Raw genomic sequence first — 72,089 nt, 5'->3', positions numbered from 1 at the left:
GCGCTCCTGGATTTGCACGCACTCCTTTGCCCGAACACAGCCCAGTGAGCCAACTTTTGAGTTGACTGAAAAGAAAACAGCATCAATGCTTTTCCCTCACCTGTATTCACTCCTGACTTTCAAGGAAATCTCACAAGTTTCCGGTGATTGCAGAACTCAACTAACTGAAGCAGAATATCTGCTTTACCTGCTGTTTCCCTGCACAAACTATTTGTGACGTAGTTAAGGCTGGGAAAGCCCACAGGCAAAAGCTGTGGGATAGCGTGCACCCAAAGAAGAGTACCTGCTGTGGGATGCAGCTATACATAGAGTAACGTCTTCAGGATATTATCTCCAAGCATGATTTTGCACACAGAGAGTCCGTCAATATTTTTAACATTCTGTTTTATTTGGATTGATGAAAAAGCAAGAAACAGTGCCTGTTCTGTGTTTGTGAGCTTCTCAAATCAGAGGTGCAGGTGGGAAAGATGCTTCTTACCTCTGTCGATGTTCAATTCAATTGAACAAAGTCAAATATACAAATGCAAAATTACAAAATCACCACAGCTCCAATTCCTCCCCCTGTTCACACACAAAATGGACACTTTTCATGCAATTCAGTATGTTTCTGTACAGGCTTTCTTACCTTCTTCCTTTGGACTGAGAAGAATGGAGTGACAGTGCTGAACAGATAATTAAATATTTTGGAGTGTTAGATGAGATGCAGCATGATACAAAAGTTGTGGCCAGGTAAGAGTTGTCAGCAAAGTTGCCTTATTCAAATGGCATGGTGAATAAATGCTATAAATTCCTAAGTAGAGCCTAAATTAGCTTTTGGCATAGTGCATCACTGTAACAAGTTAATTTTGCTGCTCCAAGGAATAGCCTTATATGGTTCACTTAAGTAATCATGCTAAATGGATGTTTAAGTGAGAACCGTTTGCCAAATGCAAAGCAAGAACCATATATAACCTCTTACACAACTCCATAACACAGCAATGCTGGCTGGTTTCCAAAATTCTGGCTTATGTACAAATTATATCTGCTGACTCCAGCCAACACCTGAGCCAAAAAGGAGCTACCTGGAAAATACTAGCATGACTGTTTAGGAATAATAAATCAGCATTTGTCCTGGTCTGTCCTCCTCGCCACCATGCAAAAGAGATCTTTTTTTTTCTTGTTCATTTTCTTTTTTCCTCATTTCCAGCACAGGATAGAATAGTTTTGGCAATCGCCTTTACTTTCATTGTTTTGCTGAGAAAGAAAGAATAAGAAAGGAAGGGAAAGAGAATACCAATATGCCAAAAGCTTCATTAGTTATCTCAAAAGAAATTCGACCTTCTTCTAGCCTAGTGCATCATTGTTCTAGTATCTGTGCTGTTTCTGTGGTGTTCTTGTCTTACAGCCATCAGGGGCCGCACCAAATGCATTCAGGGAAGGCAATTACAACGTAAACTGTGTAAGCTTAACACTGTTTGCTTCTGCCTCCACCCCCCTAGAATCTCCCACCACCTCTAAACGTGACAACTTAAGCTAACAGGGATAACTGGAAAAGTTCAGACAGACCTGCCTATGCCTATTAGTCACCATTCATGCATTGTAGCAAAATAACCTGCAATAGATGCTGGTGTCTTTCTTGCTAGAGAGTGCTGTTGAGTTCTTGCATTCACAATAAATCTGTTTGGAAGACTGCCCTTAAAGAGTTGCCATGGTGATTATTTTGGTACCACAAAGTAAAAGAAGCTAAAGTACTTACTAGCCATATCCAAAATCTTGTCTTTTGGAGAAAGAAAAAAAAAAAAAAAAAAAAAAAAGAAATCAGCAGATGGCATTTGTCAGAAATCCGACATCCTGATTATTGCTGGAGTTGTGTTTTTGGAGGAATTCTGGGGTTTGAGGTTTCTGGCCAGAAAAGGGAGAATGGAAGGGGTGAGGGAAAGGGAATGGAAAAAACCAAGTTACTCTATTTGAAGTCCCTTTAGTCTGCACTATTACAACATTGTAGGAAGAGTTCCTAAAACAGTAGGTGTTAAGTAATGAAAATCTTCAAAAGAGTCTCCTTCCAGACTATTTACTAAATACTTCACATGCTGTAATATGAACAAGGGAAAATTGTTATCTCCTTATGAAGACATCACAGATTTCCAAATGGTTAGTAATGCATTTCTTTTGCACCTTTCTTATCGTGGTATAACAAAGGGAACATGAGAGATGTCCCAAAGAAATCCAGATATCACTCTTTCTACTTTAAACAGTACAAGTGCAGGGATGGGGCTCATCAAGCCAGGCTGGATATTTGGTTTGGCTCTAACCCAAAAGGTGAATTTGGGCTGATTCAATGAAATTAGCGCAGCTCCTGTCACTTCAGATTAACTGCTCAGACATCTATTTGCCAAATTCCCCAGTCAACCTAGTGCCCGTGTATGGATTTTACACAGATAAAGTTTCTAAGTATGGCATCAAAATGGGACAGGTGAGCGTGCTACCATGCCCTAAGACATGATGTTAGGCATTTGCAGGACATTAAGCAGCAATGCTGGAATGGCCTGGCTTGTCACGACAGCACAGCGCAGCACTGTACAGACCCTAGCTTGTGTCCTAGGAGCAGCATAACTACATTAGGTCTGGGCTATGTGGCTCAGGCAGAGTGCCATGCTGCCAGGGCTGTAACACTTCTCGGATTTGGAATTAGCTCAGGTATTGCTGCAGGAGGCTGCCTTGCGTGATTTAGGGGAGCTGCAATGTGTCATACAGCTTTCTTCATTCACAAGCCTCTTCTTTTACTCCTTTTAGCTGTCAGTTTTTCTCTGAGGCAATAGCAGCTTCCACTTCTTCACATACAAAGAATCCAGAGTTTTGGTGAAAAACAGCTTTGTTTACTTTAAACTTTATTTACTTAAAACTGCAAAATTGGCCCCTTTCTGGTAAAAGGTGCCAGATGAGCAGCTCCAGGAACTGAAACCCTTTATTCATTCTGGAGCTGATTTGCAGCCCATTGGAGTCAGCGACAAGCTCCTAATTGACCAGTTTTCTGGCTCCTGGATCAGGCCTTCACAGGACAGGCAGCAGCTGTGCAAACTCCCTCCTGTTCCCTCACCAGCGCACCTCGGAGGGAGAGCTCCAGTCCCTGCACAGAGGGCCAGTTCAGCCTGAAATCCACCCAAAACCTGCAGCCTGTGGGCAGTAGCACCTAGGGGGGCTCAGGGTTATTCTTGTTTCCAAAGCAGTTTCCATTTCTGTACTTAGGTTTGTTGTTTTTTTTTTGAGTGATTTGTTGTTGTTTGTTCCTTTTTCAATTTTACTCCTACAAACTGGAAACTGACATGCATGGGGAAAAGCAAAAGGCAGAAGAAAGAAGAAAAGAAGATTATCAGCATGGCAAATCCTCACCCCTCCCTGCCATTAAGGGGCTTTTGCAGGGGGTGGGAGTGGTTTGCTGAAAGATTTCCAGGAAAGCTTTCACAGGAGATGCTCTCTCTCTAAAAAAAAAAAAAAAAAAAATAGAGCTTTGGTATCTTTAGTTTCCATTCATGCATGGCTGCCAAGAAGCTTTCAGAAATTACTTCTGGTCACTTTTGACCAAGAAAGTTTGACTTCAGATTAGTAACTGTCCCAGAAGCTCTCCCCACCATAAGCCTCTGAACTCTCCAGGCCCAGCTAACATCTTCTGCCCCTGCAGAACTGCAGAGTGACCCAAGAGCCATCAGCAAGGCTGGTGACAACACCTCACAGGCAGAGGACAGAAAAACTGAAACTCTGTGATCAGAAAGGGCAGAGATGAGGAGAGTTGCCATGCATTAGGAAACAAGAAAGGGCAGCTGAGGATTGTATTGTAAGAGTGAATCTGAGGATAAATAGAATAAATATCACAGTTAGTAAGAGGCTCAGGAAAATAGTCAAAGATATAGTCATGGGAGGAGCACTGAAATTATTTCACTCGGTTTCTTCTCTATGGACAAAGAAATTGTGAAGAAGTAACATGTGCAGGTAACTTTTTTGTTGTTTTTGTTATTCAAAACTTTTGTTCAGCACAGTACCCTCTCTAAAGACAACAGTTAGGCTATAAAAAGGCCTATCTGGATGCACTGTGTACACGGTTAAGGTTTTCTGCTATAATAAGAATGCCGTGCCTTAAAGTTTAGCTTCACCATAACTGCCAAAATATTTACTGGCATGTAAACAATACCTTTCTGCCTCTTAAGTTGTTACTGCTGAGGTTTCCCCGAGGAAAATATTTGTTTAATAATTGACTTACAGCAGACCTCAGAATGAATATTAGAATATTAACCAGGGCTATTTGGGAAGAGCAGGTCTGAAACAGTGCAGCAGAAGTGCCAGCAAGTAGTATATGCAGAGGCCAAAGGAGCAATGGAAGAGAAGAGTCAGCTCCACACTAGTATAAGCTTGGTCCATGAACATCTTCCTTTGGGGCAGGGTGTCAGCGTAAGCCACTTGAAGCTGTGGTTCAAAGACTGTCACAGGAAATACTCTGTTGGCTTGGCTGGGAGGCCGTGACCAAGTGTGCTTCTGGAAGTCTCCCACACACTATCCTTCATATGGGATGAGGCACCACCAAACAAGGTTTGGCAAGAGGCTGGGAGGCCTGGGGAACAAACTGCTGAACAAAAGGAGAGGCTAGGCAGAGATGGTGTTTGCTATTTTGACCTCTTTTTCTTTATTATATATACAACTTGGACTGACTGACAAAAGGAAGCCTGGTTTTGCTGCTTCTCTCCATGGTGTTTCTCCTCTCAGAAAGCTGGTTCTTTGAATCCTGTTTGTTCACATATTGCTAAATTATCAGTGTGTTCATTTTTATCTCTGTCAGTCTTATTTCCTTATTTCTTGATGTAATGAGTTGTCTAATTACTGCGACATCAATTCCTTAAGGAACTTCAAATAATTACATCTGTGTATTTCAATGACATCCTGAAGAGTTTGGGGGAGGTTTGCTTCAGGCTCAATAGCATCAGGTGCCTCCTGATACATACACTTTCTGCCAAGATCTCCCTTCTCCCCTACTTGCTGAAGCATCTAGGAACAAATATATGTCAGTCCTAATTAAAACAATCACCCAAGTACTGGATCTGACTCAGGGATTGTCATTGTAATTTTAAGAGCTGCTGTCTCTGCACAGTTGTACAAAGTGTCTCATTTTATTTGGAATTTTCATGTTTCAGTGAAACCACATTTCAGTTTTTTCTCCCTTTCATTTTCAAAAAGGGCCAAATAATATAGTTGTTCTTGCTGTAGTTATGTCTACTTAAAGGAGAAAACAAATAGCAGTGGGCCAGAAGAATTTGCTTTATTTTGTTACAGGACCGCTATAGTCTAAAATGTGTTTTTTCTTTCCCAATATGCAAGCAGAACTACAGGCCTGTTTGTCTTTCATGGAGCCAAGGAGAGGAGCTGTGGAGAAAGTGTAGTGGAGGTGGGTGGGACACGACACTGGTCTCTAAGATCAGCCCGTGACACACAGTGCCTCTTGGTACTGCTGTCAGCGGAGGCACCCAGAGATGGGACACAGTCCCTGTATCCCATGCTACCTCTTTGCATTTGTACAGGAGCCGTGCAGTGCCACAGTCCACAGGAGGGCTCCCCCACCCAAAGCAAGCAGCCACGAAACATCTCAAACAACATGCTGGGAGTCACCATTCTAGCTTCAAACGTCCAGCTGTTCCTGTGCCAGCCATTTACACTTCAAGGCAAAAGGGGCATTTCCAGGGTGCATTGATTTATCTCATTCTAATGCAGCTAATGTCAAATAATCCAGGTAAATTATATAAAAGAAACCCCTTCTTCCTTGTTCCCAAACTGTAAAGGGAGTCTAGAATAAAAGCTGAGGTGTTGTAACGTGCATCTTTACTTCTGTTAAGGGTATTTGGGAAAGAGCTCACACTCTTGGTAGAGAGGACATTTGCGGGAATTAAAAAGGGAAGAAGGCCAGCGATGTGCATGTACCTTGCTGCACAGTCAGAAGACTGCACTTGCCGTAACCTTGGGCCCTTCTTCCTAGAACACTGTGCGTGGATGTGGGCGGAGGCTTTTTAAACATTAATACTCCCTGGCATATGTTCTAAATAAATGAGAGGAATGAAAGAGCATGGAAAAATATGTTGTACTGGGATTATTAATCTCTGTGGTATTCGGCCACTTCTTAGCAACAAACATTCCCCTGAGGAATGATTTCAATCAGAACTCACTTCTTGGTCTCCAAGTCCTTTTGGGTATATTTGAATTACTTGTGGTGCATGAAATATATTTGGGGGCATAACCACAGGGCAATTTGTAAAGACCTTGGGGAGGGTTTTGTACTTGCACTGTGAGCAGATAAATCACATTTAAAGTCATCCACTTGGAATTCCAGTGCTCTTGAGGAAGTCGCTGCTTGAGATGAGCAACAGACAGCATTACAGCATTGTACCCTCACTGGTAAGATCCACTTGAAACACAGCTCTGTATGTCCAATGCAAACACGTCTTTTCAGATTCACGGTATTTGTTTTTAATCACATTAAAGTCCATGACTGGAAAAGTTAGAGAGCAGCACAGTGGCTGCAAAATTAGGTAATCTCCTTCATGTTTCAGAGGTACTATTGCATTTTTTTTGCCACGGGAGGAACAGTATATTTTTCTGGACAAGAAAAAAAAAAGTGTTTTGGGGTTGCTTGCCGTCACCTCTGTTTCTGTGGAAGAGACCTTGGAGTTGTAATAATTTTGTTAGCAATATAATATAGGTATTATATGCATTCACATGTATGTAAGTGAATATATGTATTATGTTACATATAGTGCAATATATATATTACATTACATACAATATGTACATTATATTATACCTCTTATAGTACATATAATTCTGATGTTACATGTAAGTGTAGAGAAAGGGTGACCTCTGAAAGATCACATCTAGCCAAGTGGAAGTATTTCTGTAAGCCTAACCTTCCTTTTGCTGCTGCCAAGCTTGGTTCCTGCACTGAACTTTCTACAGTCAGATCAAGCATGAATACCCTTCCCGTTAAAGCAACGTCATGGCAGATCTTTGACACTCAACCAGAATGGCGTGAGTGTGTACGCAGAAGTTCATAATAGCTGTGATCCATAGAGATGGTAAGTGGGCCTCTGATCTCACCTAACTTGTAGGTTATTTTTTATATTTCAGACAATAGATCTGAACCAGTCACCTAGATTTGTAGACAGTGGAAAGAAACGGACATTCCTAGTGAATGATTTCTTTAGAATGAAACAAATTATGAGCTAAAATGCTGGGAGAGCCCAAAGAGAATTTCACTGTAGTCATCTAAGGCCAAGTGGGATTAGCCGGATGAAGAGAATCAATGGATAGACCTAACCTCATCTCTTTGACCAAAGATCATTCTGTCTAACTCCAGACAGTTAACCAAAGCACCTGAGTTCAGAATCTACAGAATCTTCAGGCTTCTTCAGAAGCCATCAGAGACTGATACCTTCAAAGACCAAGACGTTATGATGGACACCAGTATCCCTACACATTTCTTCTGGTCAAACCCTACCACCTTAGGCTGAGAGATGTAGACCAGTATACAGAGACCTCTCATCATGAAAAATATCATGCTGTTACTGCAGCTACACCTTCTGCTGTATGTTCCCTCACTGAGCCCAGATGCCAAACTGCATCTGCTGTTGCAAGCTGCACAGCTCTGAAGAGGTACCTTTGCGTGTGGGGCACCTCACCTCCCACCCAATTCATCCACCGTGAGACAAAGCAGCGTAGCACGCCATCTTGGCACACGAGTTAAAAGAACAAGATCTCTTATCTTGGATAATTGCTATTGTTTTATCCATTTGGTAACTAATTTTCATTGTGTATGCCAAGTTTCAGAGGCCAGTTAAACATTTGGCAACACTTAACAATTAGCAGATTTTTCATTTACGTAGCAGTAGTCTTTTGGCAAACACGCTGGCTTTCAGGAGAACACTTCCTTGCAGTTTATTGATATTACATATATTTCAGACATTTCCTAAAATAAATACTGATCGATTGCTAGAAAGATCGGTATCAGGAATATTCAGTCCTTTCTTCTCACAGTTTATTTCCTGCACCGACAAAGTCTCCTTTACTGTGATAGCAGTACCAACACCTATTTTACCTTACTGTGCCTGTCCTGGAGCTAAATAAATAAACCATGGGGAGAAATGTCACGTAAGGCCTTTGATGACATTAATTTTTATTTTATCTTTTTTCATACTGTTTAGAGAGATTGTTGTTCAGCCACTTTTTCAGTATCAGCTCACATTTTGGCCTCCTCTAACAACAATATAAATAATTATTTTGATTTCAATTAAAAACAAAAAAGCTTATTAAATTGTCCTTGTTATTCAATTTACAATAGTTAGAGCTGATAGCTTAAAAATCCTCATTCCTTTCTGGAAAATTCTGACTGAATAAAACATAGGAGGGAGGAAAGAATAAGATGCAGCTTTGTAAGTATCCTTTCATTCTCTTGCAATTAGCTGCCTGGAATCTAATTTAAAATATATACATACAGTAATATATAACTTTGATCATAATCATTAGTCACCAGGTATAGGCTGCTTAGCACTGCACACACATCCTGCCAAAAAACAGGGTTTTCTAATGTAGAGACCATGTTTCTAGCACTTTTCTAACAGGTCTAATCCTTCATATTAGAGATGGAGGAGGGGACTTGTTATTGGGATGGGGAGAATTCTTATCAGAAGCAGCTCACAATGGAATGGAAGGCAGGCTTTCTTGCTTTCACTGCATTTTTTCTTCATTTTCTTTGTTTTCTTTAAAATTAAACTTCAGTAAACTTAATTTTGAAATGAAATGAAACAAAACATTCCTCTAAAGAAAAAAAAATTAAGTATAATTCAAAAGCTTTGAAATAGAACTGTCATTTCTTTTCGAACGAAAACAATGTAATGAATTTTACACAGATGTTTCAATTAACTTGAAGAAAGGAAAAACATCCCCTCTGCATTTTTTTTTCCTTAAATGCTGTTAGAAACATACTCTGCTTTCACTAAAAGGTGTTTGCTGTTCTTGGTACAGAAACAGAACTCTGCCCCAGTCCTTGCTGCCGCCTGTGGTAAGAAGCTACGCAGCTGAGCCTTCTCTGCTCATAAATACAAGCTAATTCTTGAAGTTGGCTGCCAGACTGTACCCCTTCCTATTTTTTATGCATTTGCGCAAAACCTGGGCACAAAATATCTTTTTTCCCACTTGTACCCCTTGCACAAGCAGTGGACAGGAAGGGATTGTTTGCAACTAGGGATGTTGCAGCCCACTGGGGTAGAGTAGAGTAATGGGATTGTGACCGAAGAGGAGACATCTAGAGCAGTTAGCAGGCAGTAGGGTTAGGGCTAGCAGAAGGAATCACTTTTTTGCACATCACAGAAGTGTTGTGGAATGAATTGCCATCGGATATTGGAGAGGAGTAAAAATAATTCAAACAGGGATTAAAACAAGTTCACTGGCAGCCTATCTAGCTATCATATGCTAAAGTGTAGAGGCGATATCTGTCCCAAGAAGCCTACATGTCCCTGGTTTCCCTGGCAAACTGCTGAAAAGTGTCTCTCCGTAATTGCCCTGTTTTGCTTCTCGTTCTCTAAACATCTGCTGCAGGCCACTGTCAGAAAACGTGTGTCGGGATGGCTGGACCTTCGCTCTGACCTACCACAGCAGTTCTCTTGGCGTGCACTAAGGGAACGAGACTATCTCATCCCGCACACCAGCCAGCAAAGCTGACAAGATTCAGAAAGGAGTGCAAACGGCACCCTAATTAATAGTGATGCAAGAGCAGCTCTGGAGGCACTGTGCCTCCCTAAGACATGACATCTCCCAGAACTGGCACGGGAGTGATAGGGACTCTACACTATCCCTGGAGCGTAGCTTGTTGCTTGATGCCATAGTTTAGTACTAAGTATGCGAGTGCATTTTCAACATAGCTGGTGGCAGAAATTGCACTTCTAAGCTGTCTGGTGGATTTATATGCTTAAAGGATTATGAATTATTGCAAACCAGTACCATTTGCGATGTTTTGCTTTCTGTCCTACAGATCCAATTACTTGAGGGCATATTGGATTGTATATGTAGTTAGAACAGGGGTTTGCTCTGGTGATTTTACATTTTCATTACAGCAAGTTAATACAGAGGCAGACTTCAGTCTAACAGACTCACGCTGAACTTCAGCAGTATTACTTAACCGAGTGAAGCTAAGCATTTAAGTAGGTATAGAATTAAGCATAGAGCACAACAATCAGGCATCTCTAAGAATGTAACCACACCACAAGCAAACAAACCTGGAAGGGTATAAACCACACCTAATCCTGCCTGAATGGCAACGATTGTTTGTGCTTGAGCCACTACCACACAACTGGATTTGAACAAACAATTTCTGGGATAGGAAGCAAAATTCGTTGTATATATTACTGGCCAACTAAATAAGAAAAGTCTATCAGCTGTGCTTGAATAGTCCACCTGATCTCATCGGGGGCTCAAGAGCAGTGGCCTCCATTTGCACATCCATTTTGCGTGCATTTGTTCACCGTGGTACTAACGCAGGAGGTGCAAGCAGCATGTATCTTACCATGAAGGTAACAGAGGAGTGAGCACACAGCATGAGCCAGGCCACAGAGAGAGGCCAGGGATCTGGAGGAAGGCACAGGGACCTCTATTCCACCTGCATTCAGAGACACCGAAAGTTCAGGTCTCAATTGCAGTGGCCAGGAGTAGTTTGCTGGATTGAGCTGTGATAATTTTCACTGAAGAAAACCCACCCCAAACCCACACAGAAGGAGGAGGCATCCTTTCAGCATCCCTGTGGGACCTACAGAGCTCATTAAGGACCAATTTTTTTCCAAGCTGTGATCTGCTACCATTTTGAAAATCTATGATACGACACAGTAGGGACAATTCTGGCACAACTACCACAAGGGGAAATTTTCACTGACTGCATTTTGATAATTGAGATATTTGAGGTATTTGGGGATCTAGATCACCTTTCTTTTCATATTCTCAGGTAAGGTCTTTAATGCTCCTTCTGGCTACTCAGGCCAGCCGTACCTCATTCCTGGCCTGCAGAAGCCTCTGCCCAGAAGGTTCTGGTTTTAATTACTCTAACTTGACAGTTGTTCAGAGCACCTGTCTTTCTTCATCAGCCATTCATACAGCTCTGTAAACAATTGCAGCATAACTAAGTAGTGGGTGGTTACAGAGAAGACAGGCAGACTCTGTTTGGAGATGCAAAGTAAGAGGCCAAAAGGCAGTGTCTGCCAGTTGCAACAAGTGAAATTCCAGCTAGATCTAAGGAATACATTCTCCATAACTAGAGGGGTCAAACACTGGATCAGATTGTCCAGAGAGGATTTAGTACCTTGATCCTAGGAGTTACTAAAATACCCAACTGGACAAGGCCCTAAACAACCTACTGTAATTTTGGAGATGGTCCTGATCTGATTTGGGTGTTGGAGTAGAGACCTCTGGAGGTTCCTTTTTCCCTTGAGGCCCCTTCCAACCTGAATTATCCAGTCTATAATGACAGTCTGGCAGAGTATGGAAAAATGAAGTATTGTATTTTTAAAAACATAACTTGACAACTTTTGTGAGTTTTGTCTGCTTAGCTCTATGCGAACCCTTCTTTCTTTTTTTCCTGCCCCTTTTCATCGTATATCTGCATGCATACATATAAATGCTTAAAAATTTGAAACTTTTGATTTGTCTACATAGGTGGTTCCATTCAGAGCAAAGTAGGGTTGTGATTGTTCCTTATGTGCTCATTCAGTCCTCAGAGCCAGTGAACTAAGTTTCTTCCAAAGGAAACTGAACTGGAAGCTCTGCTGTGAATGCAATTCTTGATGTGGATGTTGATTTCCAAAGTGATGTATAGGCCATACTATTACAAAGTCCTGTTGTGTGCATCTAATACTTACTCACTTCAGAAAATTTTGGGTTGCATGGATATTTGAGACATTGAGCCTAGGGAACTGGAGCGAGCCAAGCTCAAACTTCCCAAACTACAGATAAAGATGGCAGGAAGAGCTTAGGCAGTGCTAGAAGGTTCTCTGAGTTTCATGTAGTCTGGTGCTCCCACCCTTACCAGTTGCTTGTGAAAGCCTGAGTACGTTTCATAACTGCATGAGCGTCCTCAGTCACGTTCATATTTCCATCTCAGGCTATGTTTCAGATGGAGCTTGGTCATTGGCTGCATTTCCCCTCTATCTGATCAAAACTGGGTTATATCACCTCAAAAAACTACAATGACTAACCATCCCCTTACCAGCCATGATCCCTTTGTGGTGTTGTTATGGTTTTTACCCTTCACTCCCCACCCACCCACCCACACCTGACACATCATCTTTGTCTTTTATTTAAAAGTATTTGGCCCTTCAGCTACCAAGTGACCATCACTACTTCAAAGCACTCCAACCTGGGGAGGGAGAGGGGAAAGCTGTAACCTCTGTGTACAGAGTCTGCTCCCCAAAGCAAAATTAATCATCTGGAGGGGGGGAAAGGAGGGATTTCCTATTACCTAAAGAGGAATTTCTAGTCTGCTGTGATCAGTCCCTGTTGATCAGATATAAAATGTAGATACTGAAAGACACCACTGTAAAACTCCAGGAGCTTTCAAGATATAGAGAGGGTGCCACAAAAAGCAAGAACAAAAATCCAGGGACTGCGCACAACTTGCTAAATCTACAGCAAACTGGGAACACTGCCAGACCAAACTGCTCCAACGAAGAGAGGCATTTGCCACAACAAACATTCCACTTCACATCCTGGATCACACAGTTTTAAAAAGACATATTTGAGTAGCAAATAAAATGCAATGACAATATCAAATTTAAGATCAGAGAGGAATCTTTTAGTACCTGCCAGTCCTTTGAGTGTCAAATATGGGGAAAAATCAGAGAAGCTAAGACTCTGCTTTTTGCTTTCCACTGTTTGTGATGAAATGACTTATTCAGAGGACAGATACTGTGAATATGTGAGCTGTGCTATGACCAGCTGGCCTATTTTGGATTTCAGCCGCAATACACAGATGGAAAGTATGTTTCTAGATTGCATGATTTCTTTTTAAAATCTGCTTCTTTTTTTTTTTTTTTTTTTTTAAACAGCAATTACTGGGGTTAAGGAGAAAGTGATGCAGTTCCTTTGAAGCTTAGAGAGAGTCCAAAGACCATTCAAACACCATTTTTCTGAATGCTCTTCTAGAGATCTGCACATCTCTCGTAATCCTACTGCAGAAATCACAGCACAGGTGACAGAAATTATATGTTGTTTCATGGCTTGCCCTATGGAAAAGGCATTGAAAATGTCAAAGATTTCACAAGGAAATATGAAAGCCACCATGTGTGTTTGCTGTCTTTGTCAACAAGAGCTACATTTAGTCTGGGCAGGAGTCTTTCATTATCAACACCTCAAGGAATACGAGGAACTGGAGAAAATAGAAAGCAGGACCGTTCTAGGTGCCTTGCAGCACTGCTAGAGTCAAGTTGTCAAAAACAATCTCTCTCCCTGTGCAAGATCAATTTGCATATAAACTGCACAGGCTGAATCAGTCCTCTCCTTCTCCTTGGAATGCTGCATGGCAGCATTTCTGGATTAACTTCCATTAATGATTCCTGTATCCCAGCATTTTTCTTTCTTTTACCCCCCCACCCCCCTCCCCCCAAAAAACACCAGACAACACCAAACAAAAAAAAACTCACAAGCTCACTCAGATTTCAGATTATAGTTGCTATACCAATGCCCTATTTAAGACAGTATATTTTACTTGGGTGTTCACAGGGACATATCATAGGACCAATATATGCGGTATATTCTTGGTGTCCAAGGGGACATATTATCAGGTAGGTTTAGTTCTCCCAAAACATGGTGCTCACGCATAACTAAACCAGAGTGCTGTGTGAGATAATGGCAAAAGGGATGGTTCCAGGTGTACCTAAACACCCACCTGATTTCTATTCTTCCTCCTTCCGGAGACAGAAAGCTCCTATAATGTGGCAGCACAGAATTACAGCCATGTCTTTCCTTCCATCCCTTCACTAACCCCAAAGGGAACAACAGTCCCTTCATCTGCATGTGCAGGAAAAAAAGCTCAAAATTTGTTGTTCTCCCTACTTAGGGAAGTAGAAGAGCCAGTTCAGGCCTCAGTAAATACAGAGCAGACCTGGTTATACAACAGATAGGTGGTTACTTCTTGAATTGATGCCCATATATATTCGATCAAGCCTTTGTTATTTTGATCAAGTAAGGCTTGTTAAAGAAAGATTTTATTCCAAACCCTGAAGATTTACTAAGTGCAATCATTTGTCACATTGCAGGTGAAACAAACACATAAATAACATGATTTTTATTTTATTGTACAGGGAAAAAAGCCCAGCATCCCCCTGCCCTCCCCTATTCTCCACCTCCACACACAAAGCACTTTAAAACCACAGGATTTTCACTCACCCATAAACAAATCAGTGGTTTAGCTCTCTTTTTTTTTTTTTTTTTCTTTTTACTGGCAGGAAATGGTCTTCTCTGACCTGGAAAACTCAGCAAGTTTCTGAACAGATATATCCACATTTCTGGGTTGATTTTTTTTTTTATTTGTTCTTTAAGAGAAGTCTGTAAAAGTATTTTGGTCAAAGATATTGGCCCATACCCAAATAAAAAAAAAAAAAAAAAAAAAAAAGGAAAAAAAAAAGAAGCATTGTAGCAGAAAATATATTCTGGGGATGTGTAAAATCACCTTTAGATAGTTTCATATTGACCCATTTTCTCTTTCTCAACAAACACAGATTGTCTTTCAAAACAGCGAAGAAACCTTGTGTGAGTATACCTGTCTTGTAATGTTTTTCCATGCACAGTGATCATGTATGCAACTGACCTAGAGAAAGCAAAAGATGAATTCTATATGATAGAGGACATCCTGTTTGTATACTCTGTAAAAATGTGTTGCAATATTCCGAAATTGGCAGCTACCCCTTTTGACAGACAAAGAGAAGACAGAGTATAGACATAGCCACAGAAGCAATATATTTGTTCAAGTCATGTACCAAGAACTACCTTTGCTGTTCAATCAGATTCAACTCTTTTTAAATAATATGACAGAATTTTTGCCTCATGTTAATGTAAGCAGGCAGTGTTCCAGATATCTCCAGTGAGAATATCATTTTAAAACTAGGCAAACAAACAAACAAAAAAGCCTCTTGAATAGTTTCAATTTTCTAGAATTTGCCAAGGCTGCTTACTACTAGGCAACTCTCCCTACAGCACTATTTTCTTGGACAGAGAGACCAAGTTCCCTGGTTTCTTCAAGCCTTCTGCCTTGTAAGCATTATGCCCATAGAACAAGCAACAATACACAATTATTTGAAACGTCAGAACTAAACAAAACAGTTCACATTTTGAGTATCAGGTGTCAACTTCCCATAGTAAATCATTTGCAATTAACCCTTACAGCAGAAAAATCAGAGGAAAATTGTATTTTAAAACTTGCAATGACTGGAATTTTCTTTAATTCATTCAGTTTGGTATGGGGGCTTCACATAATTTCAGAAGAGTTAAGAGAGCCACTGCACTATGACGAGGAATGATTTCTAAAAAAAAGTAACTTCTCCATCAGATTCTTTTCCCCATGCCATCTTATAGGCATATCCAATGATTTTTCTGCTTAAATGTATTTTTGATTTCCCAGCACAACTTGGAGTATTAGAAGTCAGAATAGACTGAAATGTGTTACGTTTTCCTTATGCACTTTCAACAATGTTACTTTTAAGATTTGAGTCAATAACATTCATGATAGCCCATTAGTGGACATGAACCTATACTGAGTTCTCTTTTGCCGGGTACATACAGGAACACTTCAATGTATGAGAAAAATTAATAGATTGTCCTCACTTACACTGCCTTTATTAGTAGGCTTTTGTGGTATTTGCCATTATAGGACTCAAGTTCTGAAAGAAAGATTTGAGCCAGCATGTAACATGCAACCCTAGTCTACATTCACCTATTCCCTTACATATAAGGTTCAATGAGAAACGGGGATTCAGAAAGCAAAACAAGGAGTGAGAAATGAAGTCAAAAGTGCAATACATTTAATGCTGATGACAAGAGTGCCTTGTGGTTGTTCTCACCTTTCTATAAGCCACTGGGGAGCTGTGGCAAGTCACTGGGAAAGCCTACAATATCAACTTCACCAATTCCCTCCATTGCAAGTATATCTATTAGAACTGCTGTCCTCATAATGTAATTTAACCCTAAACTGATATGAACAGAGTTGCATACTTACTAATATATATATTTTTTTTCCCTGTAGAATAAAATGTTTTAAAATATTTGCTTTTCCTGCAGTTCTTTCACTACTGGCCATTCAATGTGATGTAAACCTGTCCATCAGCATTTGTGCAGTGTTTGAGTCTTAGAGTCCAGTAGACTGGAAGTTAGGAAGCACACAATACAGAAAAAAAAGATACATGCCAGAGCATGCTCCTGAAGGTTCCCCTTTTGATCCTCACACCCACATTTCTCCAATCTCAGGCAGATGCATTCTCACCAGGCCAATCCCACTGCATAAACTACTGCTTCCTTGCAGGGATATTTTGCCTTCAGAGCTGGCTGCCAAGAAGCACTGCTGGGAGCATCAATGCGGCTGTCAGGAGGTGGCACCATGGAGATACAATTGACAGCGCTGTCCCCAGGGCGGCCGTGCTCTTCTTTGTGATTGGCTCCAAAGCAAACTCTGAGTTATCGGTTATTTTTCCAGTAAGAGCATAAAATGCTAATTCTGGATGCTGGTTGGATATCTGATAGGAACAGATCACTCGCAACAAAACAAATGGAAGAAAAAGATGCTGTCACTACCTTCCACTACCAGGTGACCAAGGTGAATGACATTGTGCTCCATCTTGTTCAGAACAGAAATTGTAGATACTCCTACTTTAATTACCATTAAAAAAAATACAGAAAGTAGAAACCAGGTTGGGTGTTAGTAAGATCAAGCATAATAAATAGGTTAAGCACATTTAAATAAAATTAGAAAAGCCTATGTGAGATACCCAGTGAACAATATGAGTACCATCATGTTATACTTTCTGTAATTATATCAGAGCTAAGGAAGTGATCAGAAGAGCTTTGGTACAGTTATTAACAGACAATTAATGGTATTGGCAAATGAGACTGAGATTGTTTAACTTTTTATTTTTTTCTTCACTCTCCACTTAAAAGGTCAATTGCAAGCCAATGACTAGCATGCCAGATCCAAAGACTAAAACAGGTTACTAGAGCAGGTTACAAGAATATATTCTGTTGTTTTCAGATCAGCTGTGCAAATAAAAAAAAGATTCACACAGAAATACTCTGGGTCAGACATTTGTTACAAGGAGATTTGTAATTATTTCTGAGAACTCACAGAAGAGAGGGAGGTGCCAGAAGATTTTAAAAAGACAAACTCGTGTTTTAATTCCTGAATGGGAGGAGTAGGTTGGGGGAAATCACTGAGTTATCTTTTCCTCTATTTTCAGAACAAAAAACATGTAAAAAAGAAAACAGAAGGATAATATTTTAGTAGCTAGTAATAACTTAGAAGGGAAAATGACAAGTTGTCCTACGAAAAGATTTGCAGTAACATTTCTTGGACTTCTTAGTATTCAACATTGTTAGTGTAGACCTGGAAGATGGTCTGGAGAGCCTGCAAACTTAACAAGCACACAACAGCTGGAAATGACTGCTAGAATGCAGAAGAATGGGCTTAGAATACAAATAATCCTGACAAAACGGAAGAATATCTTTAAAGAAAAAAAAAGCATAAACATAGGTGCAGTTCAGTAAGAACAACTGCAAATATTTACACTTAGATAGGAAAGAGGAAGTGCACAAACAAACATGTAGGGAGAATAACTGGCTAAGCAGCAGTTTTGCAGAAGTGGATCTAGGTAATACAGATCACAAGCTGAATTATGTGACAACAATGTAATGCTGTCATGAAAATGGCAAATTGTAAAAAGATAACTATAAGGAAAAATGGAAAACATTGAGCTTGCTGAGAGAAGTGACATATTTGATTCAACAGTAGAAAAAATAGCAATGGGGGTCTTTCAATTGGGAGTGTATAAATATTAAAAAAAAATAAAAAAAAAATAGCAAATGAAAATAAGCCAAAGAAATCAAAGTGGAATAAATATATAATATCAATTGTTTTCTTAAGGAAATTTAACCTATTGCAATTTCACTCATGCTGTATATCAGAGGTTAATATCTGAGTAAAGATAGCTAAATTGCCTTTTTTTATTATTGAATTATAATCACTTGAGCAATTATAAAAACAGGTGTTGCTGATTGAAATCAATTATTCCTTCACCTGATCACTATACAGCTGATAAGGACTCCAGATTGCTACACAAGTACTCTCTCACTTGTGCTGAAGCCTTCTTGAAAGGCATTTATTAAGCCAAGATATTCTGGAAAGAAACTCCACTGAAGGACAAGGACAAAGATTAAAATCTTCTAAGAAAGAGCATGCAGGCTGTGGTGTCTGCAGATCTTGATTTGATCATTAAGTAGCCTTGATACTTAGTTGACTGTTGAACAGAAGTGTTTTCCATATGTCTACGGGAATTTTCTCAGGCTTCTAGACCTATCGTTTCATCTCATACCTTGCAGTCTATGAAGTTTGCAAGAGTACAATGCAGTAATATATTTAGTGGCTCAGCAAAGCACAAGTTGAAGTAGTAAATAGCATGCATGTAGTTTAGCAGTAGGATAACTGGAAAAACACCAGGAGGTTCAGAGGCAGCAGAAATATTTTCCACGAGTGGCTCAAAAATAAGCTTGGCTGCAAAACCAGTGGATATAGCTGCTGCTCTAAATGGAGTACTGATATTTTGTAGGAAGTAGTAGGCATTATCTGAAATATTCTGATTGGGTCAATACAATTCTGTATAGATGATAATAAGGAAAAAGCCTACTCTAAGATAGTTTATCTGCCATTTAACAGATATTCATTCTGATTTCCCTTTCTCCGTAACTTTCCTTGAACATTTTTTTCTGGTCTGGAGTAAATTAAGTGGGACTTCTTTTCTTAGTAAGCTGGCTACACATTAAGGTCCATTAGTGCCCTTTAAAATTTTGATGTGGATTTCAGTCATTCTTCTCATTGATCATCCATTACAGAGCTTTGTATATTTGTGTCACTGTTGTAAGTGACATTACACCTTATGTTTGGCATCATCACACAGCAGGCTATGTATTCTGAGTAAACTTTTTATATATTCCCATGAAAGTTTCTTTAGTAATGTGTAATAATGCAATCCAGTGCCTTTGATCACTCAAACATGTATAGCAGCCAGCAGTTTGAAGTAGTAAGATTCTTCAGCCTCTAAAATGTAAGTCTATATTTCATTCTGGAGAAGCTTGCATATGTAATGATTTCCTTCTTCCTATTTTATACAATTATTTTGTAGGTGGAACACCAATTGCTTCAAATGCTGGCTGTCCCAGCTTTATCAAGAAATACGGACTTTAAAAGAAGCTATCTACAAGTTTTTAGAGGAAGACAAATGTAGAATTATAACATCGGTGCTTTTACTCCACTGCTGCATTCTGCTTTTGCTTACTTTTTTTGAGTAGTATGAGAACTGACATAAGTTTGCTTCAAGTACAGATGTCATAGAGACAATGCTAAGTTAGACCTTAGCATGCGGTCTGAACACAGTTCGTTCATCCAGCTGCTTTGCCTTTTGAGTAAGGCAACACTGACAGAAAGCTTTCTCAACTCGTTACTGTACATTCTTATCTCAGTGGATGATCTCTGTAGTGCAAACATTAATGCTCTTGGTAAAAGACAAAATATCAGATGCCAGAAATAAAAGAATAAAATAGCCTTTATAGAAGAATATTTTCTATGTTGGGAAGAATTGCTTTCGGGGACATAATTCATGAAGTGGTTCCTAGTGGTTTTCTGGACTTCATCTAACCCCATCTACACAAATAGGCTCCGGGTGGTTGTAGACAGTTGGACACAGGTTAGAGCAGCATCCTAGAGAATTTTTTTCAAGTTCCCAAATCAGCAGTGGAATCATAGGTGGTAAGTATCACTAGACTTTTAGACAATAAATGTCCCAAAAGCAAAACTGGCTGATCTTGCAGAGAGAAACAGAAAACTTTCAGGGAGTGAGAATGAAGTAAATGTTGACTGATAGCAGGAAAAAAAAAAAAAAATTGATAGTGTTTCATGAGAACTTTACTTGAAAAACTGCAATGAAAACTATTTAAGAAATTCCAAAGAAGTGCTTTTATAGGCTTTGAATTCAACAAATAAAAATCATGATTTACACAGGTCTTTTTGAAGTATCAGTAACTTGGACAAGGATATAAACAAATCATTCATAACATGCACAGTTTAGAATGGTCTCCATAAGTGGTTAAGTATCATAACTGAAAAGTGAAGTCATTATGTCAGATATCTCACAAAGGTTAGGATTTTTTTTTCAAAGACACCAGCTGACTTTTACAGATCATTTCTGGAAATAAATGTTGGTATGTATACTGTACCTGCACTCTTTTTGATAGTAAATGTTTGAGTTGCTCTATGTACATGAATGAAATGTATGTATTTCTCTGTGGTACCTCAGTTTATAGGTGTTATCAAATAATGTTTCCAGGCTAAATTTCCTTTACTGAATTTGTAAGAAGTATTTTCATAAAGATTCTTTAATATTTGTGTGCCATTAATGAATACTTCACCCAGTGAGTTGTTTAGTGAAAACAAAACAACACAAATTTGGATAACATTTTCATTGAAATATTTTAATTATTCAATAATTTCCACCATGAATCTGAAGGTTGAAAAAGCAAGCCTGTGTTATTTCTGTCTTCTTAGAAAAACCCAACCTAACATTTTAGAAAGGAAGAATGTGGTATTTTTAATACTGAACTGGTTAAAAATGTGAAAAATTTCATAACAAAAAATGTCTTGAGCCTATAGAGAAATGCAGTGCTTTCCACACCTCAGTCTTTGAACCCCCAGCTTTCTATGAGTCTTTTCAAGTGGCCTGCTCAAACCTACTTTGCTGGTTGGTATTTATTGCTATAATTTGTCAACAGTCACCTCTGACTTGGCAAACCATAGTTTCAGGGGTATTCTGAGGGCATCAAGCACTACCTGATGATGTGCTAGTGTAGGGGTCCCAAGAGATGGCATACATCACCACAGTTCCACCTTGTTGGCTTGATTTTGATGTGATAATTTACTCCCTCCTTCATCAGTTTCTCATCCATAGAAAAGAGGCGTTACTGATTTCATAGGTTGTACCTCTAAGAAAATTAGCTTATTTTCATAACTCTTCCTGTCTAAGCTTGAACTGCAGTCTCCCTAGACAGAAATATTCTCTGTATATAAAGATTTGTACATACTTATGCAATTTAATAAAACATTTCTTTTTTACTGACAGGTGATATCATGCAAAGAGGTAGTAAGTACAATGTCTATCCAAATTTTTTTCTCCTTTAAGCAGCTTCACCCGTAAATGTGCCATATGAGTTTGGTTATTACTAGAGTAACAAAGGTCTGATCACCATCAGAAATGCTAGAAAAACTTATTAAATGCCCACAAAAGCTGGATTACATTTCTTGCTCTTCCACCATAGGAGGAAGTGTGCCACGTCCTCAAGAGTATGTTAGGTAATCACAGAATCACAGAATGGTTTGGGTTGGAAGGGACCCTAAAGACCACCCAGTTCCAATCCCCTGCCATGGGCAGGGACACCTCTCACCAGACCAGGTTGCCGAAAGTCCCATCCAACCTGGCCTTGAACACCTCCAGGGATGGGGCATCCACAGCTTCTCTGGGCAGCCTGTGCCAGTGCTTCACCACCATCACAGTGAAGAATTTACTCCTAACCTCTAATCTAAATCTCCTGTCTTTTAGTTTAAAACCCTCCCCCCTTGTCCTATCATTATCTGCCTGAGCAACAAGTTGGTCTCCATCTTTTTTATAAGCCCCCTTTAAGTATTGAAAGGCTGCAATGAGGTGTCCCCAGAGCCTTTTCTTCTTCGGGCTGAACAACCCCAGCTCTCAGCCTTTCTTCACAGGAGAGGTGCCCCAGCCCTCTGATCATCTTTGTGGCCCTCCTCTGGACTCAATCTAACAGCCCCACGTCCTTCTTGTGCTGGCGGCCTGGATACAGTACTCCATGTGTGGCCTCACAAGGGCAGAGCAGAGGGGGACAATCCCCTCCCTCCGCCTGCTGGCCACTCCTCTGGTGATGCAGCCCAGGACGCAGTTGGCTTTCTGGGCTGTAAGCACGCACTGCTGGCTCATGTTGAGCTTTTCATCCACCAGAACCCCCAAGTCCTTCTCTGCAGGGCTGCCCTCAATGAGTTCTTCTCCCAGTCTCTGCTCCTGTCTGGGATTGCCCCGGCCCAGGTGCAGCACCTTGCACTTGGACGTGTTGAACCTCATGAGGTTCACATGGGCCCTCTTATATAACTTGTCCAGGTCCCTTTGGATGGCATCCCTTCCTTCTGTTGTAACGACTGCACCACTCAGCTTGGTGTCTTCTGCAAACTTGCTGAGGGTGCACTCGATCTCACTGTCTGTGTCATTGATAAAGATATTAAACAGTACAGGCCCCAGGACAGACCCCTGAGGGACACCACTCGTTACCAGCCTCCACCTGGACACAGAGTTGTTGACCACAGCAATCAGGGTGTGGCCTTCAAGCCAATTCCTTACCACTGAATGGTCCACCCATCAAATCCATATGTCTCCAATATGGAGATCATGGCAGCGGGGTTGGAACTAGATGATTTTTAAGGTCCCTTCCAACCCAAACCATTCTATGATTCTAATCACATCCCTCAATCTACCAGCTGTGCTGCTACTAACAGAGCCCAGGTTGCTTTTAGCTGTCTTTGCTGCCAGGGCACACTGCTGGGTCATGTTCATGCTGATGAACCCCAGCACGCCCAGGACATCTTCAGCCAAGCTATCTCCTACCCCATCAGTCCCCAGCCTGTTTGTGTTGCATATGGACAATAAAAATGGCATCCATCACCTGTGTGATGCGAGACCCAATCTTACAAGCACACATTCATGCTAATTTTGACCCCTGAAGGAAAACTCTCCACATCCCATGAGTGGCATATAAAGTGTAACCGATGTCAGAAGTTCCAAAACATTCACTGTTGATACTGTTCTCTGCAGCTCCTTCAATCAGACAGTAGAAGAAGAGCAGGGTTATTGGGGCTGTTGGACTGCAGATGCAGGAAAAAGACATTTCCAGGCTACATATATTGTTTTTTAACTCTATTTTACGACCAGACTACTTCAATACAATTCCAAATTTAGCTGTCACTATCAGAATTAATTATGATGAAGCAATTTGAAACACAGAAAGATTTAAAATTTGATCAACAATTACATTGAATTTTCTGTTAAGAGACCTATAAGAAAAAAGTCCCATGTCATTTTTTGTTTTTCCAAAATATTTTAAATTTAGGTTTCAGTTCTGTATTCTCTAGAATAGAAAGTTTTCAGCTCTTTGTCTTTAAGAATGTGTTTGAATTACAAATGTATTTTATTTGCAACTTTATATAGTATATAATATATATATTTGTAATAAATACTACAATTACAAACACAAAATTTAAATCCTTTCTCAAGATTCAGTTACATTCAAACTCACCTCTTTCTTCAAAGGAACCAACCTCTTGATTGCTGATGGAAAGTATCAACATCCAAAAGCTGTACTGAACATGTTGTCATTCTGAATTTATAGCTCGTTATTAGCTGCACTTTTTCCTTCACAGCTTTATCAACACAGTACAATACACACCAGGATGATTTATGATTGCTGAGGGCTAATTAAAGGACACTGATATTACAAGTTAGACTAGTTTATGTCAGACCATGTTATATTTTCTTTTTCCTGTCAATATATTCTTTCTCGAACACATAGAATTAAGACAATGGTAGTTAGATACACTCCTACTTGTTAGAAATCAATTTACATTTTACTTATTTCTCAGCGAAGAAATTCTTAGTAAAAAGCCCATCATTTGCAAAATAGCAAGCAATGCATTACATTTACTGCACAGGGACAAAAGCTGCAGAGCTATTTATTCTGCTCATCTGAGTCATATTATAACTAAGTAAGTATGATAGGGTTGGGCCCTAATTTATTTTTAAGTGATGAACAATATATTAGGGACTTCCTTAGCTATTCTTTAGTCATTAACACTAATACGTGTCGAATTCTCAGTGCTTAGCAGAAACCAACAATTCACCATAGCATTACTTCTGCATCTTTGGAGATTGGCCAGCACAGATTCTAATGAAATAAGCCAACCATGCAACAGGGGATTTAGGAAGTACTGCTATGCTGCCTACAATGACATTTTATTACTAATTAAATAATCTCTGAATCTGACTGTTCTGCAGTATTTTGCAACCTTCCACTAGCTAGATCCAAATCCTTTATGAAAATAAGAATAATGTGATTCTCAGAGAGTCTGATCATTTGAAAATGAAGTCAAGTAATTCAAAAACAAGCTGATTAGCTAGCTCGTTGCAAATTGTATTAAGGCTGTATTCAAGCTGTATATGCAGAGTGTCTTTAAAAACATATAAATACATTTGGGCATATGCATTTTGAAAATCAGTTTATTCATTCAGTAATACAAACAATGTTTCACGCTCATGCTTCATAGACTCTGCTGACGTTTTAAAAAGTTTCTAAGCGGAGATTTAGGCTAGGGTCCTGGCTCTGTGAAAATCTATTCCTCCCTACAAGCCTCATCTCTATTATGTCTCTGAACCCCTATGGCAATAACAGCATTTTGTCTCTTTGTCCAATATTTTACACTGTCTCGATGGCCAGATCAAGTAGCGCCCCTCCTTAGAATGGAAGGATGCTACAGTTGGAGCCTTTTCTGTAAAACAACCCAGAGTGTGGCACTGTGCTGCAGAGCCTGCCCTGCAGAGCTTCTCTTTCTGATGGGATGGACCCCACTGTCATAGTGGATCAGGGTTAGCAATCTCTGTTATTTACGTAGCTTAATTTACTTTAATTTATGCATATACTTTTTTTATGGGTTTGGTTATAGGGCAATTTACCTGGGCTGAATTTTTCTTGAAATGCATGTCTTATAGTACCTCAGACAAGTACCAAAAGCTACTGCATAGGCCTTCTTTCAAAAAAACACAGTTCTGTATATCAATAGTAAGAACTGGAGGAAAATGTAAGATCTCAGCATCACCAAATAAATTAACCAGTTGAGCCAAATTTATCCAACCAGCTTAAAAATCAGTCCTGCCATCGTATGAAACCATGCACCACCATGCTTAGAAAGTTTCAGATATTTTCACTGGCATAGATCTCAAAAACAACAACATATAGTTTACTTCAGGGGAAATACAGTCCGTGGTATTCATGCTACATTTCGATCTACTAAAGATTCTTTCAGAAACCAAGAGATCTATCCTTTCCAAAGTGACTTTTTAAGACCAGGAGCTGTGTTGTAAGGCCTGGTGTTCACACTGTCATTGGAGAAAATGTTTGGAGATTCTTGCAAACGAATTGGCACAGGACTTTGTAAGACATATTCTTTGCTTTTTAGTATTTTTTTTTCTAATGAAGTTTAATATTACCTTGTCCTGGGGATGCAATGGCAGTGTTTGAGTTTTGGTGTCCCTAACTGATTTGCAAATCTTGATGTCAATGAAATGTAATCTATCCTCAGGAAAGACAGCATTATTTAAAACATTTGGGAGGAATTTTACTGTATTCGTTCCATAGACTCCTTCTTAGCCATAACTACAACTTTCTTTCTGGGACTTCTTGTCATATTTATGGTTCTTACCAGGAGTGAATATGGTTTGTATTTAACAGTTATGATGAATAGTTTTTATGCATCACAGCAAAACTTGATATTTTAAATTTATAGTTGCTTTGAATTCGAATCATGAAATATTCATTACATTTTCACAACAAAAAGTTCTTCTAACAAATCATTCACTCAGTTCATTTTATGTACTAATTTCATGTAGGTCTAGAATACAAATTCTGTGCAGAAGTGGGAGCATTACCACAACAGGGAGCTGGCTACCAAACATTTGGAATCTGAGTATTTGAAGGAATAATGTGACTTTAATTATTTTTTTCGCATAGGCTTGGGTGGAGTCATAAATTCTTTGTTTGAGAAACACTGCTCAGACTCTTGAAGTTAATAGTGTTTGTGTAAGCAGAAAATCAACACTCCTTGCCCTGCTCTGTCCCATAACCTGTATCCATGAAAAGCTGATATGAGCTCCCACACAAATTTTAACTGACAGTATTTTGGCATATTCATAAGCTTCAGACCTACTTAAATGATGTACTGTGTTTTACCTGGTTTAATTTTTCTGCAGATATCCTTCTACAGCAAGACGAATCACCACAGAATATTGTCTTATATGGAAGCACAGAATAAATGGTTTCATGATTCTTTACCAGACCCTGAAAATACAGAAGCTCAGACTGCATATTGTACCACTTGGCTTAGTCTTCAACCGTGCATGGAAAGCTGCAGACTTTTTCCATATCCGTCCATCCGGTGCTGGCAATGCTAGGGTACAGGGGGAATATTTCCTCCGTTTCTGACTTCCACCACTGGTAATGGCCAGGCTAGGCACAAACACACAAACAGCAAAGAATTGTTAATACTCCCAACAGCTGGCCACCACTTTAGTTCAGCCATTCATATCAGTAGTTGAAGATGAAAGTAGAAAGCCTACAAAATTTTGCTGTAATTAAGCATGACAGCACTTAAAGCCAATGATTGATTATGCATATTCTTATATGTAAGATTTAGAAGGATCAAATTTTGAAGCTTGGATCATGATTTCTCCCCAGAAACTTGCATGGATCAGTGAGCATCAAAACTGATCCAACAGATATCAAATTGATATCAGTGATCTATCAAAATTGCTACCATTCTGGGAGTGGATCAACAAGAAAATCTAAGATGTGTATTCAACAGTAGGTATAGCTCTTAGCTATCTCAGTAAGAATACTAGACTTGTTTATGTATTACAATTTCTATATTTAATTAAATTTCAATAATAAAAGATTTTCTATATTTTCAGTCAGACAGTGAAAGAGAAAATCAGCTGTTTAAGTTCAAAATGAACCCAATGTCTCTCTTCTTAACATATCAAACCAAAAAGGTTTCACTTTGTGGATTTTCATTTTAATATAAAAAAAAAATCGAAATTAAATTTAGAAAAATATTGTGATGAAATTATTTTTCATTTAGAATATAAATTTGCTGTTAAAGGATGAGAATGAAAACAGTCTGTTTCCATGTTTTCTTCAGACTTTTGCCTGACATGTTTCAGAAATTCTGATTGGGTAAATTATTCAATCATCTTGAAATCTGAATTATTTTTAATTGTTATCATGTCTATTCACAACTTTTGAAACATGCTTGTAAAAAATTGCTGTACCATGATGAGTAAAATTCAGCCTGAAGTATATTTATCTTTATTTTTAACTAGGCATTCTGTTTTTTTTAAGATCAATACAGATTAGAAGTTATGGTTGGTCTGCAAACTTTTTAGTACAGGGCTCTATCCTTTTCCCAAAATCTTTATCGCTTTGACTATTCTGTGGGTAAACAATGAATGAAACCAAAGAAAAAACATTACAAAAGCAAGACAGAATACATTCATGTAATTTCTGTGATTCAAATGTTTTTAAAGTCTGAATCATGATTTCAACACTTTAATGTGTCAGTGAAAGAATCAAGCTATGTGTTTGATAGATTTGCTGAAGACAGAGCCTGACCAATACCCCTTTAGGCAAATCCTTAAAGGATCATCATTAGTATCAGATCCAGACAAAGAAGTGTTTCCAGCTACAAGATACCATCAAATTCCATTGTGGACTCAAAAAGCAAATGAAATGCTGAGAAAAATAAATAAAAGGTTGTTAATTAAACTAGTAAAATAAGGGAGAGAGGTTACAAAGAAAAAAAAATAATTCTGAAGCATAAATTGAGAGAGAAAACTGGAAATTCCATCATTAGACAATAGAGTATGCAAGAGCACAACCCTTAATCTCTGCCATTTCTTCAGTATAAACAAATCTGCTGGATGCTAGCATTATTGCTGAAAACAGATCTCATCAAATTGTACACAGAGAATAAGTTTCATGTTTTAGAAATAAAGTTATTACTACCATTATATGTCTTTCTCTGGGAGACCCACATTTAAGTCCAGATTGAAAACAGTCAAAGACACAGTTTCTTATTAAGTAGTCAACAACCTGAAGGCACTGCTTTCTCTAAACCCTTAAAAAAAAAAATAAATAAATAAAAAAAAAGGGAAATAGGGAAAGGGGTCCAGAAGGCAGGATCTAATGTAATTTAAAACTGGAATTACATCAGCAGTTTCAAACAGATGGCAGAATGTGGAGATAAATGTGTTAGCTCCTTTAGCTTATTTGGTCTCTCCATTGTTTGCATCATTAAAAGCAGGAATAGTTTACAATTTAAAAATATAGTAGGTATTATACATTGGAAAAATGGACATTCACCTACTGAGTGGAAGGAAGTAGGATTAAATTAATTTGCCATACTTTAATATACAGTATCTGGGATGCTTTAGGCAAGTCTGCAAATAGGTTTCCTAGGAAATGAGATGAACAAAAATATAATGACCTTGAAATTATACCCCCAAATGTCCCAAGTATTTAGCAACCTGGCTCAGAAGTGGTAATTACATAAAAAATACAAAAGATCCTTAATTGCTTCAGTTATAGTGTATCTAGGCAGGTCAGTTACTGTACACAGCTGCAAAAAATGGTACGTGATTAATAGGGAGTTGCTTATGATAGCGCTAACTAGCTAGTGTATAGTGCAAAACACTCATTTCTTTTCCAATTAAAGAAAAAAATCTGGTTTTGATTAGGCTCTTCAGAAGGTCTAAGTCTGTAGCAGCAAAATACTCCACTATCACGTTGTTAAATGTCTTAGTCAAGGACCAAGCTGTGTATATTCATGAAAACCAGAAAGAATTAAATAAAGTACTGTGTTAAAAATGCTGCAAATATAAAAATAAGACACTTCAGACCATTCTGGCCATCTGAGTTTGTTGGTTGTAAAACAAAAGAGTAAACCAGTTCAGATAAATAAGTCTGATACAGGTGCATTTCCAGAGCTTGAACCAGGTACAAAATTTTCCTGTGATTTGTTAAACTGTAATTAATGAAACTGACCACTTAGCTCTAAACTCATTCCCGCAAAGTTTGAAGCAGAAAGCATTCAAAAATCATATAAGAGAGCTCACAATGCTTCAACATAGTTTTGCAGTCCCAAGAGATCAGGGGAAAACACTGAACTGGATGGAGAGCTCTCCAGATCTGTGAACAGGGCTTAGGTTGAGAAAAATGTGCAGCTGTGATCTTTGGAGCATTAAAATGGACCCAGGATGTGCATATACTGAAAATATGATTTGTCCCAGTGCGATTCTTGAGTCTGACTGTCTCCTGGGCGTGCTTTCTGTGTGTCCATGGACTCTGTTGAGCTCTGGGTATGACTCCATTGGTGTCTGGGGAGGGGAAGGGACCAGGCTGAGGGCAGAGGGCAAATGCCAGCCATCAGAAGGGCTGGAATCTTGAACATTTGTGCATTTCCTTCTCCTTTCATCTCTCAGGAGAGGCACAAAACATCGACAATTCAGTCTCAACTGCTGGCTGTAACATTCATTGCTTCACAGAGGTGGATAGAGCAGCTGACTTCAGGCACTGGTTAAGGATTCTTCTCACAGATCTTGGTTCACATGCCTGAAGTGTACTACACCACGGTAACTAGGAAGTGATGATGTTTTACATAGTAAAAGCTGAGAGTCTAGGAAATGGAACAAGATCTTCAAACAAATACTGAAGTGGGAATGGGTTTCTAAAACTGTTCTCCAGATCTCAGTCATCCTCACAGCCTTCACTTAAGAACAACAACAACAACAAAGTTAAAAGCTATTTTTCTAATTTCTGGTGTGTAAGTGTGCTCATATTCACACACATTGAATTTAAATCGTGGCTAACTTGTAATTTTCAGACAGAGTAATAGACATTTTTAAAGCCATTATAAGTATCATATTATCCCTTGGTAGAAGAGTGTATTTAAAGGCAAAATAGAACTATTTTGCCGTATGATTTGGCCACTGATGCTTTCCTGCATATTGGGTGATCAGAAAACCACAGTAGTATATCAAGCTCTGGGAAAAGACATCTGGGAAGAGGTTTCGAGAAGTAAACAAACACCTGAATGCTGCTCTGCTTATTTCTGGGATCATGGAAAAGTAATGGGGGAGAATTGGGATGCAGGGAATTAATGCATCATTAGGAACTCCTGAGAAAAATCCTGAGTGACCTTACCAGGGAACTGCTCTTGAAGTCTCATTGAAGCAGTCTGTGGCAACCCTCTTCTGCTGCCTTTAAAAAGGTATAGAGGTTGCCTGGCTCTGTAGCCATTCAACAATGGTTCATTGTGCTCCCACACCACTCTCCTGCCCAAGTCTCCATGTGTCTTAGAGAAGAGTCCAGACTAAGCTCTCCTGCAGCTTTCTGATTTGGTCCTCTGTAATCCCATCTACAGCATCTGTGCAAGGACCAGCCAAAATCTCACTCAGAGAAAACAATATTTTCTGCAGCATGGGCAAAAGTCACACTGAGTGGTCTAATTTCCTTAAAGGGCTTGATTTTACATGTCGAAATTCAGAGTGGACAGTGATTCTCAAGTGATGTCTTTCTTATATCCATTCCTACTACAGATTGCCACTTACCAGATCAAAAATGCAATTTTCATTTTTTAAAATTGAAATGCAGAACATAGACGGTATCCCCCCAAGAGATTTCTGCACAAAACAATATTAACTGCGAGGCAGGTCAAATGTTCACTGACACATCTTGACAATGCCCCTTTTCTTTACATTGACTCTATTTGATTAAACTGATTGAAATGCATTTCATACTTGTGCTTTGTCAGTCTATATTTTGGGCTTCATGACCAAAATGATACTAGATTGACTTACCCAGATACTTCACATAGCTTGTCACGTCGAATTAATTAACATTGCTTGTACAGCGTGAGAATATGGAGATTCATCTTTCCATTTCTGCATTTGTTTTATAACTAAGTAAGGGGATGATAAACCATTAAATAAGTAGTTAATAGACCTTTTAAATGTGTTCATTTCTTTAGAAACAGACAATCGATTTTTCAGTTATACACATTATGTAACATTAGTTACATAAAACCAGAAATGTTACAATACTAACCAAGAGCAGTCATGAATTAAACTAGCTGAAGTTTTCTCTTTTTTTTTTTTTTTTCCTTTTGTCTAATGGATGGAGAAATGGTTAATTACCTACAGAAACAGATCACTCATGCAATTACCGTTTAGAAATCTGAACACAGAAAATTTAACTAAATTCCCAAAGTCTTATGAGGCGTTTTTGTCCTGAAGAGTCTTGTGATATTGATAGTGAAGTCATTAGAATTTTGTTAACTTCATTTACAACAGTATGGTGCTTCCTCTGTCTCACTTATAGGAATAATACGCATTTGTGCTTTTGGAGTTTCTTGTGACAGCCAAACCCCTTGTTGCTAAACACTATTCTTTAATAACGTGGAGTCCATTTTAGTGAAATTCTTTTTGTACTAAGTAAAACGAGTAAGCAGTGTAAAACAATTAGTTTTACAAATGCAATTAGAAACAATGATGAGAATGAACTGTATTTTTAGGTAAGAAGCTTCAAATAAAAGATTTAAGATGGTCAAATACATTATTCTGTGTAGAAACTGTCATTATTTGGTTTGGTTCTAAAGCCCATTCCCCCTTTTATTCCTTAGTCATGAGACACATAAAATGACATTTAAGTCATTTATATACTGGCTCATTGTACATATATTGCTTTATTTCAGCAGCAATGGAGTCAGAAGTCCAGATGGAAGCTATCGAATCTCTCATTGCCAAAAGTTTGTTCACTGTATTTATAGCTTGCATGCCATAAAAATATATTAATACATTTGAGTGCCTAAGGAAGTTTGTACTGGAGAGGAGAGGGGAGGAGAGGGGAGGAGAGGAGACTAGAGGAGAGGAGAGGAGACTAGAGGAGAGTAGAGGAGAGGAGAGTAGAGGAGAGGAGACTCGAGGAGAGTAGAGGAGAGGAGTGGAGAGGGAAGGGAAGGGAAGGGAAGGGAAGGGAAGGGAAGGGAAGGGAAGGGAAGGGAAGGGAGGGAAGGGAGAGGAAGGGAAGGGAAGGGAAGGAAGGGAAGTGGAAGGGAAGGGGAAGGGGAAGGGGAAGGGGAAGGGAAGGGAAGGAAGGGAGGAGAGGAGAGGAGAGGAGAGGAGAGGAGAGGAGAGGAGAGGAGAGGAGAGGAGAGGGAGAGGAGAGGAGGAGAGGAGAGGAGAGGAGGGAGCGAGGAGGGCGATGGGTGGAAGGGGAGGGAGAAGGGGTAGGGAGGGGAGGGAGGGGAGGGCGGGAGAGGGAAGGAAGGGAGAGGAGAGGAGAGGAGAGGAGATGAGAGCGAGATGAGAGGAGAGGAGGGAGAGGAGAGGAGAGAGAGGAGAGGAGAGGATGAGGAGAGAGAGGAGAAGAGGAGAGGTAGAGAATAAGAGAAGAGAAGAGCAGAAGGAGAAGAGAGAGAAGGAGGAAGAGAAAGAGAGAGGAAGAGAAGAGAAGAGTAATGAGGGAAGAGAATGAGAAGAGAAGAGAACGAGAAGAGGAAAGGATTGAGAAGAGAAGAGAAGAGATGAGAAGAGAAGAGAAGAGCAGGAGAGAGAAAGAGAAGGAGCAAGAGAAGAGAAGAGAAGAGGAAGGAAGAGAAGAGAAGAGAAGAGAAAGAGATAGAGAAGAGAAGAGAGAAGAGAAGAGAAGGAAAGAAGAGAAGAGAAGAGAGAGAGAGAGGGAGGGGAGGGGAGGGGAGGGGAGGGGAGGGGAGGGGAGGGGAGGGGAGGAAGGAAACAACAAAAGGGAGGAAAATATCAAAGGAGATAGGCATAGGTAACAGACTACAGAAGCAATGAAAATCAGTCTACAGGTTGAAGCCAATGTGCCTAAGGAAGAATATGACAAAGTACCGCTGTGTGTCAGATTTGTAATAATGCAGTTTAATATTAGTGATGAGAAAACTTAACGATCATCAAACCATGCTAACGATGGAGTTGCATTCCACCTCATCTGCAAGTGCTATGAGGCCCTTCTTTACCCACAGAAAATGAGATGAGATTCCAGTGTTACAGGCAAACCACCAAGTATTGTTTCTTATTGTGGGAAAATATTTCAGTATTAGTAACTGAAGTTAGAATTTCAGTATTGGTAACTTCCTTTCTGTTAAGTTCATAAAATTGTTCTATTTATCCAATATCTGTTTAATATTGTATAAATCCATTTGCTCTAGTCCATGACTAATATTTTCAGTTAAGTTTTCCAAATAAGTTATTTGAAATATATTCCTCTCCTGCAACAGCTAGAAACAAGTGCAAATGCATACTTGCTGATTGAGATAGAATACAATTTTAGTAGGATAGGTATTTTGTAGGATAGCCAGAATTGTTTAACAGGTTTCAAGTGACAGGAGCAAGCAGGTATGTAGTTTCCAGAGCTTAAATAAGCACATCAAGAAGTAAGCATGTAACTTCTAGCTTGATTTATCTACATTTACTTTCTATAAATCTGATTTCTGCCATTTTCTTCAGTGTTCAAGAGCTGTCTTGTGTGCCATAAATGAGACATCTTTTAAGTTCCTTTTATAGAAACTAAATATCATATTGCATCACTCACACCTACATAGGTTTTACAGACTTGTAACTCTTTTCTGAACTCTTTCCTAATGCCAAACTGTTTGGTGTATAGAGACTGGACAGGATCTGAGCAGCAGTTTCCTCAAGGTAGTACCACCTTCTATTGCTACTTGACAGCTTTTTACAGAGGATGCTCAAGTACTCTTACCCAGAGAGCACAGAGGTTCATATTCAGCTGTTTATTCACTAAACATTTGACTCTAATTCACAGACACTTCTTATTCTTTTTGCAAATAGGTTATTCTATTTCTGAATGTATTGTTTGAGCAAACTCAGCCTAAACATCATATTGTTCTCATAACTGATCAGTTCTTGCTCCTATTATTATCTTCTAATCCATATCTGCAAAATGGAGTAACTCCACACTCACATTTTTGCCTGGATGAATGCACTGGAACTCCTCAAGACAGTTCCCAATGGTTCACTGCTGTGAGTGCCCCTTGATGATGTTGATTACCCATTGACAGTATTAGAATGAGAACAGAACAGCAGTGATGCATGTCTGTGCAGGTGTTGGGAAGCTGTTCCTCAAATCAGAAACAAAATAAATTTACAGTAGTCCACAGAGTCTTTTAGAGGACCACTTCTGTCCACCTACTGTTGTTCTTCTGATGGATGTTAAGTGGCACTCACACAGTTCGCATTTAATTTCTTGTGTGGACAAATCTATCTGTTCACAAACAGGATAATTTCTTATTTCCTGAACCTTTTTTGTTCAGTATTTAATTTTCATCCATTAGAATTATTATCCTGGTTTAAATTATTTGTAAAGGAGTCACAAAAAGCAGGCTACAAACAATTCTCCAACAGTCAAATAAAACGTTTCATGAGCAGCTCCCATGTCTTCACATCAACTACTCCTCAGGCAGCAACCTGTAGCAAACAAACAGTTCAACATATCATGAACAATATTCATTTATGTGTTGCAGCTGAAAGTTTGTGATTGAGTCTCAAAGAGTAGAACAGGAGTTAATTTTGTGCAAATGAATAATTGGACCACCCTTGCTATCTTCAGTATAAAGTTAGTATAGACCAACCACATTCAGCTGGAATGACAGTACTTAATGGAATAGACTTCATGCTGCATAATTTGCTCAGCCAAAATTGTCTTCTGCTTGAATTGGCCTGGGTGTGTTCCACTGAGAAACAATGCCAATGCCAATCTCTAGAAAGGTTTTGGAAGATCTGAAGACACACGCACAAGTCGCAGTAAAAGCAGACAAGCCATGAAATCACTCCTGCAGTCAGAATACTGTTTTTTGCATTTTTGCATTGTCCAAAGCAGAAAGGAAGTTCCAGCTTAAAACTCTGAGTAGACAATCTGTCTGCCTTCAGGGTGTGAGAGGTGCTATTGGGTTTTTGACTTTCCACTGTCTATAATAGTGAAGTATAAGAACAGGAAGTATAAAATTGTACATCCTGGTAACTGGAGGCACCAGATGGATTTAACACAACAAAACCACCACAGAGCATATAAGCTGGACATGGAGGAGTCACACAGGTGTGGCTGGACCTCCCCATCTTGTTGCTCCTTTCTAGTTCCATCAAGATTTCAGCTGCTCCTCCCAGACCATGAATGCTAACACCACCAAGAAAAAGGCTCAGTGTCAAAAGTTATTAGCAACTGAATACAGTAGAGCTGCTTATTCAATATCAGTTGTGAATTAATTGGATCGTATTGTAAACAAATTTGAAATGGTTTCAGATTTGGTCTGTCTTCACTGTGTAATATGAACAAAAGCTCATATATTGTGAGCAATTTACTAGGATACTTGCCTACAGCTCTGTGCAGCAGTTAAACAATTGGTTTGGCACTTTCATAGGAACTTAACCGGTTCCCATGCCTCTTCAGTGTATGTAAATTAAAAAAGAGAAAAAAAAAAAACATACTTATCTCTACTTGTAATGTGCTAAATCCTTTCATATTTCATGCTTAGGCCTCCTTTCTGTGAGATTGCCAATGACAAAGAAGGATGGATTTCAGTAAACTGTCTGCTGCTCCTAGATGTAGATGTAATAGATGCAACTAAAAACAAAATTACAGATATTTTTTTTTCATGTAGACAAAATACACTTAACTTGTAAATCTTGATGTTAATGTTGTAGCCAAAATGGATGTTTTTTTTCTCCTACTTTATAAAAGATCAATTAATAAACTGGTCAGTCTCCTTGCTCAGTTAATATAGCAGGGAGAGAGAGGTTCTTTAGAAACATCATTATATTGACAAGTGAGACTTGTATCTGGAGTTTGCATCTTTAAAAAGAATCATATTTTACTGTAGAAAACAAGAGTTGCTTCCTGTGTAGTTTCCTTGGGCCTTGCTTAGTTCCTATTATCTTCAATGGTGATAATATGTAAATCTGAATTAATATTTTGGCCCTGAGAAAAAGAAAGAAGAGAGATAGAAGCATTTTTATTTCAATGTCTGCACAACTCTAACTCATTTTCTTAGTACAGATGAATCTACTGGTCACACAGCTAGCTTTTCTTTCACTGAACACATAGCCCCAAAGAGACTTTTGTCTGGTACTTCGTGGATGACTGAAGTGTTTGTTCTGTGGGACATAGTCTGGTGGATGGAAAGGTGGAAGAGAGCCATTTTATCCCCAGCATGTGTTTATCTTGTTTTGTTGTACCTCCCGAGCTAACAAACACTCTTCTGGTCATGTGTTTCTACCTCTTCAGAGGAGTATGGAGGGTATTAATTTTCCATCCTTGCAGGGCATGAAGGAGGAAAGAGGGAAAAAAGTTATTTCTCAAGGAAGATCTCTCAAGCTTTTTCTGTTGATATGATCCACTCAACAGAAGGATTCCAAGTGTGAAATACTACCTGCTTTGCCCCTGCCCACCTTTACAGTTAAAGCAATACAGCATCTAAACTCTTACTTCTCATCTCAGCTACACCACGGCAGACCCATACCTGTATATCAGCAATAAGTATATTAAAAAGAACAGGCAAGTGTGTTGACTCTCTTCTCTTTGACATTCCTTTCTCAAACCTCTTTTGATAGTTTCCCCCCAGAAAGAGAGCGAGGAGTGTGCGCAAACGCTTGTTCTCCACATCAAGCCTGACTGAACAATTCCTCTGCTATTCTGAGCTTCTGGTGAACTGAAAATTACCAGCTGTACTGATTTGTGACAAACTGTGTGTGTGTGCGTGTGCGTGTGCGTATGCATGTATGCATGCATGTGCATGTGCACTCTGGGGAAGAAGGAACAGAGACAAACAGAAACTATCATATGTGACAAAGCTAAATTCATTTCCATATATATGATGCAATCTAGCATTTTAATTCTGTGAAATACAAATGCAAGCCTTAGCTTATGACTAGAAAGTATTTCTTGGAGCCCTCATACAAGCACATTATGGAGCGTATGCAGAACAAGGAATTCTCAAATGCATTTCCTTGCTGAGACATTGTTAATGAATAGGACAGCAAACACACAAGTGCAGTCATCATTGCTCAAATTTGAAAAAGAAAATGAGATTGGGTTAGGGAAGAAGACAAGTATGCTACTTCCACTTCATATCAGAGGATGGCTGGTCCACATCCAGATATGTTCAGAGCTGATCAATGACAAGCTAATTTTGTAATCTTCTATAAAGAAGATTAGAAGCAATCAGGTTATCAGAGCTTAACTAGCTAACACTCCTCAGCTGATTTGCAGTGACAAACAGTAACTCATTAAGCTGCAGTAACACATTTGCCACCCTTTGATGTCTATACTCTTAGTTGCAAAGTGGTAACAACCTAAGCTTTTTTAAAATCAGTGTTATGTCACCCCTCACATGTCAAAATAAACCACAGTACCTATAAAAAAACATGTGGTAACAACTCAGCTTCCTAAATCCTTGCCAAAAGTTGACTTCAATAGCTGTCTACAGAGTCTGCCAGAATGCTGTCAGCCAACTCATACCATGTGTGCCTTGTAGGGTAGTGGCTTCAAAAGGACATCAGATTTGCCAAAATCTCTCCATCTTTTCAGATGTAATCCTTGCCATCACTCATGAAATGTAGTCACATCTAACAGGAAGGAAATACACAACAGCCATCAGCACAGGGCACACCTAGGAGAAAATAACGAATGTTTTTAATCCCTGAACAGGAGCACTTTGTGTTGGCAAAATATAACTACCCAGAGTAGGATACATAATTACATCTTGAAATAACGCTTTTAAAAACACTTTCTATGAGTTGTGCTTACCTGGGAACCTGGGAGCCAACCACTGTTTATGGGTGTTCAGACAGTTAGCTGAATCTCATAACCGATTTTCTCAAAGGACTGTTATAAACACACTGTGAAAACTGCCTCCCTTCTGAACATCACTGTCCAAGCAATCTGTCCCCACAACAGAGCTGCTCTTGCAGAAGGACTCTCCTCAGAGGCTTTCTAATCAAATATGCCCCATCTTTCACCAAAACTTGCTGTTCTGGGCAAGGAGCTGGACAAGAACTGCAGGCTTGAAAGTCAAAGATTTGATTGTAGTTTCACCATAATCATAATCAGATTACCACTGAACATGTACAGAAGCGCTCTGCACTGTAATTGCAGCAAGCCCACTGCATGTGGGACAGGTGATCTGTACTGCACAAGCACCGCTGAATTGCAGTAAGCATACGGGAGACAAGAACCCTCCTACTTTTAGATGTGCAATTTGGAGGTCTTTATTTTATCTAACAGAGCTGGCAAGAACGCTGACCATCAGATACTTACAGATCAAGAAGACAGTCTGAGTGACGGCTCGCTGCAGAATCCACTCCAGTGAACTTAGGGGATACAGATCTTGTGTCGCTTTTGTGAACTCAGAATCCCAGGAGGATGGGCTAGGAGGAGGTCACTGATGAACTTGAAAAGAAATCTTATCACCCCCGTTACCACTGCTATTTGCTCTACGAAAGCAGCTCAGGAGCCCACAAGCCATGAGACACTATGGTTTTGCACATCAAACTGATCTAAAGGATCAGATGGAGTTTCATAACTGAATGGGCCAGTGAGCAAAAAGAAAGGAGACACCCAACTCCAAAGAGCTGGGCTGAGGCAGGGTGTGAGCTCATTCCACAGCAAAACTCTAACAGCAGGGCACACTGTGTGCCCATGTGTAGGGGGGAAGCTGGCAGCAGCCCTGTCAGTGATGGCACTACGTGCACTGGCCATTGGGGAGGGGTGTGTGTTTTTTTGGGGGGGATGCAAACAGCTTCAGCAGCACACATGGAAGAGAAGAGCAAGTGGTTGGTGGAGAACTCCCCCCTCCTCCCTTTGTCATCCACGGTGATTTATGAACCTCTCTGCTGCTCTGTCCTGGTCTTTTCACTGAAAGAATCCAGTTAGCTTTCTCATAATAGCAGAAGTAATTAAAAAGGAGATCAACTTCAGAGGAACATAAAACACACACAAAAAGTCTGTCTCTTTAATGATATCCCCTACATCCTTTACTGGCGGGGATTCTGCTAATCTAATACCTGTTAATTTTCTTTCTAATTAGGGCTATAGCTCACCAGAGGCTGTGTTATACTTAATTTGTTGGGGTTTTATTATATGGCTCAACAGTCAGCCAACCATTGTATGCACCATGTGATCCTGGTTGAGATCTTTCAGGCATTACTGCACACTGAGGCCCTTGGAGAGAACGTGCCACTACAATTTGTGAGTCACCCGTTCTTGCTCTGCCTAGGTCTTGTCATGTGTGTGCTTGTCAGGATTCATCTCCATCTCCATTACCCCTGGGGCAGAAGTCATAGTTTGTTTCTGCTCACTTGTCTGATTTTTAGCAGATCATATTCCCATCTTCAGAACCCTAAGCAAGTGCCATCTTTGGAGAATTTAAGGTGGAATTGTAACTGCTGATCAAATTCAACTCAAAAACATCTTTAAATTGATATAAAATATCCCCAGTTCAACCACTTTTTTAAGGCTGAGGAAGACTGCTATACAAAGGAAAATAATTGTTAAAACATTCTTTACTGTTACCAAAAAGAAAACTGTTTTTGTTGTTGTTCTTGTTAACTGTTTCCCTTGTCTTTCTGTCATTTTGTTACATATCTACTTCCAAGATTTTAGAATGAAGATGAGGGCTGAGGCAGATTTTATTTGTCTGAAAGACCATCTGAGATATTTATTAATTTTATTTTTCCAGAAAGCTTTGCAAACAAATTATGCACCAGTTAAACAATTAGCTGGGAAATCATCAGGAGAAAAACGAGAGTAGATCACAGATAAGCAAAGTCCATGGCACCTTATTGACCAGAACTCTATGGCACAATGTATGCATATAAAAGAACATTTTATTAAGCTACCATAAGCTGGCCCAGGGAACTGGCTATTTTTTTTTTCCTTTAGGATGTCTACTTCTGAATTGACAATGGTATTAGTATAACATTTGCTCTAAATTGATGATTAAAGGTCACCAATAGCTGCCAAATATTAAACCTCATCAACCTACCTCCGTGAATGCCAGAAAGGAGGACATCTAAAAGTTCATTTGGGAAGTTCACAGCAAAGTATCAGCAAGGAAGCTGGCCTTCTATCTACTGTGTAGATGTACAAGATGCCGCTGAAAATTCAGAAGAGCAAGTGAGTTATTTTTCATCAGCCTTGGAAGAACATTTGTTCTAGGAACAAACAAACGAGGGTACAAGGTAATGTGTTGTTCCATTTCTACCCAGCATAATAAGTCATCAGGAAATGAAACAACAAATATCAGCTGAGAAACTTCTACTTTACCTTCCCGTGGAAGAATGCAAAACACAGGAAAACAGACAACCCAAACTTGACCAGCAAAAGCTCACAAAAATGAAGGATCTTCAGATGGTGAGAGATGTTATACTGGATGATGTGATATTACAATTGTATTTTTCTGAACATGCCCTGGCAGGCCCAGGGAGATCTCTAGAAAGGAAGTCCTTGCACAACAGGAAAAAATAGTGAGGGTGGGTTTGCACAACACACATTTAAATTATGCATCTCAAGTCACCCAGTGCCTGGTAGGCCTACGAACTTCTCAGAAAGACAGCAAATATATGTGTGTCCACTGGGAGTCTTCAGACAGAAGTGTTCAGATTCTTGACCAATAAGTCTCTAACCCAGAGACTGCTAGAACTACAGAGGAAAGATGTACCAAGGGAGGAGTCACTCCAGAAATGGTCTGTTCCTCTACTCTTCTGCAGTCACCTGCTGTTGGCTCCTCTCAGAGAGAAGATGCTGAGCTGAATGGAACTTTTCTACACAGAAAACAGTTCCTTTCCTCTCTACACACTTGCCACGAGCATCCCCTTCCACCTTCAGCCCTGCTTCCACATGGTATTCCAGTTCCTGTCCTCCTTAAGAGAGACTGCAAGCATCAAGAGACATTACTGCTGATGCGATCATCAGTGACTGTTACTGAAAATCCATGCAGAAATGTGTGCTGTGCACAGGGAAGCAGAGCTAAAATATCCATCTCTCCTTCCCTCTCTCCCTTCCTCCACCTGTAACAGAAAGTCAAGGAATCTAAGTACCACTATCTCCTGTCAGAAGGCTATTTACATTCCTTAGGGAAGAGGTTAGCTAGGGCAAGTCATGTCAGAGTGGCACCCCTTGCATGAGTGCACCCATACCAAACATGCAAATACTACCATGTCCATGTAAGTGCCTAATTTAAGCCAGGACTTCTTAGATGTGCAGGAATGAGGGAAAAGGGCACATTTCATTTCATGTACACACGCTGGTCGAAATCACAATGCTTTGCTCCACCTGGAGCAAAGACCTTCCTCACAAGAGGGACAGAGAGAAGGTCAGGTAGTGGAAGCACCTCAATCTTTTTAAGACAAAATGAAGCCTTGCATCTCCAGGAGTCCTGATCAGTTCCCAGCTGTAACTCTTTTGATGTAGGGAGCAGTGGGTGCCAGCTGCAAGTCAAGTTTGCGGTGACAGAGTAGGTCCAATGTGAAGCCAGAAACACAAGTCAGCAAGTCAGGATCAGCCCTGACATAAACAGAGTCATACACAGTCTCACAATCACTAGGCAAGTCCATAGTGAAAAGGCAGGTCCAACATCAAGCTAGGAATTCCGTCCACAGGTGAGGATCCAGCCAAGTCATCAGAGCACATAGCCAGGCATTACTACAACAGAGCTGGAGGCAGAGACAGGCACACGTACAGCGTAGCTCAGGTAAGGTATAAGATCCAGTGGAGCCCCTGAGCAAAGGCTGTGGGGTGGAGAACCCAGGTGAGGCTTGCCAGAGCAATTAAGTCCCATTAATGCATGCAGGACCTTGACACAGTTTTTCTAGGAGCTGTGCTTTAGGAGAGGTGACAAAGCGTCAAGAGACTTTGGCCTGAGCCAAGTAGCACCCAGCAAAGTAACGAGACCCAGCTGCTCCAGCAGGGCTAATGCTGCAGCATTGTCAGACAGGCTCAGCCATTTCCTGTCCCATAGTTTTGCCCCAGAGCATTTGAAAAACAAACAAATAATGGTTAGGACCAATCTTCAGTGACCATGCTCAAGAGAAGTGGCAGCTAGCCAACATGACATTTGCTTTCCTCGCACCCAGAAAAGCCAGCAGCAAACAAATTCTTAAGGGGGACTAGGATGAACATTAAAGTCCTCAGGTTGCACTAGATTGAAAGATGATTGCTGTAAAGTTTAGCACAAAATATTATCTTAATAGAGTGTTTTCATAATGTATGGTTTCAGTGCAAGAGCACAGAGCATTGCTTTTGAATTTCTCAGCTTCTGTTGTTTTCAAAGTCAACCTTAGGACTCTGATCATGATGTTTTTTTAATTGAATTTCTCTACAAGAAAACAAGTAGCTGGTCGAGCACTGGAACTAATGCAGCCTAATTTTAAATGGTTTTGGAACTAGTGATAACTAGCTTAACCCCACTTCTTAACCCTGCTATTAATGACCAGAGAAAGGGAGCCTACTCAGGAAGGAAAACTTTGCTGAGGAGTAGATAGATGCCCCGTTGTCTAGAGCCATTGACTCTGAATGAAGCATTTCCTGAGGCTGGACATTTACAACTACTCTTTTCCAACTGGTGTCTCTGACAGATAACAGGCAGCTATTTTCCGTTCATGAAGATAAAGAGAATCATTCTTTTATACTCTGGGCCCAATTTCATGAAGCATCTAGGAACATAGGATGCTCAAGGTCTCTGGCTCTTTATCAGATCTCACCAAAACTGGCCAGCTCATACAAAAGACATATGTACACGCATAGAAAGTGAGAGAAAAAGAATGCAGGATTGCATGAGTCTCATACCTTAGGAAAGCAAGCAAAAAAGAAAAAATGTGAATCACAAGATAGTCTCTCTAAGTCATTTTCACAGGAAGGTTGAAAAAGCTCTGTAAAAACAGAAAAGTGGAAGTTTTTTTTGAGGGGATATGTAAAAACAACAATAAATAAGATACTCATATCTTATATTTCCTTGTAATACATAGATCAAACTGTCTGCAGACATTGAATAACTTACACCTTAATCTCCGAGGCAGAAGAGTAATGACATTTACAAAATGGAATATTACAAAGGTTTTGAGTCTTGTGCAAGATCAGGGACTGCATCCACTGCAGCGTTGAGAACAAAACCTGAGCTTTAATGTCTCAAACTATTGCAGAGGAAAAATTATATCTTTATTCTATTGCTCTTTCAATAATAGAGCAAGAAAAGAGATAATAACATGGGTATCGCTTCATCACATCTGACGAAATAGAACAGCAGCCAGCTATTTTCTTAAAATCTTTGTGGATTAGGGAAGATAGGAATAATTCCTTGACTTTTTTTTTTCTCTTCCCTTTAGTATTTAACTATAAAAGAATGATAAGAAAGATCATCGTCTTTTGGTATTATTTCATGCTTCACCTCTAAACTGTAATAATCCTCTCCTTCCCCACTTGTTGTGCATCATATTATAGAAGATATGACTGGAAATGTTCTCAGAAATCAACCTAGTTCCTCCTTTTAACTCACTTCCAGCCATACCTGAGAGATACTTGCCTAAAACCATGGCCAATGCCTCCTTTAATGATGGAAATCTAACAGCTTTCCTAGGAAATATAATTCAGTATTAGAATACTCTTTAACATTTTTTTTCCTTGATTAGGCCCTGAATCTCCTTTACTGTGGTATAGATCTATTGTTTGTATTGTTTATATTTAGATGTGGTGTCCTATCCATTTTGAATGCTCCAACAACAGACTATTCCTTCCTGCATTGGCATACCTGAGGAATATTTCTCCCATCCTCCTTTGGAGTTCTCCTCTTCAAAAAAACCTTATTCTATGAATTATTTATTTATTCATTTATCCTTCCTTGTCACAGACTTCAGTTGCTCTTTTTAATCTCTGCAGAGTATCTCTATTTGGTCCACATCTTTTCTGAAATTTGGTTCACAAAATGCTATGGAACACTCCGGCTGAGATTAGTCCATATCAACATTTTGATATTTCCAGATGGTTTCTTTGGTTTGGCTTGATCTTGTGCAACCTCTGGAAGTGTGTAAAGACATGTATATTTAGAGAAAGAAAACAAACAAAGAAACAAACAAAACCAACCAAACAGAAAAGCTGCAAATTAAAGTAAAAACTGAAGAGTTAAAACCAAGTGTGGGAGTTTGTGGGGCAGAAATACAGTGATAGAATGGGTTATTACTAGCAATAACTAGAAGTTCAGAAAACAAAAATTTAGCCTCATTTGCTCCTGACTGGTGCCTTCTACTACTGCCAGCATTAATGATGCACATAAACTCCTTTAGAATCCAAAGACTTTCCACACATTCTCTCACTGTGACCTCCTATCCATCTCCTGGTAGAAGCCAATCTCCCATTCCCAGTGCGACAATACTTGCAAATTTTCTTCATGTGCAAGTTCTTCGAGTGAATTCCTGAAGTTTGTTCCTCCAGCTTTGCAAATGAGTCCAGTGTGACCTTTTAAGGAACAGAACAACAGTGAAAGCTCCATGTACGCATTTCAGCTGGATCACACTTTTGATATTGTATAGTAAAGAACTATCTCTGCAAATAACAGAATAAACACTGAATGCCCTAATACTTTTTTTCCAAGTTTAATTTAAGTGAGTCTCTGAAAAATTGTGGGAAATGATTATCTCTTGATGAGACAGTAATCTACTCTCCTTCAGTAAAAGCTGGGGTTGTTCTAGATGGACTGTGACTCCATAAGGCAGCCAGGATTCCTGAAAGTCTAGTTGTTCACATTGCTCTTCAACCTAACTGAAAACTACTGCTCATAAAGAACTGCAGACAAGAATTCTGACTGACTACACTAAGTAGAGCTAAAAACAGAGAATTTCTGTTAGCAAGATTTTTTTGTAAGGCACATTGAACCACATCAGTGGGATATGATATCCTTGGATGACCTGGTTTTCAAAATAATCTTCGTACAGCCACCACTGAATATTTTCTAATCTTGTTCCAACACAAAACTTATATTTGCCAGACCCTTTCTATAAGCTCTTGGCAGATTTATTGTCATGGTTCTGTGACAACTTCATCATAAAGAAAGTGCTCCAGCCATAGAGTATCCCTTGAAGCCTCTTCCAGGACTTCTAAAATCAAAATCTCAGTTCTGTGATGGGAAAACTTGCAGAGCCTTCTCCCTCCTGGGGCTATCAGACTTACAGCTTTGGGAAGCCTCAGAATCTGTATGTACTTGGGAATCCAGATTTTGGCAATATATTCCTCTTTGGATCTCCCCTGAAACAGTTATGAAATACCTGCTTTTCCAGGAATCCAGCAAATCCAGCAGGAATTCTTCAGGACACCTGTGTTTTAAACCAATGAAAAATATTTGGAAAATACTCAGGCTCAGGAACTTCTGACCACAAAAGAGGTCATACTTGTCCATATACAGTTCCTTTTCAGAGATGGTCTTTAGCCAGCAGCCTGGTGTTCTCTTTGTCTCACTTCAAAGCTGTAGGGACACCAGGGAGGGAGGAGGATGAAGACAGATATTCGTAATTCAATTCTGCTAACAGCATGGTGGCCCTAATTTTCTGATTTTTTTTCAAAAGGCCTGTGATTTTTTACATCACATTGCCTAAAACATGACTTCAGTGAAAGTCTAGACATTTATGGCTACATTGAGTTTTCTTCCTATAAATCCCCTTCTATTCATACTACAAGATCCATGCATCTTTCATGGTGGTTTTGAGCCAAGATAAAAAGAACTATTGATCTTCCAGTGTCTTGTGTATCATGTCTTTCTGTCTTCCACTCGCTTCTTCTACCATCTCTTTCCATAGTTTCAGATTCTTTACCTGACTGAGGATCAGGCCCTTTGACCATACCTACATATAATGCCTCTGGTGAGCTATAGCCCTAATTAGAAAGAAAATTAACAGGTATTAGATTAGCAGAATCCCCGCCAGTAAAGGATGTAGGGGATATCATTAAAGAGACAGACTTTTTGTGTGTGTTTTATGTTCCTCTGAAGTTGATCTCCTTTTTAATTACTTCTGCCATTATGAGAAAGCTAACTGGATTCTTTCAGTGAAAAGACCAGGACAGAGCAGCAGAGAGGTTCATAAATCACCGTGGATGACAAAGGGAGGAGGGGGGAGTTCTCCACCAACCACTTGCTCTTCTCTTCCATGTGTGCTGCTGAAGCTGTTTGCACCCCTGCACACCTAAAGAAACAATTGCCAGCTTTGCATGGTAAGTCTTAGAATAGCAATGTGCAATTTTTTTCCTTTCAACAGAGTGCTATAGCTCTTTCCTTTTTGGTAACATAAGCCATAGAGCAAGGTAGAGAAAAGAAATTATTTTGAACCCAAGCAACTTCTCATTCCTTTTAGTTTTTTGTTTGTTTGTTTTTCCTGATTATATGGCATTCATGTAATTAATTTACATAATACTTCTGCAAAAGGTCTTGATCTGCTATGTTCTTTGTAACCCACAATTTGATTGAAAAATTATAATCCTATCCATTTATTCCCGTACCTCTACCAGAAAGCATCAGTAGACTGCAGACCTTAGCTGATCCAAGATGCTGTGTCAGTAGCCCAACACTTAGCAGAAACCGCTAGAAATGAAGTTATTGTCAAAAGGTGACTGAAATGCTCCTCTAGAAATTTTTTGATTCCGTGTTCAGTAATCTGGAATAAATATGGGTTAGACTGTCACAAAGTAAAGAAATTGAGGCCAGTCAGTCTTAAACACACCTTAGCAACGTCATCTGATAATAGAGAACAAATATTTACAAATTCTCCTCTCCCTTTCTCACGTTATTGCCAAGAAAATGCAAACCAACCCAAAAAATCCAGTGAGTAGCACTATGGATTCATCATTATGTATAACACACCTCACACCTCCAAAGAAGCAGTGCTTTGTTGAGGTCCAACCTTCATACCAAAAATGATTTAAAGGTAGGTCTAGATGTTCTTAGAGGACTTTTCCAACCTAAATGATTCTATGATTCTATGATCTGCTTTCAGAGCTCAAAGGAGGCAGTGCAGTGCATTGCTCATTTCTGTTCATTTCCGTGTTTCACTATTCTATGGTAAAATCCTGGATCTAATGAAGTCATTACAAACCTGTATTTTTAAATGAGTACCACTTTTTATTCAACAAAAATTGTTTCGATGCATTTTGGCGTCTTTTAGATTCTCATAAACCAATTGAACCTGTTTTTCTGTCTTTGTCAAATCTATGGAATCAAAGAATAGAATCACAGAATGGTTGGAAGTAACCTTAAAGATCACCCAGTTCCAACCCCCCTGCCATGGGCAGGGACACCTCCCACTAGACCAGGTTGCTCAAAGCTCCATCCAACCTGACCTTGAACACTTCCAGGAATGGGACATCCACAGCTTTTCTAGGCAACCTCTTCTACTGCCTCACCATCCTCATCATGAATAATTTCTTCCTTAGGTCTAAATTAAATCTACCCTCTTTTAGTTTAAAGCCATTACGCCTTCTCCTATCACTACATACTGTTGTAAAAAGTCTCTCTCCAGCTTTCTTGTAGGTGCCCTTTAGGTAATGTAAGGCTACAATAAGGTCCCTCCAGAGCCTCCTCTTTTCTAGACTGAAAAACGCCAACTCTCTCAGCCTGTCTAGGAGACTTGCTCCAGCCTTCTGATCATCTCTGTTGTCCTCCTCTGGACTTACTCCAGCTGGTCCATACCACTCTTATGCTGGGGGCCCCTGTGCTGAATGCAGTAGACTACATGGGATCTCATGAGAGCAGAACAGAGGGGTAGAATCACCTCCATCGACCTTCTGGTCACGCTTCTTTTGATGTGGCCCAGGCTATAGTTGGCTTTCTGGGCTGCAAGCACACTTTTCCAGTTCACATTGAGTTTGTCATCAGCCAACACCCCCAAATCCTTCTCCTCAGGGCTGCTCTCAATCCATTCTCCACCCAGTCTGCATTTGTGCTTAGGATTGCCCCAATCCAGGTGCAGGACCGCACACTTGGCTTTGCTGAACTTCATGAGATTCACACAGGAACCAATTCAAGTTCAAGTCTAAGTCCAAAAATTCAGTTCAAGTTAAAAAATTTCGACTCGGTCTTCAAGGACTTAATTGTCTGGAAATTCTTATACGTATATCTCCTTATAACTAAGGAAAAGTTATTTATCCAAGAATAGAATGTTCTCAAAGTGCCATCTAAGGCTAAAATTATTCTCCAAGGAACTGAGGATCATCACAAATCTCATTCCCTTCTTGTACAAGGTTCTTTGAGTTTACTTTCAGTAGTATGAACAGCAACACATATTTAAACAAACAAACAAACAAAATTTAACATAATGGGCATTAAAAACAAAAGCAATGTCACTAAAGCCTTAGTAAAGTCAATGGTAATTCCAGATAATGCTACAGCAAAATTCAATTCAAAGCTGAAAGAAAATATAACTGCTCTTTGGAAAGTCATTTTGTCTTGAATAACCTACATCTAGCAGTGACTTTACAGTTGACATAGAATTTGAAGCAGCAAAACTCTACTCCATGTGATGAGATGTGGGACAAAATAATGATGCAAAAATAGAAGGATAAATATAACTAAATATGCCACTCAGAACACAGAAAGCTGAGGCAGGTGTTGTTATAGTTGTCAGCTTTCAGGTTCTTTCTCTCTTGAAATTTTCCAAATCACATCTTGACTCTTCCTTAAAAAGCATGGAAGAGCAAAGTAAGGAGCAGCTATCAGACATTTGGTTTTAAATCCATAATTCCAAGTGGTTTGAAAAGCAGTATAAAAATTCTGCAAATCTGTTTAAAAAAAAAAAAAAAAAACACTTTTGATTTTCTTTTCTTGCTCCTGTAAGATTATGAAAGATGAATTTCTGGAGAATTAAAATCTTAGATAAAACTTGTAAAAATACAATTAAGTATTTCATAGAAATGTATCTAAAACACTTTCACTTGTAAACAAAACAGTCTAAAGGAAATTTTAGCATGAGAGCACTGAGTCTGGACTTCTTAATGAAGTCCCAGAGGCAAAAGTATCCAAAGTTGCATTGTTTTTTAAGGACTGAAATGAGAAAATCCACATCATTGTGAGCGTGTTACAAAAACAACCACCACTGGCAATGGAGAGTCAACTGACTTCAGTAAATGAGGGAAATACTGGCAAACATAAACCTTGACCTCTAGCAGTGATATTCTCATTTCAAGACTTAGAGGTCTACACACATAACCACCTATTTCTGTCAGAGTCTACTCTGCTGCAATCCATCCCTGGGCAGACGGCCAGTGCAAAATCTCTCCAGCACAGAAGCCCCACTTAAGCCATGGGTTTAACAGGAACATAAATGAAGGGAGTGGTTGAAAATAACCTGCCCTTACAAGGCAATCATATTTCAGGATTCCCAAGCTACGGACAAAAGGCATCTGTAAACAAAAGAGTCCCTAAGTCCTGCCTTTCCACATCATCTTCTTCTCTTTGGAAAAGGAAACCTTGAGCAATTTCTGTGACAGGAACAGTTGCAAAGTAGGAAAGAGGGCTTTTAGTGGTTTTGTTTTTCTTTAAACTCTCCCTCTATGTCTATACTAACGGTAGCTGAGCGATGGAGCACACTTTTTTCCAGTTCTGCACAATGTGAGAACAGGGTGATGTGCACTCGTAGAACCTCTTTTGCAGATGGTGAGGTTTTCCTTGATGTCTTCGTCTTTTCCGCTAGCTCATAATCTGCCCCCTAGCTTCCTTGGAGCCAAGAAGATGAGGATGATCTTTATATAGCTCTCCTCAGGGACTGGGTGAATCACAGAGTAACATCTAATCCCTCCTGCACTCCACAACTATATAACATCGCAGCTGAATATCAAGCCACAGAAAATAAGTTCCAGTTTTAAATACAAAAATCAGGCAGAAAGAACAAGCATGGTTAGAGCAGTTATCAATTTCCACCATTAAACTCAAACTGAAAAATTAAACAAAGCAAAGGTAAGAAAACAAAACAGAGATGGGCGAAGATGCAAAACCTGCCTAGGAAGGTCAAGATATCACATTCTTTATTTTGGCACCTGATTTTTCTTAAGTTTTAAATATATGTATATTTTAAAGGTATTGGATGAATCTACTGCGTGATTTTTATTTTACTTTTTTCTGGAGAGGGCAAGCAGCCATGGTTTTTTAAATCCTTGGCCACCATGTTTGGTATCTGAGCTATATCTCATGTACTGTTTGTCTTTTCACGCCACTTAGAACAAATCCCAGCTGGCTGGAGTCCTAGCCCTGTGGACTGTGAGTCATGGATATTAAATGACCATCATGTGAGCTCCTGCATGCTGCCGTGCTTAGTGTATGACACTGTAAAGTTGTACAGTATCTTATCACAGAAGATCATCAACATGAATATACAGTTTGAGCAGGAGCACTTTCATAACAACATGAAATTAAATTCTTGTTTTAGCAAACAGTAAGCAAAGGGTAAGGATGTGTGAATCTGAAGCAAGGGTACAATGTTTCCTTGTTTTTCAGGGGACCAGTAAGCTGCTGGTTCTGGCACAGCAGAACTGGAAAGAGAATGGAAAGATAATGTCTGCAATGGAGGATCTTGTTAGAAACTTTACGTCTCCTCAGGTAAATCCCACGGCATTCTTTTCGGGGGTAATTATAACCCAGTCCAGTCTTACTTATATATCCTACCAGCATAAGGAACCGAACATTTAAGGGTATGGCTATTGGGAACTAGGACAAATTCCAGGATTGGCTGAAATACTATCTCACAATTAAGACTTTAAAAAAAAAAAAAAAAAAGATTTTTTTTCACTAATATGTTGTAGACAATCCTTAAGATGGATGTTTTCAGTCTAGAAGTAGCCCAAATTAGAGGATTTACTGAGTAATGCATTTCATGCTAATCAATGCCATGCAGGAAATCTGGACTATAAATCAGACTAGAAAAATCTTTGGGCAAGGAGGAAATATTATTTTCAAAAAAATAACATTATAGCATTTCATACCTGGATTAGGTAGTTTTATTCCATCCTGGTTATGAGTTGGGTAAATTCCTGCCATCTGCAGTAACATGAAAATCCATTTCAGAGAACATAGAAGAAAACCCCGTAAGAGTTAGCTACAAGAGACCATTTCCATCTTCACTAGCACGAGTAAGTTACTCAGGAAGGAAATTCTTGTTATCCAGTAAGAACTGTTCCCCCGTTATCTTCTGCAGGTTACTGTGAAATTATGTACTGCCGTCAAAGATGCATGTGAGTCTATAATGCTTCAATCTTCAGTCCTGGCTCCAATAAAATGACTTCTCTTGCTGCTAGTTCCAGCTTAGATCTGTTTTTCAGTTTTGCATTTGTTTTTCCTCCTTGCAACAGCTACCAGCTTCTTCCCACTATCCCAGCAGTTTCCCCTACCTATGCTTATATTTCTACCACATCATAGCTCTCCTTAGGTCAGCCGAGCCAGGCATTCATAGCTTGCACTTTCTAAGAATTTTCGAGCACTGAGGCATTTAAAATGGATTAAGTTTCTTGAGTGAAGCATTGAAACCTTTTCATTTGAAGTCTGTTCGTGGGCCAAAAGAGACAGTTAAAACTCACTACTGATTTTTGGTATAGCAGTCAAGGTTTTTGCAGAGATAAATACAACCGGAATCAGACGGGGAAAATTTATTTAAATTGATCCATACATCATCAAAATGACCATTATAAAGAGATTAACCAGTCACATCAGAGAAGATTAAAGCTGTTAATGCACTGTATGCAAGTTACCGTGACTGTCAGAAAAAAAAAAATAATAATAAATAAATAAATACAATGTTGGGTAGTATTAATAGAAACAACATGTAAAAATACAAGTGTCACTAGAGATAACTCCAGTCTTGCATTCCATATTTTAAATATAGGTGCAAAATTGAAAAATACTGTAGAACATCTTCAACTACTGAAAAGCTTTCAGGGAAAGAAAAGACCAAGAGGAAGCAGGATTATTCACAGAAGTACAAAGGGATACTAGATGAGAGATAAATCAGTCTCATTAACCAACTAGGAAGACCAAGAACTAATAAAATAAAGTATTAACATAAAAAATTAAGACTGAAAATTAGGGAAATTTTCATAACTGTATGAATTCAGAATGAAGCCAACTGCCAATGCAGAAATGAGATGCCAGGAAAAGTTATGAAATTAATGTCACTGAGGATATTCAAGACACCAGCCTGTGGGGAGTCACTTCAGCAAAATAAAACCAGAGCTTTCTGGAAGCAAAGACATGAACCGGAGAATCCACTCACTACCTTGTAACTCAAAAGATCCAGAATAGCTTCTGTTAGGCAAACCATACTTTGTCACACATAGTCCCCATATATTACAACTCAGTTTACTTGAAATGAATGGCACAGACCAACAAGTATGCTGAAAACAGTCTCATAACATGCAAACAATCTGACTGTGACAGCAAGGCTAGTCAGAAACGCTGGGGTATCTGAGTAGAAGTCATTGATATTTTTCCAGCTCCAATCTTTCTTTTTAATTTCTCTTGTTTAAGTGAAAGCATTTAAAAACTGTTTCTTGAAAACATACTGCAATAAAACCTCCAAGGGATTTTTATGAATAGATGTGCCTTGTTTCTAGGAAGGATTAATGCTTTTGTGTAAGGGTTGGAAAGTAGTTATACAAGCAAAGGAAAACAGAAGTCACCATTGATCTCTCAGAGAGATTGCAGGCCTGTCAGACTGATTTTGGTGTTTGGAAATAGAAATATTTTCTTCTTTTCTTTCCACAACTGTGACAGTCTGTAAGCCAACGTACAACTGAAGTGTCTCCAGAAATTACAGCATTTGCAAGAAATGCACTTTAAAATGATTATAATAGCAAAATATACTGAAAAGCTTGAAATCTGCATGCCCACAGGGCAACATAGCACTACATTTGTGATTTGATGTCACAGGGATGTAGAGTTATTTATTTTTATAAATACTCTTTAAGGAAATATTTAACTTTTCTCTCTGAGAAAAACATTAAACCCTACCTCAGAAAACTGTATAAGAGGAAAGAAATTGGGATTGAGATGGCCATGTTTTGGTTTCCAGTCACTGAAATCAATTCCACTCCACATATTTATTCCAGTCTTAGGATCATAGGCCTGATGCAATCAGACATATTTTATCCTTTATAATATGTACATACTTGTAACATTTCAGAGAGTTTTTGCTGTTTTCCGTGATTCTGGAGATACATGATTACTTTGGTTTTCTAAGGAAATGAGGTTTATATGATCACACAGTCTGTCCATTCATACATCTCTCTTTCCTCCTCTCTTTTGGAACAGCTGAGTAATTTTATTCACACTTGGCATATGGATGAAGATGTCAAAGATAAAAATTTCGACAGGTTCTGTGTTTGGGTAAAGGAAAGAGAACCGAGCTGGTGCTGTCAGAGGGATCCAGCCATGGTGCGTGATTAGGGCCGGCAGCCAGGTGGCCACCAGCACCAGCACGTGTGCATTGGCAGGGCAACCATTGCCCACGTAGTCCTTCCCCTGCTATGCTATGTGCTGCCACTTGCCCAGCCATTCAGGCAAAGGTCCTGGAACAAAGCTGGGAATATCAGAAATGTACTACAGAAAACCAGCTTCTTTCTTCAGAAAAGAGTGGGGATTCCAGCCTCCAAAAGCACACAGCAGAACAAGATAAACCAGATCTCAGCACTGCCAAAATCATGTAAGTAATGAATCCTCAGCATTGCCAAAACAGAGACAGATATCCATAATTACTTAATATCCAGCAACACTGAGGTTCTGCAATAAACGTTCAATCACTCAGGACACGTGCAGGGGTATGGTGTTGGATCTCTATTTCTGTGCCAGAATTCATCCTGCAGCACTCGGTAAGGCACTACTCAGCTTGGACTGCAAGCTAAGGGTATTACTACCCACAGAAGCATCCTGCCCAGTGCTGGGAACTTCGGCACAGTTGGAAACCTATGTAGCATACTGGGTAGCTGTGCTGACATGCAGTCCAAACAGTGGCTTTGCTGCCATAGCTGCCATACTTTGTTTAAAGGTAGTTCAGTTATGAACTCAATCGGCTTCACGTGCTTCAGTATCATCATACAAATCAATGCATACAAAGAAATTATTTGTACCTCTCTCTGACCAGCCATCTTTCTGGAGTGGGGAAGGAAGGTCTTTAAAGAATTAGGATTTAGAAAGCTTGAAATTAGTTAAGCAAGCACAAACTGGAGAGAGGACTTACAGAATAGAGTATCAAGTGGATAAAGCTCAAAAGTGCTATCCAGCCAACAGTCTAATTATGATAACATGTTATTTATCTTCACATTATCCCTGTTAGGCTGCAAATCCCTATAATTTTTATGTTTTACACACACGACACTGAAACACTGCCTGCAGTGTTGATGTCCACACATAAACCCCATATAGGCAACCTTCAAATTCAAAGGAGAGAGGGCACTTTGAGGGCAAAAGCTACCTGAGCAACTGCAGAAGTCTGCTTTATGACGAGACAAACTCCTTTCTGGGAACCTGGCAGCATGTAAACACCATGCAGTTGGTCCGGAGCTGGCACTGACATCAGGAGTACAGGCACAGCCTCAGTCACGGGGCTGAGAGGAAAGGGAGACCTGAGACTGACAGCTGTGTTACAGGGAGCTGAATTGAGAAAGGCTAGGAGAGAGGGTCAAATTGCTGCAGAAGTCAAGTGCCATGGTGTCTGGTTTCAAGCAAGAGTCAGCAATGATCCAGCTGCATTTAACTCCCGTATATTTTTGTATCCAGTATGTTTCTTAACATACCAACTGCTATATGACCTGAAGTCCACATAGCGACACTTCACATGGATATATACCTATGAATCACCTCAAGTCAGAGGATGGGAGTGACTTTTCTGTCTCCTTAGGCAGAATTGTGCAAGAGATCACCCTTAGCTTAAAATAGTGTGACTTACAGATCCCAAAGAAGTGAAATAATACTTAATTTAGTTAAGAAGGTCAATGACAAATTCTGAAATGGGTTTTGGTGTGAAAGAAAAGAATTCCATCTGAACACCAGGCAATCCTTCTGTGCTGTGCGGCTGACGGAGCACTGGCACAGGCTGCCCAGAGAGGCTGTGGGGTCTCCTCCCTGGATATCTCCAAAAGCCACCTGGATGTGGCCCTGGGCAGCCTGCTCTGGGTGTCCCTGCTGGAGCAAGGCTGGGACCAGGTGGCCTCCAGAGGGCCCTGCCAGCCTCAGCTGTGCTGTGATCCTGTGAATTTATCAGGAATGTCTTCAAGACAGAAACTGGCTCTAGAAGGTAACATGCTCCACTAAAGTAGAGGCTATGTGAAGGACTGAATGGGATAACCCTTTCACTGGGGACAGCTAGTTAAATGGGCAAGGGAAAGAGAGAGATAGCAATCTTTCTCTATATTACTCTAGACGAGTAATATTATTAATTAAGTTTGTCAAGGGAAAATGTTTTCATCCTGTCTGAGGTGTTAGAACTGATGTAAGAACTATAAAGTACAGACCAGTGAAATTCAGATGTGTTTCATCCTGGACAGTCATTTCAGTTTCATATCAATATCGTTCCAGTATTGGATTTTTGAACACATGAGGACTTTATTGGTAATTGCTTGTTAAAGCAGACTTACTTTTAGTGTTACAAACACTAAGGATTAAGAGGATCTGTAGCTACATCGTCTAATTCACTTCATGTGTATCAAAACTTGCATGTGAAAAAAAATGATCTTGAAATCTGGACTTCTAGAATATGACTAGTATCAGGACAAGTCTAAATATAAGATGTCAGTTATCACTTTAGATCTTAAAATTATATAAATGTTAGGAAATGCATTTTGTGTGGCTAGTTTACGTAAATCCTCTTGAAATGTGTATTTTATATACAGAAGAAGTGGTGTGCAGTAAGAGTTCTATCCTAACACTAGGGATAACATGATTGTAATATCAGTCATGGACTATAACAGCCTTTGAGGAACAGAAAAGGAGAAAGAATTTGAAGTGTGAAACCTAGAGTTCTCGTGCATCAGCAGAAAAATTGGTGCTGAGCAACTTCACCAGGTAGTAAGCTCCTTTGTAGGCCATTTGTGACCATCTCTCTCTAGGTCGTGTGTTCAGTGCAGACCGTAGTACGGGGGGCCAGCACCAGGTGAGTTACTAGCAAACTACTAGAAACAAATCTAGCTACAGAGCTCTCCACAAAATATTTTACTTTCCTTTTCATAGGGTTTTTCCAGATTCTGAGTCAGGTCAGGTACCTTAACCTACCTACGTTTCAGATTCCCTTTTATATTCAATACAAATATTAATGTTTGTGACTTGGTAAAAGAACACACAGAGCCAAGGAGGCTCCTTAAGGTTGCTTGAGTGGCTTCAAACATCAAAATGCATACACATTTTAGAGAACATTGAGACAGAAATGGAAAAAATGTTTCTGAGGCATAGGGAAACTTCAGACATGTAGTGCATTTACTGCTCTCCCATGAGAAGCAAGACTTTAGAACCGACTAACACATGTGATAATGTAACACAACTGTGATGAATTTATACAGAAATGGGCACCAAATACTGCTGGGCTGTCAGTGAAATCCCAATTTATGAGTCAGAATCACTTGAGCAGGTATTGCATGTGAGGCCCTCTACCAAAGCAAACAAAAGTATTTGAAAGCAGCTCTTTCCGCACTGTCCAGGAAAGAAAGACGATCCTGCAGAGGCAGGTTCTGAGAAGAACAGGAAGAGAATAAAATTGATTTGCAACAATGAGCTGAAATATCCTGATAGGAGAATTACTGCATAAATAGTTAAACATCTGTGATTACTCCATTAATGTGCTCCTCCGACTTCATGTATGTTTGGCACTGGTTGGTTTTCTTGGGAATCATGCCATGGCCTCAGGCTCCATAGTGGTAGGCTGGATGTAAGTATGCCTGCTAGACACCATTAGAGGTAATAAATGTCCCTTACCAAAGCAATTTTATTTAAGGTGTGATTTTACCAAGCATATTAAAATCAGTACTGTCCCATCAACATCAGTCATACAGCTACAACGGCTCTGTGCGGCATGAGCTGCTAGCTATGTAAGTACATCCTACCACAATACCTGCACTGACAGTAAGGATGTTGTTTAACTTCTTCTTTAACTTTTTAACTTTTTTAACTTTCCTCTCCAACAAATTTAACACTGTAGGGATATCAACAAGTAATTTGTGATTTAAGTGGTCTAACAAGTAATGATATTAAGCTCTCTCTGCAAGGTTCAGCTGACCTGGGAGGAAAGGGAGTGACTCAGACATCTTGCAGGACCAGGCATATAACAGCCTCCTGGTACTTTCCATGTCCTGAGTTGCAACTGCTCTGCAAATCACACTCAGGCAGAGCGGAAGAAAAGCATTTCATTTCTAACTGGTCAGCCCAAAGGCATGACTCCACCCAGAGTTAAGAAGTTTTCTGAGGTTCCAGACTCAGGGACTGGGACATCTAATGAGGCTGGGAACGAGGAAAGCCGTTAAATGTCAGAGAATAAAGGAGCTGAAGCAGAAAGAGACAGATGTTCCTCTGGCACATGGCTAAACTGTCTGGTGGGAGACTTTGGCAAAAGCTCGTGGTCTGTGTGTTCCTGTTGCTGTTGAGAAGAACTGGGCTTTGTGTACAATTCTGTAAATAAACAAATGACCTCAAGACTATCCCAACTTTGAACCCATTTTTCATCCAGATGCACCCACTCTCCTGCAAAGCCTTGGTATTCAGTTTGCCGTGAAACCAAAAGGGCAATGAGGCTATCATCCCCTGGTTAGCATACTGAAGTAGCCCAGCAACAAGCAATGCAAAACTGAACTACACGTTGCTCCATCCATTAATCTGCTCTCTTCCTTTTCCCTTTTAACAGTGGTGAGCCACAGAGAAAACTGAGAGTTGTTCTCATCAGACTTCGGACTAGGTCCTTCTTACTTTAATCACAAGAAAAGTTTGATTGAAATTAACAAGGTTTGGTTTTTGTTTGATTTAGAAGGTGCTTTAAATGACATTTCTGGTTATATTTTTGCAGTTTGTGGGCACAGCACTGAAAAATGCAAAATGAAAAGTAACAATTGTTGACCTAATATTTTAAAGTGAAAGGTATCATACATTAGGAAACTGAAAGAAGTAGTATATTAGGAAACTGAAAGAATACCACGTGTGCTCTGACTTTATTTGAGCTGTATTTTATTTGACATATACTGGCAAGGTTTGAAAATTCAAGCAGATTAAAAATCTCTGAAATTCTGCTACAAGATGGCCTGGAGAAAAGGTTTACATAGGCAAACACATCTTCTTGATTTATTTTCCATCCAACAGTGTTCTAAGACCAGGACTAATAATAGCAAAATAGAGTGGCTTGCAATAGAAATACTTAGTGGTCCTGTGGGTTACATAATAACTACATATCAGGAGCTTTCAGGAGTTGACTGACAAAAATGTGATGCTCTACTATGTTAATCTAATTAGAGCTGTTCTTTGCAGCTTCAACTGACAGTTTGGAAACCTGAAAAATTCTCTAAACCTGGACAGTCTTCCATTTGCTGCAGTTCAAGAGAGGACCCTCTTCTTTCACTCTTCCCTTGAACTGTTTCCATGGAATGCTGTCCATATTCAGAAAAATGTACAGGTTGCCAAACTGTCAACTAAAGCTGTAATGAATGGCTCTAATTACGTTCAAGTAGCAGAGAGCATTGCCATTTTAATCAAATCTGAGCCTTGTGAGATATTTGGCAGAAATACAAGAGAAAGCCTGAGGAATACATTGCCAAAATGTTAGTAACCTTTTATTCTAAATTCTGCTTGTCAGAGAACTGAATGCCAACTGCTTAGCAAAGGTTTTTGTTTTGTGGTTTTTTTTTTTTTTTTTTTTTTTTTCGGAAGCCTATATGGTGTCATCATGAATTATTATCCCGTTCTATGACAACAAAGGAAAACAAAACCAAAAACAGCCCCACAATTTCAAGACTAAAAATCATTATCAGTAAGTTACCTAATCAGTCAGCTACTGTCACGTCACCAGCCACAGAGGGAAGGGGGACCTAACAACATCATTTAACTCAAGGAGTTTCTGCCAGTGCTCAGCTTCGTGTTGTGTACAGTGAGAGACATACTAGCACACTGCTTTGTCAGATATCTTGTCTGACACTACCCCAGCTCCTTTTCAAATAGCGCAGCTTTATGTTCTGGAGAACCATCTTACCCTAACAGTATGAAAGAGTAATCCTTACCAGTGTCTGGTAATCTTTATATTCCATGCCTTTTTACAAATCCAAAATTTGTTACTAACACCCAAATTATTTATTTACTTATCACTGTTTCCTTCAAGACATTCACATTAATATGTAAAGTATATAAATATATATACAGATATATCTTATTCTTTCCCAAGAAAGGAATAAAATAATAATAAATTTTCCAGACGTTCTGTAAAGTTAATGCTTGGACAAGAAAGAAAGAAAACAAATTCTCTAGAGCTTTACAAAATCTATTCTGGAGGGCGAAGGAAGGCAACAAAGGAAAGAAGTGTCTTCTTCCAGAGGAATTCATTTGGTAATGTAAGGTTTTCAATGCCATTTCAGATCCGTCCCATGAAAGCATTTGTGCCAAGAGCATTCTGAGTGAAACATGATAAAAGAGAAAGGACTTATATCTCAGATATTTCAGGTGCAGTGCAATAAATGACCATCGACTTTTTCTCCTCATTTTCAAGAGATGGCTTTCATTTATTCCACCGGGCATCATATTAGTCTTGTCCTGCCAGCCGTCACACAGCAATCCTGCAGCTTCATGTCCCAGCAGAAGGCTGGACATCAGCCAAGTCTCAGCGCTTGCTATTGCTCTTGTTCCAGACCCATTTCCAGCAGGAAAGGCACACAGGAGAAGGCTTCTTCCTAAGTTCCAAAAAGTTTCTTTATTCATATTTTTTTTTTCATCTGCATATTCTGTGTTCAGTCATTATTGCTTTAAATTGTGTAAAACCTAAAAGAGGGGCAAGCCAGGCTCTTTGCAACCATCTGTCTAATAACTTATTTTGAAGTAGTCTCCACTATATCATTACTTAGCTTCCCAAACAGTGACAGGAGTTGTAGTGAGATGTTGTCTAGGAATAGACTGTCCTACAATGCTCTCCCTCCACAATGAATATTATCAGCCAGCTGCAAATAGCCTCTCAATTTATAATCTTTATCTCTTTTCCTCGCAGAGAACTGAACGACTGGAGTACCAGCCTAAGCCATTGCACTTTCTTTCCTTCTTGTTGATAGTGTTTCTAAGGAAGCCTCTTCTATTTTTCTTAAAGTTTTTTTTTGGGTGGTAATTTGTGAGGACAGTTTTGGGGACTACTGATGGATCTTTTTGGACAAAAGATAATCGTGCTATTATTTTTCTTCTGGAAAAAGCATGTTTTGAAGCAGCTGGTGAATTACCTTTCTGGTACACTGATGAAACATATTAGCATGGGATATGTAACAGGCTACTTCACTGTTGATGCAACTAAAATATCAGATTAGCTAATATATGGAAAGAAAAGTTTTTTTATTATTTTTTTAATGCTGGTTGCATCCTCCATTTTTTAAATGTATTCTTTAAATACATGCATAGGTCTTTCTGGCTTCAGCTAATAACAGATGTTTTAAACATGATGTAAAAGCTCCACACAGAAGGATATTTCTCTCCTATCAACTTCAGTTTGAAGCATGAAATATAATTATCTTTATATCATTATCTTAGCCTGCATAGTTCAAAGAAATAAGACACAATCTGGAAGTGTTTCCATGCCAAAAAATGTGCTAGCCTTTTCTTCTAAAATCTGAGTAGCAGATAGAAGGGAAGGGAGAGAATCCTTTTTTTCTGGGTTAGTAAAAATGGAGTGTTTGCTTCACTTTATGTTCCAGTACAAAGCTTAGTATCTCAACCACTCTTCTTTCAAGGCTAAAGCATGAGATAAGAGTGTTTGAAATGCATGGAAGACACTTAAGCAGAAATAGTCTGCTTTTAAGGCATGCTGAGTGCTTTCTTCAGATGATGTACCACTGGTGCCTAAGGAGAACACAGACATGGGCAACCAGAACTGAGGTCTGTTACTGGGAGAAGTAACGTGCTCTGTTCTGTTCTGCATACCCTGATACCCTAACATATCTCCTATGTTACTCCCAGGAAGAATAGTAACGGCAGCAGTATAATAAGTAAATTAGGTTAGATCTTAGGATTCTGTAAGCTTCCTCTATGACCTTGATAATTTAAGGTGCAATCAGCTATTCCATCTATTAGAAATACCATTCATCTGATGACTGATAGGTACAACGCGGACATTTTCACAGGAGCTAATCACCTTAAGTTCTTCTTAGAGTCAATAAGCATCTAGTCAGTCTAATTAACACAATCTATGGAGCTATTTATCTCTGCCTTAAGCAGATTTTTAAGATAGGTCAAGTGAATCCTATGCTAGTGGTGCTCATTGCTTTCCACTGCCCATGAAAGCAGCATTGGTGCTTTAGTGGTTAGTGGTAGATAGTGAGAGGAATCTGATTCCAATAGAATGTAAAATATAACAGACGTATCTTCACCTTGAGAACCAAAACTGTAGGTCACTGCAGTCTTGCCAATGGGATCTTGCTGCTTTGCACCAGGTAAGAAATCAATTCATTTCTATTTGCTTTATTACTGATGGGACTCACAAGAGTTAGTAGCCTCTGTATTAGGTTGTTACTCTCTCACACACTAACATAATTATTTCAGCTACAGCATAGGGTATTGAAATTCATGTCACCTGACTTCAGCCAATTTAATAACATGTATAATGTCCGTATCAACCACCCTCATCTGTCTTATAGTCACTGAAGAGAAACGGGCCTCTCCACATGATGATTCACCTGACCTATCTTATACACAACCTATCTTAGGATTAGATGACTCACTTTCCAGGAGTGTTTTTCTTTGTATCAACAGTAAGGACACTAGATATTCAACACAAACATGGATGCCTGATTTTTATAAACATAAGGCAGGGCAGACTAATTTCACCCACTGTCTCATTGTTTGCAAGACCTGGTGCGACCATTGCAGAGACCTGACTGCATAGTGTTTTACTGGAAGTGCTTCATCCCAGATAGTATCTCGGTTATTTTCTTGTTGTTGTGAGGACAGATTTCAGTAATGCAAAGGACATATTTGATTACCTTTGAGGTTATTTTCCTTAGGAGAACAAGAATTACATACTGAAGTTGAGTGAAGATAAGAATTTTACTACAGGGGACATTGTTTCTTGCATTAAAAAAAATCATTCCATAAATTAAACTAGTCACATTTGTGTAATTTTTATATTTGGAGAAAGGGGAAATATTATTTTGAATGAAGATAAAATCATGGGAAAGTATAAGAAATGGATTAGGAAACTTTCCTTTCTTCAGTTGTGAAGAATTACTTCTACTTTAACTCAAGACCTCTTAAGGAGATGAACAACGCCTTGGGAGAGTTCATTATGGTCAGGAGAGAAGAGAAGAAGCAAAAAGCTTACGTATACATTGTGCAGTAGATCACAATGCAAAGATCCAAATGCTGCAGAAAATGGTTTACTTCAACAGGCTGCTGCTTTCCCATAGTTGTACAGCTACAAGATCTGAGCTGGTATATCTTAAAGTACATTGCAGAAAGTAGTGACGCCAGCCCACTTCATTGCATAATGTATGCGTATTGTATGACAGCCCCAGTTAGGACCGCTACAGTTCCTTGACAAGATGAGGATGAGTACATGTTAAAGCAGCCCATGTCCACAGAATGGCTGTGGAGATTTAGGGATCTAAAGGGTTTGCTGAAAGAATTGTCAGTAAAGCAATATTTCTCACTGTCCTACCCAGAAATCATTGCAAATGACTACTCCCAGTGTCAAAAGCCAAGAAGGCATGAATACTGCTCCATGTGAGGTCATTTTTAAATTGAAGGTGGAGATGGAGCATGGGCAATGTGCCACCATTCTCAGCTCAGTGCTAGTTTTTGTTTTTGTTAGTTAGTTTTGTTTTACCCATGCCTGTAGACAATGCAGCCTTCTGGTCCTGATATTCCAGTATATTTGAACACCCAAGGACAGATAAAAGAATATACAGCACTCACTTCAAAGCCTTTCAGATATGTATCCATATCGTTTGGTACCCTAACGTAACTAATTATGATACCTAAAAGGAACAGCATAGCTCAGGAGTGGCAAGTTGCCCTGAACCTGCAGCAGGGTATGTGTAATCACAAAATACACACGTGTGACTCAGCTGTCAATAGATGATACTCAGTTTCATATAGAACTTATCACAATATTGGTGCCCACTGCTGTATCAAGAGCTACTACTCTGTAATGATTACCCATGGGTCAGTATTATACTTTGAACTTCGGATGCAACAGGCTGGGGTTCCCAACAGATTCAAGAAGCAGATTTTGCCTTACAAGTGAGTTGTAGCTTGAGGAGAGTACTCACAGCTTTCTTAGTCAACCACAAGTCTTGATTAGTTTGGTGGAGCAACTTCTCTTATCTTTTCATTATATAACACACTGAACAATTATGACAATCAAAATACGGGATAGGGCATGATTGATACAATGTGCTAATGTATATTTAGTCTTACATACGAGGACACAAATCTCTAAGATCTTCGTTAAAATGAAATTCTTTATAGAAATCACTCAAATCATCACAAGAACCCTATGGTCACCATTAAACCATGTTATACACACAATAAAATGCATAAAGGTGTTGCACAATCCTTACCGACGTGACATGAAAGCTGTAGCAAGATATCTGCTATAGGCAGGTTTTGTGTGTCCTTTCATAACCTGTTATTTCATACTGGAGGCTGACTAAGCAGTCAGGACAAATGACTTCATGCTGCAACACTGTGAACACATAAGCAATTGCAGACAAATACAGGAATGACAAAACCCTTTAGATGAGGATTCTTCTGAGTTCAACATGGACATTTCTGGAGGTATATAAAGTGCTGATTAAAACTTCTATTTTTAAGAAATTATGGACCAGCCAGCCTAAAGCTGGCCACAGAAGAAAATGGCAAAGAGCCTTGCAGGCCAATATGTGGAAAGTAATTCAAGCAGTCAGCATTTGGACTGTAGCTAGACCTGCAAGTATTCGGTCCTGACTGCATTAAGATGACACTTGCAAACTGGTCTACTCCAGGATTTTTTTTGCCATATCTTAACACATCTTACATAAATCAGCATAGAAGTCATTGCTTTCACATGAAGATTTATGGACACCAAGTCCTGGGAACCAGAACCACAAGCAACAATGAGCAATTGAAAAAATTAAAATGTTACAAAGGAGATGACTTGTTTCCCAATTGGATGATAACCAGGGATCCACTCATATTCATTCAAAGCCTTCTCAGAAGTATTTCTTCTCTTTTGACTGGCCCACACAACTCATCAGAAACTGTACAAAACAGGCTTTTTATTGCTTGCCACTTCACTTCCTGAAGCTGAAAGATCCCCAGAAAACAGAGAAAGTGACTGCTGCATGTATATAAAATACACTGATAGGCCTTAATCTTAATTAAGGCCTTCATCATATAAATCAATGATCAGATACAGAGGCCAGTCAAGTGATTAAGTCAGTAATTCGCCCTTGAAGAAACCTAGGAATGTCAGTTTCAACAGCTTGAGCTGTTCCCTATATCAAAGTTATTCTTCTGAAAGGCACCACAGACAGCTTATGTCACTCCAGGGCAAGTCTCCAGCCTCACAATCTCTCTTTCTCTCCCCCAAATGATTACAGTTCCTGCTAAATAATTCGGTCACATACTTAGTGCAGAGGCTACCATGTGAATTTACGGCTTGGTTTGGGCCTGCACGGAGCCCTCTTGCCACAGCACTTAGAGTGCAAACCACCTGGCTGGACCTTCTACTTGCCTGAGTCCAGTCATGGCAAGTGTGAGGCTGAGCTAAAGGACGTGTCTGCATGATGTGCTTCTGGAAAAAAGAAAGCTCCGAGGAGGACTTCATTTACCCAAGCGATGGCAAGGGATGATAATTCTCCTTGAGCAACTGAGAAGTTGTTGTGTTGTTGTAGCCACTACTGGTGATGACACTCCTGCAATTGCCATAAGGAACAGGAACTTCTGGGTATATAAATAACAAAAATATATGGAGCCTGATGCTTTCACCAAAGGTTCTGCTATTTCTGTCATGTGTCATTTCATATTGGCAAAGAGCGTAGGAGAACACTTAGAAAAAAAGCAGAGAGTGTGATAAATGCATAAACTAAAATTTTCAGGTGCTTAGTCTTTTAGTAAATATTACTAAGCAACTCTTCAAAAGTCAGAGAGTCAGAGAATAAAGAAAAAAATTACAGTCAGGAAAGATACCTAGAAGTACCATGAAGAAAGTTTAACTAGTGTAAACCAGCATGGTCTCAGGGAATGGGACTTTACCCATTTACACTAGAAGATCACTGAGTCCTGTATCTGGGACTGTGTTCAGTACAAGCTTCCCCTCAAAAACTTTCACCATCCCAGTTCTGCTAGTTCAAAAGTATCACTTTTTTTGAAACCCGATGCTTCCCAATATGAAGCTTTCACTGAGGGTAGGGGAAGGGAGAGGAAATTTGTCTTTCCTTTCATTTGTCTCCCCCAGTTGCACAGTTTGGCATTTTGTCCTTTAAAGACAATTTTTATAAGAGTTTACAGACTCTTGCTGCTTAGAAGATCATGGAGTTCCTTTAATTAGCAGCAACTATGAGCAACTCATTCAATCTCCTACAAGCTGGTAACAGACATCCCACTAACAACAGTATTTCTTAGAGTTCAATATGGGTAGAAGATCTGTTTTATTCAACATATTCTTTGCCTGATTGAAAAATAGACAAAGAAAAGAAAACTAAGGGAAAAAAAAAAAAAAAAGTTTTGACAAGTACTATGTTCAAACTAGCATTTTTCAGAGAGAAAGACTACAATGCTACTTCACAAAATCATGGCTGATGTAGTAATTTGTAATTCCTATAACCTATCAAGAGACCATTTAGGTATTTGTAGTTATATATTCCTTTAGTCAGTTACAAATCAGGTAGGAGCATTCATACTTTAAAGAAAACATTAAAGCAATGGAGTTAAGCCACTGTAACACAATTGTGGAATCAGAATCAAGCCAAAGTGGTTTTTACTTTAATAAGGCTCTCAAAGTTGTCTCATATTGGAAAACATGCCTGCACAGCAAGTAATTTGGTACAAGTGAAGCAGGCAAAACAGGAGGTCTTTTTTCACAGATACCTAAAGAACCAACCACTAGTTTGGACCCCACCAGCCTCTGTGGGGATTGCAGAGCTTTCAGTACATATGTAGAGCAGAAGTTCAGATTTAGTTTCATGTTAAAGGAATCTAGGTCACAGACACCAGTTGTCCTTTGAACCAAACCATTGCATATAAACAGGCCAAAGATACACTACTAATCAGATAATTAAGGTAGACAAAGTTAGAGGCTAGATGCAGATAACTTCAGAGTAAGCAAAAAAGTGGCTGAAAACGTTTGCACACAGACTATTTTAGAACAGTTCACTCTCAGCCCGAAGACTGTATTGAAAGGAGATCCACAAAAGGCTGTCCTGGATCTAATGCTGTTTCAAATTTTCATTAACAGCTGCTACGAAGAAGCAGAGAGAATGCTTTATTTTGTCAATGACACAAAAGAGGAATGGCCTTCAAGTATGCTAGATGTCAACATAGTGGAGAATTGATCTGAAAAATTAGCCTGAGCATCATAAAGGGCACCTAATTGAAATTGTTATCTACAGAAACATAGGACATAAAACTACTGGCTTAGTACTAGTTTGGGAAAAACATCAAGCCACTTTATCATAGGCTGAACTTAGATTTTAGAAAAGTCACCCTGTTACAAACAATTTAAAGTCACATCAGAATGTACAAGTAGGAATACAGTGTCAGAGCAGGTAAAACCAGCAAGGCTGCAGGTGGAATATGGTTTGCATGAGGTCTAGAGCAGAAACGCCCATCTTATCATAGAATCACAGAATGGTTTGGGTTGGAAGGGACCTTAAAGCCCATCCAGTTCCAACCCCCTGCCCCCTTCCACTAAATCAAGTCACTCAAAGCTCCATCCAGCCTGGTCTTGAACACCTCCAGGGATGAGGCATCCACAGCTTCTCTGGGCAACCTGTGCCAGTGCCTCACCACTTTTATCACAAAGAATTTCTTCCTAATGTCTAATCTAAATCTACCCTCCCTTTAGTTTAAAGCCTTTACTCCTTGTTCTGTCCCTACACTACCTGACAGAGTCCCTCTCCAGCTTTCCTGTAGGCCCTGTTTAGGCACTGGAAGGCCGCTATAAGGTCTCCTCAGAGCCTTCCCTTCTTCAGGCTGAACAACCCCAGCTCTCTCAGCCTGTCTTCATAGAAGAGGTGCTCCAGCTCTCTGATCCTCCATCTATACATGGCACCATACACACCATTTTCCTTTCTCTTTATGATAGATTGTTACTCTTAAAATGCCTGATGAATGCTTGCAGTATAAACAATAATACAAAACAAAGGTAGCAAAACCAACCCACACAAATCAGTACTACGTTATTACTTTAATCCCTTCCTTTTCTGCAGAGCTACTAACAATCCCAAGAAGCTAGTGAGGAAATGACATCATAGCCTGGCCTTACTTGTCACAGTGTTGGTCAGCTGCTCTCCTGATAGACATTCATCAGCCTGCTGTGGCTTACTTGAAGCAAGTGACAGAAACTGTGCAAAGGATTTTTTTTAATTTTTTTTAGAACTTTACTAGGATTTTTTTTTTTCACTTACTACTTAAGACAACAGAAGAGGTATGGAATCCCACCATTTCCAAAGTCCTATGTATGCTTTGCTTCCTTATTTTCTTCCCTACTCTACTGCACTTTCAGGTTGGGTCCATCCTGGAGACAGTCCAGAGTACGCCTTTGTACAGCCTGTCTATCTGATTCAAGCTTTCTCTGAAAGGTACGGTGAGAGGTTTTATTTTGTTGTTTTAAATAGACTTCAAATTCTCTTCATCAGGAGATGATCCTGACAGTCTCAGCCGCCTGCTCATGCTCCCATCTGACATCTATCCATGACCTAGCTATCTGTCACATCACTATAAAGTCATCTGTTTAACAGCAGCTGAATTTCAGATCTGAAGACATTAAAGCTTTCTTTTATTAGTAGCCTTTCCTTTGGCTGAATGGGAACAGGAAAAACTTTTAACACTTTTCCCACATCAACCTTGCGTTGTGTGTAAGAGTTCCTCTAGAAGCCTTGTGAGCATTTTTTGGCCCAGCAGAGACACCATATCTGTAGACAGCTCTCTTATAAAAATTAAATGGACTTTAGTGCAGATCAAGATAGTTCATAACAACGGCTTGGATTCTTGTGCTGCCCATTGCAGCTCTATGCATCTACTGATTAGCAAGCATGTATATTGCCTGTTTAGCCTGGAAAAGAGAAGACTGAGGGGAGACCTCCTTAATGTATATATAAGTATCTGAGGGGAGGGTCGAGAGGGTGGAGCTGGTCTCTTTTCAGCTGTGCCCAGCAGGAGGAGGGGCAATGGGCACAAACTTGAGCACAGGAGGTTCCGGCTGAATATGAAGGGGGCACTTCTTTACTGTGAGGGTGACAGAGCACTGGGACAAGTTGCCAGAGGTTGTGGAGTCTTCTTCTCTGGAGATCTTCAAAACCTGCCTGGATGCCATCCTGCGCAATGTGCTCTAGGTGATCCTGCTCAGCAGTGGGGTTGGACTAGATGATCGTCAGAGGTCCCTTCCAACCCTGGCCATTATGTGATTCTGTGATTCTGTGATATGGCATTGTCTTTAGTGAATTAAAATAGCATGTCTTCACCATAGATAAGACATGTATCGTGCTTTTAACACTCACTTGAACAAGATAACCCCATCTTTCTGAACTCAAAACATCTATTTTAACAGGCGAAGCAAATTCTACTCAATTAACTTTAGTTTGTGTGAATGAGGCAAAATATGAGGGCCAGATATGAAAACATAATACCAAAAGATACATAAACAAAAGACGATAGATTTACAAGAGATGGGAGAAGAGAATGTGTCAGAAATTTGCCAGTTTTGGTAAGATACACACATGGAGCGTTCAGAAGATCAGAACCAATTTATTTTGGTTGGTCTTTACCTTTTGTAATCTATCTGAGGGACTGCGTGGTGCTATAAAATATGTGAAGAATTGATTCAAAAGTGCCTTTACATGTGTGAAACAGAACCATTAACTGTAAAAATACAGCTAATATGACATTTACTAATTAATATCTAGCATAAAAATTAGCTTTCTAATGTGATGCTAAAGATTCATAAACTGTGTTCCTGTCTAAGCAAAAAGATGCAAGTAGAGATTGTTTTTAAAAGTCTGTTGCTTTCTGTTTAAGTGGGAATTTCTTCCCTGAACACTTAGAAGTTTTCAAGACAAATCACATAAAATTCCAGACTTTTTTTTTTTAAGCAGGAACTGTGGGTAAACATTTATACAGACAATGCCTACTTCTTTGTACACACACAAACAAAAAAGAAAGAAACATTTTTTCTCCATGCACTAGCAGACAGTTTTGATAATGGGTCATAAAGAGAATGAATTCAGATGAACTAAGAGCACTGAAGGTTTTAATTTACAAAATATTGTTAATTGTAAAACAAAAATCTTAAGTGCATAGTACTAAAATCTGCATTGTTATATCTTATTGAATTGGGTGGTGCACATCACCAAAATGCCAAAATTTCTCAGCGTGACTTACTTAAAAGGTAAGCTTCATCTTTTTGAAAAGTCTGTTTTGAATACACCATGGCCTGATTCAGCCACATAATTTTTAGATCCCTAAATTGGAGTGGGTGAATTTCATCCAGTTACCGTTTTCCAAATCTGTATTATTAGTGTTATAATTGTAAACATGCTAACTAATAGTTTAAATCACAAACAAAATGCAACATATCCCTTTCCCGGGCAGGTGTTGAGCCTTGAGGAGAGCTCTATGAAACAGCTCTGCTAGGAAGCCTCAGTGGTGGCTCTCCCTGCTTTACTCTGGAGCATCTTTTATTCTGAGGCTCTCACCCATGGCTCCTGCCTGAGCCACAATGTAGCTGTCTTGTGGCCCGTGCACCCTGGCATTTTGCACCTCAGCCTCCTCCCTCTGAGTTGGCTCTCTGGCTTGGCTGTGGCCCAATCACTATGTCCACTGGACGCTGTCTGACACTGGTTTTCACATCCAAACCTGGACTACCACAGAATTGCTGACCTGTTGCCGACTTGACTTGGTGGCTTGACCTTAGACCTGCCATCCCGGTGTGGATTTGTCCGGCAGTCTGTGCTCCTGGATGAAGCTCTTGTCATCACTAGACCTGCTCTGCTTGCCATGTTCAGGCGCTGCGGGATGGCACCCTTGTTGGTGAGGACACTGCCCCTCTCTGTGCTCCCCACGCTCAGCTCCTGGCTCTCCTTCCTCCTGAAACCTGCAGTACCACCTTTGGTTTGCTAGAGTGATTGTAACCACACCTATGGGCAGGCTCAGAGAAATAGGAGGAAATACTCATGTTTAGGGAGCAGCATATGGAGAACAAAAAACATAGTGTCAACATGAAAAATGCCAGGTCTGGTAGAAATGGAGGGTAATTTTTGTATGAAAAAGTGTTCTGTTTTTGAAATATCGACTTCAAATGTGCATAAACTCAATTTTAAATGGTTCTCCACTTCAGAAACCATATTTAATGACACAGAATTATGATAGATATGACTATATGTGAGTACCTCATATTTTTTCCTCAAAGTTCACTCCTCTCACAAGTCCCTCTGATGTACAGCAGAATGATTGCAACCTTGGAAAGAGATGACACTCTTGATAAATAAGTTCCATATGTACTGCAAATTGCCACAGGTTTACACTGTCAATCTCCCAGCTGTGGCCTGGAAATCACCAACACAGGGAGTTCTCCTAGCAGTACACAGAGTGGAAGACATTAACCGAAACAATGAAAGGAGGGGTAAATAAAGAGAAAATCAAAGGCTCCTATGAGGATTTTCCTCTCTGTTTGAAGGTTGACTGAACAGGAATGCAGACAAGTCAACAGCTGTAGGTTCACAACATTCTTATAACTACATTCTCTTCAAACAATGCAAGTTAGTGTTACCTTTCTATACATAGTTTAAAAAAATATATTATCTGTCATTGTTACCAGATATTTGACATTTCTTCATTCCCTGTGCACTGATGCTAGGTAAGTATTCATATGCCAAACCACACCATATTTTCTACCTAGCTAGTAGCTTCTAGTCTTCTTTGAATAGAAGCTTCTGAAAACTTTACTGTTTGGAAGTGAATGAATGAGGAAATATGAAGTATTATTTGTTTTGCTTTCTGACTTTTCAGACAATTTTCTTTGTGTCTTCTCCACAAGTTTTACTTATCCAGGCCATTTAACAAATAGATAATTACAAAGAAAACTGAGATGGGTTGGTCCTTTATGGTGTAATTTTTTAAGTTACAGTTGTCTTCAACCTTCTGTGAGAAATATCAATACTAGATTTTTATTAAATAATCTGATTTTGAAGGTAAGATTTAAAGGTGATATTGGCAAATGTTTGTGGACAGCGACTTTCCTCTTAATGGAACAGAAGTAAGGTATCTAAATACTTAGGCAGTTTTGCCAGTGCTAGTCTTGCATTCTGCAGTCAAGCTACCTCAAGCAGAAGAAAAAGTAGATATGACAAGTAACCAGATTTCCCCAAACTGTTAATGGAGCAGTATCTGTTCACTACCCTTTCATTTCTATTTCCTGGGGTTATTAATGTATTGCAGTTAGCTTCTAAGT

General features: G+C 39.5%; 1 long non-coding RNA gene across 7 annotated transcripts; it reads right to left on the bottom strand.

Moving 5' to 3' along the window:
• Positions 1–24,746: 24,746 nt before the first annotated feature.
• LOC121066095 lies at positions 24,747–40,692 on the bottom strand. 7 transcript variants are annotated; one of them, XR_005817502.1, is made up of 7 exons: positions 40,540–40,692; positions 40,259–40,427; positions 38,533–38,664; positions 37,735–37,885; positions 35,706–35,841; positions 34,186–34,688; positions 24,747–26,634 (listed from the first exon to the last, which is right to left on the bottom strand). It is a non-coding gene; the product is annotated as an uncharacterized LOC121066095 (long non-coding RNA). The 7 variants fall into 7 exon arrangements; XR_005817501.1 differs by having other exon boundaries at positions 38,533–38,642; XR_005817504.1 differs by having other exon boundaries at positions 37,735–37,841; positions 38,533–38,642.
• Between the last annotated feature and the right edge of the window lie 31,397 nt (positions 40,693–72,089).

This window comes from Cygnus olor, chromosome 2 (genome assembly GCF_009769625.2).
Source record: "Cygnus olor isolate bCygOlo1 chromosome 2, bCygOlo1.pri.v2, whole genome shotgun sequence".
NCBI classification, from domain to species: Eukaryota; Metazoa; Chordata; class Aves; order Anseriformes; family Anatidae; genus Cygnus; species Cygnus olor.
The sequence above is the reverse complement of the archived record's forward strand: the minus strand, read 5'-3'. Positions and strand labels throughout refer to the sequence as shown.